The sequence below is a fragment of the Pinus tabuliformis genome, chromosome 6, assembly GCF_031772625.1.
Source record: "Pinus tabuliformis cultivar Carrire ecotype Pingquan chromosome 6, CPIR1, whole genome shotgun sequence".
Classification (NCBI taxonomy): domain Eukaryota; kingdom Viridiplantae; phylum Streptophyta; class Pinopsida; order Pinales; family Pinaceae; genus Pinus; species Pinus tabuliformis.
The window spans coordinates 815,033,887-815,105,975 of record NC_142292.1 but is presented as its reverse complement, the minus strand read 5'-3'; the positions used below and the strand labels follow the sequence as shown (position 1 = coordinate 815,105,975).

General features: G+C 36.1%; 1 protein-coding gene and 1 long non-coding RNA gene across 2 annotated transcripts; one reads left to right on the top strand and one right to left on the bottom strand.

Annotated features, from left to right (window-relative positions):
• Positions 1–12,912: 12,912 nt before the first annotated feature.
• LOC149261298 (aquaporin TIP2-1-like) lies at positions 12,913–13,986 on the bottom strand. Its single transcript, XM_089381523.1, has 3 exons — positions 13,779–13,986; positions 13,425–13,675; positions 12,913–13,344 (listed from the first exon to the last, which is right to left on the bottom strand). The coding sequence occupies exons 1-3, from the start codon at positions 13,909–13,911 to the stop codon at positions 12,970–12,972; spliced, it is 759 nt and encodes a 252-aa protein (XP_089237649.1). The 5' UTR covers positions 13,912–13,986; the 3' UTR covers positions 12,913–12,969.
• Positions 13,987–19,073: 5,087 nt separating this feature from the next.
• On the top strand, positions 19,074–46,775 carry LOC149261297 (uncharacterized). Its single transcript, XR_016248419.1, has 3 exons — positions 19,074–19,455; positions 19,569–19,639; positions 46,294–46,775. It is a non-coding gene; the product is annotated as an uncharacterized LOC149261297 (long non-coding RNA).
• The last annotated feature ends 25,314 nt before the right edge of the window (positions 46,776–72,089 follow it).

Here is a 72,089-nt window from a genome sequence, read left to right as displayed (position 1 = left end):
ATGATCACATCCCTTACCTTTTCATGGTGCATTAAATTTTAATGGAACAATTTTACATCATAATTATAGAAAATTTGGTATTACATTTAATAAGATTATTTCCAACAAGTCCCTCTCCTTATTCATTGTTCATCAATTGAAATTGAAAAATGTTAATTCATTGTTTATCAATTGAAATTGAAAAAGTTAAAATTTATTTAATGTTTTAATATGTAAATGTTTTTTAATAGTTATTGTGTATTTTTCAAGAATGGGCATATATACACATGGTTTGAGGTTTAGCGTGGAGATGTGTAAAATGATATATATCGCATGATCAAATTGTATAAATAAAAAAACTTTTATTAAGAAAAAGGATTGAAGAAACGAAGGAATAATGTTTTCATTACATGAAAAATGGACTATTCATCATGCTTATTTATAGTAGCAAAATAAGATTTTAACAATAACTAGAAGATAAGCATTGCAATGCAACAAATAAGATAGCTACATAATGATACAAGTTTCAATGTTCTTTTATTGGACCTCTAACACCCCCAACACCCCAATACCCCGGCACCCATAAGAAAAACATAGCGTGAAAAAAACAAAAAAAACAAAAAACAAAAAACAAAGAATGGGTCCTGCAAGCAAGGACTACTAAGTCACCCATGTAAAACCTCCCATGAGTTCAGAAAAGGAGAAAAACCCATATGAAAAATATCCTCTCCAAAAAGAAAGGACAAAAAAGAAAAGATGAATGAGGAGATGAAGGAAGGAGGACTCAAGATGATCCTCCAAGGGAAATTTCCTTCATTCAAGCATCAATTGTAATCAAGGAAATCATGGTGATGCCAAAGGTTTGGTGTAGATGTTAGAAATTGAGAGACAAGAGAGATTGCACACACAAAACACACACTTTTTATTGACCAGACAAAGGAGTTACATATATAATAATAAGATTGTCAAATTCTAGATGATAAGATCTAAAGAAGGTGGATGTATGACTCATAGACAACTCACACACATAGGGAAATAACTACTTCTAGAATCACACCTAGAGACTCACAATGACAACTCACAACAACACATGGAAGCATTACTTCCAACACCCTCCCTTAATGCTCACATGGAAAACATTGAAAACACATATTACAACAACAAGGATAATCTATGTCTGATTGGTCTTCATCAACACTCACATCCACTCTGGAATCTCGAAAAAACCACTCTTTCACCATGACATCTTTGAGTTGTCACTTGACCTCCATTTAAAATGTAACCGCCTCTGACCATCATTGATGAATTTTTCAAGATCAACAATATTGACACCTCGCCTCATTGGGGCTTCCGCGATAAGTGTCGTCAAGTAATGAACCATCCTATGGATGAACCACCATTTGTCGAATATTTTGCTTTCGGTTATCCGTCATTTGTTAGGATGGAGGTCTAGATACTTAATGTGTTCAAAAGTTGATTAAACAACTTGACCTTACTAACACACAAGAATTGATGTTTCAGAGGGCTTCGACTTTAAGAACCACCAACCCTTTTTATAACTAATAAAAACACATAATAATTGATGTTTCAGACACCGGGGCTTCTATTTTAAGAACTACCAACCTTTTTTATAACCAATAAAAACACAAACACCAACCACCAAAACGTACAGAGACAATATCAATGACTGCTCTTTATTGAGCTATGCAGATCAAATCAAGTATAATAATAATAATAATAACTTTGCTTATATTGGTATTTTCCATCAGATTTGTAGTGTTTGGATCTTGATCTCTGGATAAATAATACCACAATGTTTTAGTAGTTCAAAACTAGAATGAGAAATTCCAACATTCCACTTGCACGTCGCAATTGTACATCTTGCACCATCTGATAATCTCAAGAACCACCATTTAAATCATGTAGACATTGCACTAAATTATAGATACACATTAGATTAAACCAAATCTATGTTGATCCAACTTCTTCACAAGCAAATATCCTCTTCTTTTACAAATATTTTTCCATAATGGAACTTCACACAATAGCAACAACACTGGATCTTCACAATTCTCCTTTGCATGCAACTATCCACAATCCACACACAGATCAAATATTCACAAAAACAATATGTCAAACACTCTACTGAACTAATCTATGTACAAAGGAGTATCATGGCTAAAATTACATGATCTCATCCCCTCTCGTGAGAGAGTCAGGGTTGAACCAACTCTAATACCATATTAGAAATTGAGATCAAGAGCAAAGAGAGAAATTGCACACAACATAAATCACACTTTGATATCTTTATTGATCACAATAGTTACACATATATAGGGCATGCATATCAGACTTCCACACTTCTAGATCGTGACTATTGCTCATACATAGGAAACAACAATTTCTAGATTGACGTTTGGGAACTCTCAATGACAACTCATGACAACACATGGAAGCATTACTTCCAACATTAGATGTTCACAACTTTATATCTAGTGGGAACATACTCTAAGCTAATAATGACATCTTGAATAATTTGGAAAATGAAATGCATATCATTTTCAATATTGTTGGTCCCTTGATGCTCCACTAGATTTATGGAAATATGTATGGTACTCTGATTATCACACCAAATAATAGATGGATGATCATGTTGAATTCAAAACTCAGTCAATGAATATCAAATCTAAAGAGCTTCCTAACAAGAAATAAATGTGGCTCGACACTCAACTTTTATAAAAGATAATGCAATTATGAATTGTTTCTTGCAGGACAAAGCAATAGGAGTAGAACCAAGATGGAAATAAAAACTAGATGTGGAATTCCAATCATAGCCTAGTTAGAATTTGTCAAACCCACAAGCTCATAAGTACCAATGGTTTATTGAATGCCAAACTGGAAGTCTCCTAAATATACCGCAAAAAATGATTTTCTTCCTTCCAATGACTCTCATCAAGATCTTGAGAGAATTGAGAGACCATCACTACTGCAAAACAATGTCAGGTTAGGTGTGAGTTAAATAGAGTAGACTCCCAACCAATTTTTGATACAGTACATGATCCACCCATAGTGAGGTGAAACTAGTCATAAGAGTAACACCTAATTGAAAAGGAGTAGGTGTAGGCTTACAACTAACCATGTCAAGGCATTGAAGTAAATGAAGAGCATTTTTTCGTGAATGATGGCCATCCCTTCTAACACTGATGAAACTGCATTCCAAGAAAGTAATGCAGAAGGCCAAGTTTGGTCATATCAAATTGTCCCATCAATTCTTCCTTGACACTCAAAATCATAGATGAATAAATCCCTATGAGGATCAAATCATCCACATACATAACTTGAATGAAAATATCAAGCCCTTCCTATGAGTGCAAACTATAGGATCAGAATGAATCGGTTGAAATATGAAGCAACAAGAAAAATACCATCTTATCATAGTGAGCTCTAGGAGCTTGTTTGAGACTATATAGTGAATGTTGAAGCCTAAAAAGTGGTGAATAATCCTACACAAAACCAACAGGTTGTTCTATGTAAATATCATCATGTAGATCACCATGCAGAAAGGAACCTTTTACATCCATTTGGTAAAGTGGAAAACCTTGTGAGGAAACAAGAGAAAGCACAAGATGTATAAAATCCATCTTGGAAACAAAGGCAAAGGTCTCATAATAATAAATTCCTTCAACCTATGAAAATAACTTGACCCATAAGAGGTGTCTTTCATTTGTTAATAGAGAAATTTGTTGCATATTTGCTTGTGTAGAGCCATTTACAATGAACCAACTTATGTCTTTTTGGGAAGAGGAATGAGATCCCAAATGTGATTCTTCATCAAAGAAAAATACTATTCTATCATGGTAGCTTCCCACTCAAGTATTCCAACAATGTCAAAAAATTGTTGTGGATCTTCTGAAATGGCGTGACCTAAGAGAGAGATTCCACATGACTATGGATCATTGGAGGTAAGATAACTAAAATCAAGGGCTTCATAGCCATATCTATCCGACAAATTTTACTAATGAGGACTCCTCCTCAAATATTGGCCATGAAAATTGTTCTTGGTTAGATTACTCAAGTTCACGTGATGTTGATGGTGTATTCTATTTTGGCTAAGGAAAATCAACTGAACTTTATTCATCTTCCAAATCTACAAAAATATCAGTATAAGCAGGACCATTATCAATAGTAAAAGTTGAGGAAGGTGAAGAAGATGATGCCAAATTGTTGTGCTCATCAAAATGGACATCCCTTTGAAAAAATACTTCCTTAGAAGTAGGAAAAAAGAGTCTATATTCCTTCATCTCTTAATAATAGCCAACAAATATAAACCATGTTGAATTTTTTTTTACATTTCTTTGTATTTTTCATCTGGAATTAATACCCAAGTTGGACTACCAGATACTTTGAATGAAGATACATCAAGATTAATAGACGTCCAAACTTCCATTGGAGTCATATAGTGAACTACCCTATGAGGCCTCTAATTTTGAATATAATTGGCACAATCAATTGCTTCAGCCTAGAAAGAAGGTGCCATGTTCTTGGACTTAATCATGTAATTATCCATCGCCTTTAACGTTTAATTGTTCCTTTCAGCAACATCATTTTGTTGAGGGGTGTAGGGAAAAAAGTTCTTTAATGTTGTATGTCGTGTTCTCTATAGAACTCTTTGAATGCAAAACTCACATATTCACCCCATTATCAATGCATAGTGTCTTGATGGAGCAAGAAAATTGCTTCTCAATAAAGGTTTAGAATGTCTTAGATATTGAGAATACTTCACTCTTGTACTTAAATATGTATATCCAAAAGTGTTGTGAGGAATCATCAATAAATGTGAGTAAAGACTTAGCCCCTGAGAAAGAATGAATTGAAAATGACATCAAATAACTATACACTAACTCAGGAGGTGTTGTAGCATGTAAAGCTTACCCTTTAGGAAAGGGATCTTGATGTTTCTATCCAAGAGCACAACCCACACAAACCCCATTCATACAAGAAACCTTTGAAATACCAAGAGACATATTTTGAGGGCATAATTGTTGCAAATATCTGTAGTTTAAATGTTAAAATATTTCATGCCAAATCCTACTAAAAGAATTAGCATGAGCAATGAAACAAGAAGTTAATTTGGGTACAAAACTAGCAAACCTATATAATCTAGAAGTGTGATGAACCTATCCAATAGAAAGAAAAACTCCTCGATCATGTATCTCTGCATACCAAAACATGTGTACCATAATAAATATATATATGCCTTCATTCAACCTCAATAAGTAATTCAAATTGCATTACCTACTATGGATAATTTTAGCAGCTTCTATAGTTAATTGAGAGTAATTTGAGTTACCACAAATTCAACTACTCAAATAAACTCATGTCTATCTCTGTTCTATAACTAGAGATCAATTAATTGATAGACACTAGAGTTAACTCCACTAGATAGTTAATTTTAGCCATCAATTAGTCCACAACTCACTTAAAGGAATCTAACTTGAATTAGCTTACAATAACTCAGTGATAGGCCACATCACACATGTTAACTGAAAGCTAACTCATGCATCTATGAGATTGAATTTGAATTGGAATACTTGACTAAGGCATAAGTCAAAGAAGCGATTCCTTGCTACATTTTCAACACTCCCTCTTAGTGATGAAGGGATTCTTGGACAAACCTTGTCCACCTGGATATGTCTTCAACTCTACCAAGTTCGATGTTGCTCCAGCTGCTCCCTATAACCTAGAAGTATGACTTAGAAGAATTATCTACTTCCTTATGTGGAACCTTCTTTGAAGACCCATTCTTTACCACCATGCTTTGTGAGTTCACCACTTTAGTCATAAGTGCCAAGTACCATGTGTACTTGGGTGTCTACTTCTTGATGTTGGGAGAATAAACTCTCTTCTAAGATCTCTTAACCAAATCCTTTTCCCACTTGGATCGAACTTTCCCTATACTAGAAGTCTCTGACTGAGTGGATGCCTCCACTCGCCCTAGGCTATGGTCCTCATCATCATCTTGCCGGTCATCCCAACTTCCAACTAGCTTAGACTAAAATTAAGATATTATTTGAGGCTCCATATTTATATCTCTATCCTTCTCTCACTCAACCACCACATATACTATGAGAACTCTCTTCCTTGTTGCTCAAGGATGCACATGCATCTACCTCCAATTTGTAGAGGTTCTCAATCCTGAACCCAATCTGCTTGACTTGTCCTAAAGTAGAATTCTTGATGCAAGCCTTCCCTTTGTTGAATACAACATCATACCCTTTGTCTTCAATGGTTGTTAGTTAGACAAGGTTTTTCTTCAATCCTGGAACATACATCACATTCTTGAGGTGGAGCAGGGAATCAAACTCCCTCTTAAAGCTCACTGTACTAAATCCTTAAGTTAGGTATCTACCATAATCTCCAAGCTCGATATGGAATTGCATGTATTTCTCCTCCAAACTACTGAAGAATTCCTTATCCCATGTTATGTGGAATGAAGCCCCTGCGTTAGTCTACCATAAATTACCTCGTACTAAGATTACCATGCAAGTTGTCAAAGAGAAATCCAATTCAGACTGAGAAGAGAGTGCTTCTCCTCTTTCCGTTATTTCAGCATGCTTGTTGGATTTCTTGTTTCAGCATTTTGTAACATAATGTCCAAGCTCATGACAATGAAAACACTTGATCTTGCTAAGATTCGTTTTCCTTACCTCCATTCTGACTAGACTTGATTTTTCCTTGGGCCTTCTGGCCCTTTGATTTCTTCTCTCTACTAGCTAAAGAAAATTTCTCCTCATATTTTGTCCCATATGAAACTCCATACCTAGTGTTCCTCCTTATCTCTTCTTGCACAAGATCTGACCACAATCTCTCCTAATTAGAGAGCTTATCTTTTTCATTCACTACATCCTAGAAACTATGCCAAGGTTTGTGAATCCAAAGAAGAGTAATGCTTACAAGATATTCTAGTGGAACTATTTCTCCAACACCTCCAACTTCATCCCTCACTTAAGAAAACCTAGATAGATATGTAACAATGGGCTCATTCTTTCTCATTCAAATGTTCCTCAATTTGTCCTTCAAAGAAAATTTTCTAGCATCACTACTGCTTTCAAACATATCAATACGCCTTCCACATATATAATGTTGTCATCCTTCCCATGAAAATTTGGAACAATATGGTCTCTAACTCCTTATAGGATCATCCTCCTAGTTTTGGCAGTGTCCTTCCTCCATTGAGTCAGCCATTGTGCATCTAATGCAGGAGGTTTATGAATATTAGTCTTGATATATTCCAAACTCCGTTATCATCTAACACAACCTCCATTATGTCCAGGTTCATTGCACAAAAATTCGAAGTCCCTTCTAGGGTATGCTCTATCCTCGAGCCATAGGATGACATGATTCCTGCACTTGCAGCATTCCTGCACTAACTGATCTTCTCTCCAATTCACTTTGAATATGATCAAGGAACTTATTCTCTATCTTGTTTCTAGCTCTGATGCCATGTAGAAAATCCACGAAATCTTGCAACTACTAATGAGATCATACTGATCACAAAATACACGAGATTTCTCTACCAATAATTTACAAAAATAAAACAATGAATAGAAACACAATCACACATAGAACACATAATATATCTAGGGATCCCAACTGGGAAAAACCCCTGCTTTCTTGTATTGAATCAAGTAAGAATTTTGATCTATTACATACAATCTACTTCAAGTCTGAAGCTCCTTGCAATACTGATCAACTCTCTACAAGACTTTCCCAACACTTAGGCAAATAAGGCTTGCTAGGAGATCCTATTTCCTAACGTAATTCTACCCCTAATAGGAATTTATGTTATTTCCTTTCCTAATTCCCAAGATAAACCAAAATCTCGCAAGCTCTGCACACCAAAACTTGTATACCATAATAAATAGATTTGTGCCTTCATTCACTCTAAATCAGAAATTTGAATCGCATGACCTACTAGGGCTAATTTTAGCAACGACTACAATTAACTAAGAGTAAGTTGAGTTAACACAAATTCAACTACTCAACTAAACCCATTTCTATCTCTATTCTATAACTAGAGATCACTTAACTGAGAGATACTAAAGTTAACTAAACTAGATAGCTAATTTTAACCATCAACTAGACCACAACTCATTGAAAGCCATCTAACTCAAATTAACTAATAATAACACAATGATAGGTCACATCACACATGTTAACTGAAAGTTAGCTAAAGAATCTATGAGATTGAATTCGAATTGACATCTTTGACTGAGGCACAAGTCAAAGAATCCATTCCTTGCTACATTTTCAACATTAATTACTCAAGTAATTACTTCTTTAAATTTAATTTTGCCTTTAGTTAACTCATTGTTACACAAGAAAACCTCAAGGAAAATCTTTATAAGTGAGAGAAAAACATGAGATAGTCATCATGACTCTAGCTTAAGGCTTAAGAGAGTGTGATAGAGCTTAGTTTATTCCTAGTGAGGCATTGTAGCAATGGGTTAATTCCTAGTAGTGTGCCATAACACTCCACTAAGGCTGAGTTAAGTGACATCTAGAGGTATGGAGGCCAAAAATTGAGCTTAAGAGTGATTTTCTAAGATTTTAGCATCGAAATGAGGCTCAGTGGGACATTATAGTGTTTCCTTGATATTTAATGTAGTGCTAACGAGGTCCAAGAGGAAGAAATTTGAACTTTAAGGTCAAGTCTTGGGGCAGTAGCTCTGCCTTGAGACCCGAGAGGGCATTATAGTGTTGGATTTATGTGTAAAAAAAAAACATTGTTAGAATATGGTGAGCAACAAATGAGATGACAATGTGCTAAAAAAAATGAGATCACAATTTGAGAAACAATAAATGTTGTTAGGGTGAATGCATGAAGATGGGTTACACTTTTGGGCCAAATGTGGTGATGGAATTTCAAAATTTTACTCTTTTATTGAATTGAAGCCTTCAAAATTCATATAAACATTGTGAATTTTGATCTGGAGTAAAAAGACAATTTGTGGAGAATTATGTTGTTGTCCTAATTATATTTTTTGCAAAAAAAGGTAGTGTCGTATAATATGCCAATCTTTCATTAAATGAAATGCTTGTCCTTGCAAATTTTCACACTTATTAAGAGGTATGCATGTGTTCATGTAGCATAACTTAGTCTAAAATGTGTAATTTTTAAAAAATATACAAGCATGATCTACACAAAGAGAACTAAGTTCATATTAAAATATATATTTTTATGAAAAAAATATATATTTTTATTATTTTTCAAAGTTGGCCAAGTAATATTTCAATTGCATTTTATAGAGACGTGTTCACTTTAGGTTTTTTCCAACTATTTAAATAAATTGAAAAACCAAGAGTACACTTTTGAGGATGAATCATAAACAAAGATAGTGGTATTTTTTGAAATTTTTTATTTGTGTATATTTTATGAACTATTGATTTTTTATTCAGCCTCTTTAAACTGTCCAAAAACAATTCAAGCATTATGTTTAAAAGAAATTAGATAAAAAATATCATATGAATTTGAAAATCTCAAACTCATATGCCATTGGATAGAGGATTCCTTCATGAATCCAACATAATCAACTCCGGCACCTAAGGTCAAATTTTTCCCTAAGTCCACTAGGGTTCAAAATGGTGTTGTAGAAAATTTTGCAGAAGGGGTGCTGAAATTATGGATTTTAGGACCTCAGAAGCTCGATCGAGCACTTAAAATGCTCGATCGTGTGCTAAAATTTTTAAATTCAAATGGCTCGATCAATCTATTTTAAATTAAAATATCTCAATCAAGCTATTTTTTAACACTTGAGGAGCTTGATCGAGTGCTTAAACTGCTCGATCGAACCCTCTCTTTTTTCACATAATGTGTCGTCTCTTGCCAAAAAGTGTAACCCGGCTCCATGCTATCACCCATTAGAATGTGACAAACAATAAACAACTCATAATGTGAAGAAAAATAAATGTCGTCACAATGTGATGCACAACAAATGACATCACAATGTAATGAACATCAAATATCATAGAAATTGGACAAAAAGTTGATGCCACAATGCAACAAAGAAAATTGTTGACAACCATGGTCGCTTATGTTAAATTATGTCAATCATAATGTTCCCTTAGTTCATTGAGGTCAGACATAGTTAACCATGGCCATATCTGGTTGAGCATAGTCAATCATAGACAATAAGGTTAATCATGGTCAAGACAACCAACCATGTTTAACCAAGGTCAAATGTGACAAAACCATGGTCAACACGATTGATAATGATTAATCGTGGTGAACCATGGTCAAGATGGCCAACCATGGTCCACATTGGCATCATGGTTGGTCGTGGTCAACCACATTCATCTATAGGTAAATGCTAACAACTTGGTCTACAATGTCTAACTATAGTCAATCATATGTTGTCGATAGTCAACCATGGTCAAATAAGCTCAGTCATGGTCAAGCATGTCAACTGTGGTCAAACCATGAAGGATTTACCTTGTTAACCAATATCTTACCATATTCATTCATAAAGGGAATTTTAAGTTGTGGAAAACAATGTCAATATACTGTAAGTATTTGTTGGGGGGGCATAGATGTGGGGTAGAGGGAAATTATAGATATTGTGAGTTATAAAAAGGGTTAATCATAAAAAATAGAAGATATTTATTAAAAACAAGGGTTATTTTTATTAGAAGGTTGTATTGGGAAGAGGTTCAACGAAAGGATTTTGGGAGGATTTTATCAATATATAATGAGATTAGGGTATTCTTTAATATCCCATGAGTAATGGTGCTATGACATAAGTTGACTAAGTGGAGAACTAATTGTATTGGGAAACGGTTCAACGAAAGGATTTTGGGTGGATTTTATCAATATATAATGAGATTAGGGTATTCTTTAATATCCCATGAGTAATGGTGCTATGACATAAGTTAACTAAGTGGAGAACAAGTTGTATTGAGAAGTGGTTCAACAAAAGGATTTTGGGATGATTTCATCAATATATAATGAGATTAGGGTCTTCTTTAATATCCCATGAGTAATGGTGCTATGCCATAAGTTGACTAAATGGAGAACCTATGGGTCAAATATAGCCACCAAATTTAACCATATTCGATCTTGTTCAACCACATTCAAACAATTTTGAGCCATAATTAAACAATATGAATCATAGTTAACCATGATCTTCTAAACTACCCTATACATATTAATTTTGAACTAAAACAACCACATTTTAATATATCTCATCAACTCAACTTTATTTTCGGGTTATAATAACATCATTACCATATAGAAAAATAAAAATAAAAAAACATTAAATTATCAACATCTCATTTTGCACGTAAGAAAAGGTCTCAAACTAGTGGTAGTTATCGTCTATGAAAATATACATTTCCGAGTACCTAGACCTTACGTCTCTTTGACGAATCCATTCGCTCCTTTTTCGAAGACTATTTGTGATCAACATTCATTCTACTATACGACATCTTAATTTTATGTTAATTAAATTAAATTTTTCTTTCCATACATTTTCCCTTACGTCATGAGCTAAAATGGATAAAAAGTTTGTAGAAATTTTCGTAAAGGATATATCTGTTTAAAGAAACTCTGTTTTCCTAATTTAAAATTTATTTATTTTTTTATAGTGAGAAATTTTATTAGTTTTTAAATTAGAAGGGGATAATTATTTTTGGTTATTATTTTAGAATTTATTTATAATTATTATTCGAACAATAAATTAATTTTTCTAGACTATCAAATTTCAAAATATTATAAAAAACTATAATTTTATAGACAATTTATATTTAGCAAATTAATTACTTAACAAGGCCACATAGCTAGAGTTTTGTGCCATTAGTTTAATAAAATATTTTAATGTCATGAAATGTTGTATGTACTCCAAACGATAATAAAATTGTAAAAGGAGTTTATGAATATTTATTTAACGTTTTTTAATTAATTTTAATACAATTATTTTTTTATTGATAAAGGTTTTTTCCTCCAAGGAAAAATCGTAATTTCACTAATTTATTGATAAAGGTTTTATATATATAATTGACATTGAAGAGAATGAGAACAAGTTAATAATTATTTATTTAATATTGAATGATGACAATTTTTTTTATATAATGTTAATATTATAGTACACATATCATGTCGTTAGAGAATAGATTGATATAATGAGAGTTGTACAAATTCTATATTTTTACATATTTTTTTCATATTTGTATTTTTTAAATTATCTTTTTTATAAATTAAAAAATAAAACCCATAAAAATTGTCTTATCAATACTTATATCAATGGGAAAATGGAATTTTTGAATTTAATTACAAATGATTTGTGTTTATGGTACATAGTGATTAATATATAATGTTATTTCTCAAATTATTTATATTTATTGTACATAGTAATTAGTGATATTAGTACATAGTAACTAATAACAGAGTACATAAGAGTCAATTTTTACATCATTTCACAATAAAAAATAAGACATTTCAACCAATCATATTTGAGATAAATAAAAATAATTTTTATTTAAAAATAATAAATTTAATTTCATAATGTTACACTTTGAATAGATTTTAAATTTTCTTAATTAAAAAAAAAACAAAACAAAACAAAAACTAATAACAATGAAAAATGAATAACGTACTAAATTGTGTACCGAAATATAATAATTCTGTTATTTAAAATTTCTTATGTTGGTCACTGTCAATACATTTTTTTCGCAGTGAAAAGAGATTCCAGGATCATCATCAGCACTCCGACGTCGTTGAGAAGCAATGCTCATCAAATACAAAATAACGTAGATTACAGAAGCGGAGTACTATTTGTTGCATAAGCGAATTCTCACCGCAACTCATTCTATTCTACTTTAAACAAACAATGACAGGAACAAAACGATTGATTGCACGAGCTGTCCTAACCCAAGATGCATTTCAAGTCATTCCATTCATTTTAATGTAATTAGGTCCCTCTATCTGCCCTCATCTCAGAAATCGGAAACAGGGAGGAGGACATGAGAGTCGTTGCCGATGAATATGCCGCCGTAGACGAGACCCGCGAGGCCGCCTCCTATCAGAGGTCCAACCCAGTACACCCAGTTGTCCGTGAAGTCTCCGCTTACGACAGCAGGACCGAAGGAGCGAGCGGGGTTCATGGAACCGCCAGAGAAGGGACCGGCGGCCAAGATGTTGGCGCCCACGATGAATCCGATGGCAATGGGAGCGATGGTGCCGAGGTCGCCCTTCTTGGGGTCGGCGGCGGTGGCGTAGACGGTATAGACGAGAGCGAATGTGATAACGATCTCCATCACCACGCCCTCGCCGGTGCTCATGCCCGACGCCACCGAGTGAATGGGTGTCGTCTGCATTGCAACCAATAAATTGTTATCATTATCAATTAGTATCAAAACTACGATGGCATAACATCTTTCGTGTGGCTTACCAAACCGCCAGTGGTGAACTTCAAGAGGAGGCAGGCAACGATAGAGCCGAGGAGCTGAGCGATCCAATAGAAAACGCCGCGGAGGAGCGAGATGTGGCCACCTAGGGCGAGTCCGAAAGTGACAGCCGGGTTGACATGACCACCGGAAATGTTAGCGGCGATGGAGACAGCCACAAAGAGCGCGAGGGCGTGAGCCAATCCCACCCCTACCAGGCCCGCCGGGGTCAGAGATGCATCCGAAGTCAGCTTGTCTGCAAGCATCATATTTACAAAAACCCATGATCACAAACTTTTCGAATTTGGGTGAGAAGGGTGCCAGAAAAGAAGCGCAATAGAGAAGAGAAGAGAACGAACCGTAAGCCATGACAGATCCGACACCGGCAAAGACGAAGAGCAGAGTGGAGATAAACTCTGCAACATATGTCCTGATCGCTTCGAACTTGAACGCGTCATCAAAGCTGCCGAATACTATCTCCACACGCCCCATCCTGCTCAACCCCAAATTTCCACTCCCAAACAAAGCCCCAAAGATTAGAAATAAAACCAAACAATGTCCACTGAATCTCGCAGTTGCTATTGATTATAGTGAAAAGCCTCCGCTAGTTTCCACTTATATACTATCTACTAATCCTATGGCCGTCGTAGAAGTAGGCATCGAGGCAGCCTGCTGCCAACACACCTTGCTGTCGTGGAAATGTGTGGACGCACCGTCCATGGCAGGTGACACACTATGAATTCCATCCACCATGTTTTTTAATCATAAAATGACGATAATGTCCCCACTAGTGGCCCGTTAATTCAGCGCTCACAAATCTGAGGAGCCAAAAAAACTGGTAGAAGAACATGATCGGAGTTCAGTTGAAGTGAAATTATTATAATTGAAAATTAGGATGGCGGGTATGGTGATAGAAGTAATGGGACCCACCATTCACCGACCTGGCCGTCCATTATCATATATACTCCTGATGAGCTGCACAGCATTCATTCGTTTGCTGGATTATTCGTACTGTCCATTAATAAATAAATGTGTTTGAATTTAGGTGACAGGCTGTTTGAAGGGCTCTCTATACGAGAGGACGTAAGAGGAAAAGGGCGAAATTTCTGTACCAGAAAGACTAGAGAGTAAGAGGACTTCATTCCCTTCCTCGCTCGCGGGTGAAAATAACTTTTTGTCACTAACTTGAGTCCTCTTCATCTTCATTCATACCAAGAAACATGTCACTCGGATATCATTAGGAGCTGTTCATAGTCCATTTGGATTTGAGGCATGCACGTTAACATGATCTCATTCTTGAGCTTTTCATGGTACATTAAAATTTAAGTGAACAACTTTACATCATAATTATGGAAAATTTGCTATTATGTTTAATAAGATTAGTTCCAAATGGCAGCAAGTCGCTGCTCTTATTCATTTTCTATCAATTGAGATTGTAAGGGTTAAAATTTAGCCAGTGTTTCTAATATTTTAATGTTTTTTAAGTTGAAATAATATGAAAAAGTATAGTTATAACTGTGCAATCGCACATGATGAATGAATATATATATATACAAGTTTTATGTAAATTATGTTTGTGTATAATGTTGATAAATGAATATACATACACATGTTTTATATAAATTAGGTTGGATTACATTTATTTATAAGTAAATGTTAAATGGCCAACAACAAATGACATATAAGTTATGTTTGGCCACATTTATCTATATGTAAATGTTAAATGGCGAGCAACAAATGACATTACAATGTGTTAAACAACAAATGAGGTCACAATTTGAGAAATAATAAATGTTGTTAGGGTGAATGAATGAAGATGGGTTGCACTTTTGGGCCAAATGTGACAGTGAAATTTCAAAATTTTACTCTTTTAATGAATTGAAGTCCTCAAAATTCATATAAGCATTGTGAATTTTGATTTGGAGTAAAAAGACAATTTGTGGAGAATTATGTTGTTGTCCTAATGATATTTTTTGCAAAAAAAATTAGTGTCATATAATATGTGAATTTTCCATTAAATGAAATGCTTGTCCTTGCAAATTTTCACACATCTTAAGAGGTATGCATGTGTTCATGTAGGATAAATTAGTCTAAAATGTGTAATTTATATATATATATATATATATATATATATATATATATGAGCATGATCTACACGGAGAGAAACAAGTTTTTCATATTAAACAATTATTTTTTTATGAAAAACTATATTTTTTATTATTTTTCGAAGTTGGCAAAGTAATATTTCAATTGTATTTTGCAAACACATGTGTTCGCATAAGTTTTTTCAACTTTTAAATAAATTGAAAACCTAGGAGTACCCTTTAGAAGATGGCTTGAAAACGAAGATAGTGGTATTTTTGAAATGTTTTCATTGTGTATAATTTATGAACTATTGATTTTTTGTTCAGCCTCTTTAAAACTGTCCAAAAAAAATTCAAGCATTATGTTTAAAAGAAATTAGATGAAAAATATCATATGAATTCAAAAATGTCAAACTCATATGTCATTGGATAGAGGATTCCTTCATGAACCCAACATATTCAACTCCGCCACTTAAGGAAAAAATTTTCCCTAAGTCCATCAGGGTACTAAATGGTGTTCCAAAATAATTTGTAGAAGAGCTACTGAAAGTGTGGATTTTAGGACCTCAGAAGCTTGATTGAGAGCTTAAATTTTCAATTCAAATAGCTTAATTGAACTACTTTACATTCAAATAACTTGATCAAGCTACTTTTTTAGCACTCAAGGAGCTTGATCAAGCACTTAAAAATGGATCAATCAAGTTCCTAAATTTCTCGATCGAGCCCTCTTTTTTTTTTCACCTAAATGTGCTCTATCTTGCCAAAAAATGTAACCCAACTCCATGCTATCACCTGTTAGAATGTGACAAATAATAAACAACATCATAATGTGATGAACAATAAATGTCATCACAATGTGATCCACAACAAATGACATCACAATGTGATGAACATCAAATATCATTGCAATTGGACTAAAAATTGATGTCACAATGCAACAAAGAAAATTGTTGACAACCATGGTTAATTATGTTTAATTATGTCAACCATAATCTTCCCTTAATTCAATGAGGCCAGACACAACTAACCATGGTCATATTTGGTTGACCATAGTCAATCATAGAAAATAAGGTTAACCATGGTCAAGACAACTAACCATGTTCAACCAAGGTCAATTGTGACCAAACCATGGTCAACACGGTTGATAATGATTAATAATGGTGAACCATGGTCAAGATGGCCAGCCATGGTCCACATGGCCATCAAGGTTGGTCATGGTCAACCACATTCATCTATAGGTAAATGCTAACAACCCTGGTCTACCATGTTTAGCAATAGCCAATGACATTTTGTCCACAATCAACCATGGTTGAATAAGATCAAGCATGGTCAAGCATGCCAACCATGGTTGAATAAGATCAATCATGGTCAAGCATGGTTAAGCATGCTAACCATGGTCAAACCATGAAGGATTTACCTTGTTGACCAATATCTTACCATATTCATTCATAAAGGGGATTTTAAATTGTGGATAATAAATTCAATATATTGTAGGTATTTGGGGGGGCATACATGTGGGGTAGAGGGAAATTATAGGTATTGGGAGTTATAAAAATGGTTATTCATTAAAATTAGGTGATATTTATTAAAAATAGGGGTTATTTTTATTATAATTTTTTATTGGGAAGGGGTTCAACAAAAGGATTTTGGGAGGAATTTATCAATATATAATGAGATTAAGGTATTCTTTAATATCCCATGAGAAATGGTGCTATGACATAAGTTGACTACGTGGAGAAACTATGAGTCAAATATGGCCACCAAATTCAAGGGTATTCAACCTTGTTCAATCATGTTCAAAAATCTTGGCCAACCTTTTTCAAACAAGCTTGGTCAAGCATCTTCATCCATGCCCAACCACAATAAACCATAACCAACCATGAATAACCTAGTTAACCATGGTCAACATGGACTACCATGTTTGTAATCAATCATAACTTGACCATACCTAACTATAGTCAACCATGTTCAAACATGGTCAAGCAAGCTTAACCATGGTCAAATTATGGTAACCAAGTTTTTCCATGGTCAATCTTATTCATTAATGTAACATAAACACATTGTTACATTAATGGTTGGCCATGATCAATCATGGTCTACCTTGTCACCTATCTTCAACCATTAATGTAACATTAATTTAATATCAACATTAACATTGATGTAACATCAACCATGGCCAACCATGGTTGAAAAAAAAATGTAACAATGCTCAACATGAATGTAACATAAATACATTTTTACATTAATGGTTGACCATGGTCAATCATGGTTAGCATCATCTACCCAATTCAATAATTAATGTAGCATTAACATTAACACTAAGGCAACATTAACCATTGTCAACCCTCCTTAATCATGGTCAACCTTCTCAAGGAAGGTGAACCATGGTCAATTATTGTCAACCATGGTCAACCTTGTCAACCCTCTTGAACCATAGTCAACCATCAATGACCCTCAGCAACCATGGATAACCATTCTCAATTATGATCAACCCTCATCAACATTTTTGGACCATAGTTAGACAATGTGAATGATAGTTAATCACGATCTACTAATCTTTCCCATGCATGTTAGTCATCAACTAACACAACCACATTACTAAAGTGGTCGATATATCTCATCAACATTATTTTCTACTTATAATGGCACCAATTACGATAAAAAAAATAAAAAGTGGATTAATAATGTATACCAATAATTTTATTAACATAGTTATGCTATATTATAGTAATAAATATCAATATGAATTTTATTTTATTTTTAAACATTAAATTATCAACATCTCATTTTGCATGTAGGAAAGTCTCAAACTAGATTAGTTGTCGTCTATGAAACTATACATTTTCGATTCGCTGGACCTTACGTCTCTTTGAAGAATCCATTCGATCCTTTTTCGGAGCCTATTTGCGATCAACATTCATTCTACTATATGACATCTTAATTAGTATGTCACTTCCCTTTGGGCAGTGACATATAGATTTGGTGCAAATGTATTAATCGACCACCTGTTGCATAGTTGAACCTTTAGCATTACAGTTCCCAACGTGGTGAGGTCGGTGTGCCGCCACCACCATGGATGCAGATGCCAAGGATCGACATCACCAGGTGTAAATCCAGGCAGGGAGGATAAGCGGCCAGGAAGGGAATTATATGAGGTTTAAGGAAGTTGTAAATCTAGGCAGAGAGGACAAGCGAGTGTTCAAGACAAGAATTAGTCGAGGTTTAATTGTTCAGGATGGGATTAGATGAGGTCTAATTGTGGGCTTTGGGTATTTTTCCATTATGCCTAGTCTCTCTTCAAGTTTTTCTTTCTGTCTCTCCAGCCGCTCTTCAAGGGTTTATTTCTATCTCTAGTCGCTCTTTAGGGATTTCAATCGGTCTCCCGTCGATGTTCAAGGGTTTCTTTCTGGTGCTTTGGTAATATTTGGTACTTTGGTGTTGTATTGTTTAAGGGTTTAACGAATTTGCTCTCAAGGGTTTCTTATTTTTTCACTGGTGGTTCGCTTTTTGTTTCTTTCTATCTTCAATTGCTCTTCAAGGGTATTTTTTTAGGGATTTGGTACTTTGTGTTGGTGGAGGGTTTTACGCCCTTCACATAAGCCAACAAGATTTCAAGGGCTTCTTGTTTTTTCCCTAGTGGTTTGGTCTTACCAAACGTGCCTACGGGTTTAGGAAGCTCTCAAGGGTTTCTCATTTTTTTGTTGGTGGTTTAGTTTTTGTCTGTAGTCACTCTTGAAGGGTTTCTTTCTGTCTTCATTCACTCTTCATGGGTTTTTTTTTGTCTGCAATCGCTCTTCAAGGTTTTTTTCTGGTGCTTTGGTAGAAATCGCTCTTCATGGATTTTTTGTTGTTGTATTGGTGGAGGGTTTGACGCCTTTCACACAGGCAAAAAATATCTCAAGGGTTTCTTGTTTTTTCCGTGGTGGTTTGATCTTACGAGTTGTGCCTATAGGTTTCCCAAAAACCACAATTCAAGTATCACATTTCTGTTTTTTTTATTGTGGATGTACTCATGGACCTTGTTTTCTGCCTGAGGGTACTAATATGTTTATCTCTGTGTTGCAGGTGTGTTGTGACAAAGGTTAGGGCTACTATGCTAGGAGGTGGAATGCTTCCAGAGTTGATACTTGGACAAGGTGAAAACTAATGCTTGTATTTGGATTAAAATTGTATTTTTTTTTATGGTTCATCAAAATACTAAATGTCTTGCGAGTCTGAAAGTCTCACTAATAGAAACTCTAGCTACTCCTCTGGTAGGAGTCGTGATAAAAAATATGAAGGCCCCATTGAAAGGGGTCTTGAACAATATAGATAGGTGGAATAGATAAGACCTAGTTGCTTACAAGTTTTGACATTGCTAAAACAGTCGCTTCATGGGTGATATTTCCTTATGAGATGCGAAAATCGACCTTGGTGTGAGGGTTTCATTTTATTTTTTTGATTGTTTGTCTTTCAACGTCTCAATCAACGTATTTTGTATGGTTGTTAGGCCACTGCAACAATTTGAAATTCAGACTAATAGCAATACTTTATGTGATCCAGGTGGATATTGATGGCCACCTGCCAAGTCCACATGGACCCCCACCATTGTCTTTCTCAGCATTTTCAGTTTCCTTAATTGTAGCACAACTTACTATTTTTAGCAGTTTTTCGGGTCCTGAACTTCCAGAGCCGTTTTGAGGCCCTAAACGACGTTTTTTGGGGAATCCAGGGGCAACATGGGTCCATGGAATGGATCGATGTTGCCCGTTCCAATAATGGTAGTGCTCGGATAGATCTTTCTAACGAGCTATTGTACGCGTCAAACAGAGATCGTATGCCAAAGTTACGACCCCGGGAAGTTGATGTACCAATTTACCCCAAACGGGGCCCACAGTTTGGCGTTTCATCTCCTAGGGTTAGGTTTTGGAATGTTAAGGGTTTTCCATTGTTTCTCAACAATAAATAGGCCTTCGAGCCTCATTGTAACACATTTCAGAGGCATGTAGCCACCACATCTCTTCTCAGAGATAAGCTACCATCGCCCTAGTTGGTTTATTTCCATTTCTGGTTGTAAGCATATTTCAGTATTTTCCATTAATGAAATGAAGTATTATTTCCACTGCATCTTTGTGTATATGGTTATCTCTGTAATTTGTTGCGTTCCTGTTTAAATCCGGATCAGTGGTATCAGAGCGATCTGCTTTTTCTCTGTTTTTCTTTGCATGTCCCCAACAAGGTTGGGATATAAGGAGTTAGGGCTTGAACTGGTTGAAACTTTGCAAGACCAGCCTCGCAAATCCCGACGGCCTCCCATGGCGGATGAGAAGAAAGACGAGGGGCAGGAGATCCCATCAAAATCTTGCTCGAAGAAGCCCTCGAGCGACAACGGAACGCGATGATGGACAGCTTTGCCCAGATCCTTCAGCGACTACCCAGAAGCGACGCATCGGCTTCCAGCAGCTACTCTGGAAACGCCACACCCTTTAAGGTACAAGTTAATTTTGAAATCCCCATATTCGAGGGTCAGATAGACGCAGATGCCGTAGATAAATGGTTAAATCTGCTAGAGGGTTATTTTTCTGTTCATGAATTTTCGAGTCGGGAAAAGATTGTTTTTGCTCTTCTCAAAGCAGCCCCCCACGTCAAGGACTGGTGGGAAACCTACTGCGAGCAGAAGGATGAAAGTACTGGCTCACTATTTTCAGCCGCACCCACCTGGAATTCATTCCGGGATGCCATCAAGGAGCAGTACTACCCTGTTGGAAGCTATGAGGATGAATACATAAAGTGGACCACGCTGCGGCAGGGAAGGGACCAAGACGTGCCGGAGTTCACCAATCTTTTCCATACACTTCACACAAAGTTGGGTATCAAGGATTCGGAGCAACATTTGATACTCAAATACCGTGGCTGCTTGCACAAGTACATCCAGGAAGAAATACAATTCCTGAACATCTCCTCGCTCGGCGCAGCATACCGATATGTCATCAAGGTCGAGCAGAAGTTTAAACAAAAGAAGCGAGACTTTGGATCTGCGAATCCAAAGCAGGGGAAAGGTGCCCCTAAACCACAGAACAAAGGACAAAGCCAAAGCGGGACAACCCAAGACAACCAGCTGAAGCTGCAAGCAAAAAACAGCGCCGCGAAGCCGAGAAAGGACACTGGAAAATGGTGTGAGTTCCATAAGAGCTCCACTCACAACACAAGTGAGTGTCGGGCCAAGCAGTCACTGGTGGCTGAGCTAAAGGTTTCATAATCAGATGCATGTTTCGACTCTGAGTCAGAACCCAATAAGGGGAATGAAAAAGGGAAGCAGATCATTGATGCGGATCCCAACGCCACTGTTGCTACCGCCAAGATCCAGAAAAATGAACCCGAAGATCCAGAGGAGGAGGAGCATCTCTTCCACTCCTAGATGTGGGTAAAGGGCTCCCCGATACAGTTCATTGTTGATAGCGGGAGTCAAAAGAACCTCATTTCGGCAGAGGTCGTGAAGCGGTTGGGCTTACCGACCACAGCACATCCACAACCATACACCATTGGGTGGCTTCACCAAGGACGATATCTTCGCGTGAGCCAGCAGTGTCGCCTTCCATACAATATCAAGCCCTTCACGGATGAGGTATTGTGTGACATTGCTCCCCTTGAAGTTTGTGATGTATTACTAGGACAACCATACTTGTGGAAGCGACATGCTGTGTATGAATCAAGGCCCCGTGCTGTTATTATTACATTGGGAAATAAGTTGTACAGGATACCAGAGGTAGCACCACCTACCGCCATCTCTTTGATTACTGCAAAACAATGCAGTAAGATCATTTCCAAAACCAGGAAATTTGTTTTCCTGATGATACGCCCTCAAGGAAAGAAGAAGACAGTGGCCGCGGCATCCAGACGGGGTCCCTCTGCACGACAACTACAGATGGACAAGGTTGTGGAGGAGTACGAGGACATCTTCACCTCCCCTGCAGGGGTTCCTCTGCACTGTCAAGTCAAGCACTCCATCGATCTGACCCCAGGTGTGCCGCTACCCAATGGACCAATTTATCGGCGCTCCGTTCTGGAGAACAATGAAATCAAGAGGCAGATTCAGGAGCTCCTGCAGAAAGGTCACATCCGTCCGAGTTCATCGCCTTGTGGGAGCCCGATCGTGTTGGTACAGAAGAAGGATGGGACGTGGAGACTCTGTATTGACTATCGGGCGCTGAACAAGATCACTGTCCGTAATAGGTACCCGATCCCGCGGATTGATGACCTCCTAGACCAACTAAAGGGGGCGAAATATTTCAACAAGATCGATATGAAGTCAGGATATCACCATGTACCAATCGAACCCTCTGATGTGTGGAAGTCTGCCTTCAAATCCAAGGAGGGCCTTTTCGAATGGTTGGTTATGCCTTTCGGATTGACGAATGCTCCTGCAACCTTCATGAGGCTAATGGATGACATCTTGCGGCCATTCACCAACTCCTTTGTAGTAGTATACTTGGATGACATTATGATCTTCAGCCAGAGTTGGGAAGAGCACCTCCACCACATCCGACAGGTTCTCCAAACACTGCGGCAACACAAGCTATGTGCCAATTTGGAGAAGTGCACTTTTGGCATGACCGAGGTTCAGTATCTGGGATACATCATTGATGAACAGGGGGTGCATGTCGATCCAGCCAAGATCCAAGTCATTCGGGATTGGCCCTCTCCAACCACTCTAACAGAGCTCCGCAGCTTTCTAGGTCTTGCCAACTTCTACCGCAGGTTTGTGTTGGGGTTTTCTCATATTTCTTGGCCCTTGAGTCAAGTCACCAAGGGAGGGGCGAAAGCAAAATTCTTTTGGTCTGAATCTCAACAAAAGACATTCATGGAGTTGAAGGATCGCCTCTACACGGCACCAGTGCTCACGTTACCAGATTTACAACAACCATTTGAGGTCGAGACAGATGCCTCTGACTATGCTATTGGGGCAGTCCTTACTCAACATGGACATCCAGTGGCATATCACAGTGAAACACTTTTAGACACAGTCCGGAAGTACCCCACTTATGATAAAGAGATGTATTCCATTGTACAGGCCTGCCGACAATGGAAGCATTACATTTTGGGAAAGGAAACGGTCATCCACACAGACCACCGACCCTTGCAGTTCATACAGACCTAAGGGAAATTGCAGAATGATCGCCATCAGAAGTGGTCTACATACCTGCAACAGTTCCACTTGAATATCAAGTATAAGAAGGGCAGCACCAATAATGTTGCAGATTGCCTCAGTCGACCACCGATCATGGCGTTAACCACTGTGCTCAACTCTTGTGGGCACGAGACTTCTGATTGGCCACTTCTCTACAAAAGCGACCCAGAATTCGGCCACACATACCAGACACTCTTGGAGGGTCGGCATGTTCCAGATTTTCACCTCCAGGATGCCCTATTATGCCACCTCGGTCACCTTTGTGTTCCTTGAAGCGAGCGTGCCAAGATGATTTGGGAAGCACACCACAGTCGGGCTGCTGGGCATTTCGGGGTTGAGAAAATAGTGGAAGTACTGCAAAATTATTTCTATTGGCCGAATCTTCGACAAGATGTTGGGAAGTACATCAGATCATGTACTGCCTGTGCCATTGCCAAACCGACCATTAAGAAGCACGGCCTCTATACCCCGTTGCCTACCCCTAGTCAACCTTGGGAATCCATCTCCATGGATTACATGTCAGGCCTTCCTTCCACTAAGCATGGAAATGACTGTGTTTTTGTGGTCGTCGACAGGTTCTCGAAGATGGCCATTATGGTGGCTTGCAAGAAGAATATCACAGCAGAAGCCACTGCTAAACTCTTCTTTGAACGAGTGTGGGTGCACTTTGGGATCCCACAGTCTATCATCTCAGATCGGGACAGTCGGTTTCTCAGCACATTTTGGTCCAGTCTCTGGTCAATGCTGGACACCAAACTCACGAAGTCCACAGCCTTCCATCCTCAAACTGATGGCCAGACAGAGGTTGTCAATAGGATGATTGTGCACATTCTGCGCATGTATAACTCAAAGCATCCACGCACATGGGACGAGAGCCTCCCCTATGTTCAACACAGCTACAACCGAGCTCTTCACAGCTCCACTGGCCATAGTCCTTTTCAGGTGGGTTTGGGATTCCAGCCACTATGCCCCATTGATGTGGCCATGCCACTTACAGCTACTCACATAAATTCAGCTCATGTCCAGTCCGAAACAGATAAGGCCACCAGCTTCATTGAGCACATCCAACATATTTGCCAGCAGGTCCATGACATACTTGAGAAATCAAATGCCAAGTACAAGCAGCGACATGATCAACATCGGGTGCCACACAAGTTTCAGGTGGGCGACAAAGTCTAGTTGCATTTGCAGAAGGAACGCCTTACTGGAGCCTATCGGAAATTGAGACCACTCCGATATGGTCCTTACACCATTACTAAGGCTATGGGAGACAATGCATTTGAGCTCAGCATTCCTCCATTCATTGGCCTGCACCCAGTGTTCAATGTGGACCGCCTTCGGCCATACTTTCCACCATTGCTAGACACACCCGACATTGCAGAACAACTCAAACCCACAGAATTAAATCCAGATTGCATGGAACAAGCTGCAACTGATCGGATCATGGACACACAGATCAAGAACACTCGCCAACAGAATATCCAACTGTATCGAGTTGTCAAAGCAGGCCAACTCCTTCAGCAGGGCAAGTGGCTCACCAGGGAACAAGTTCAGCAAAAGTTTCCTCATCTCATGGAGGAGCTCAATGCAATGGGGACCATTGCTTCCTAAGGGGGGAGGAATGATCCAGGTGGATATTGGTGGCCACCTGCCAAGTCCACCTGGACCCCCACCATTTTCTTTCTCAGCATTTTCAGTTTCCTTAATTGTAGCACAACTTACTATTTTTAGCAGTTTTTCAGGTCCTGAACTTCCGGAGCCGTTTTGAGGCCCTAAACGACGTTTTTTTGGGGAATCTTTCTAACGATAGATCTTTCTAACGAGCTATTGTACGCGTCAAACGGAGATCGTATGCCAAAGTTACGACCCGGGAAGTTGATGTACCAATTTACCCCAAACGGGGCCCACAGTTTGGCGTTTCATCTCCTAGGGTTAGGTTTTGGAATGTTAAGGGTTTTCCATTGTTTCTCAACAATAAATAGGCCTTCGAGCCTCATTGTAACACAGTTCAGAGGCATGTAGCCACCACATCTCTTCTCAGAGATAAGCTACCATCGCCCTAGCTGGTTTATTTCCATTTCTGGTTGTAAGCATATTTCAGTATTTTCCATTAATGAAATGAAGTATTATTTCCGCTGCATCTTTGTGTATATGGTTATCTCTGTAATTTGTTGCGTTCCTATTTAAATCCGGATCATTATGGCTTATACTTTTTTTTCTTCTTGTCTCTAAATCTATAATACAATTTTTTCTTTATTCTTATTTCCTGCATTTAGTTTTACAATGCTAACTACAATTATGTTTATGGCATGATGGAATTCATGGATAGAAATTTTAAACCAAAGAATTGTATATTTGTCCAACTATCTGTACCTCAGATTCTTATCAATGCATAGACATACTTTTCTATAGTTTTGTTTTTTTGTTTTATATATATATTATCTCAATGCCACAATATGTAACAATGTGATCACTTAACTATGAATATACTGTCACCATAGTCTAGATCCTGGAAATCTACTCAACCTATTCACTGGTATTGTGTACTATAGCTAAAATTTAATATAACATAAAAACTTTTATGAACACAACTTCCCAAATTTCTGGTTCAACACAAACTACTAATGTTCTATTCTAAGTAAATATGCATGTTGCATAAAGTAAAGCAACCATAATCACATGAAGAATGAAATCTTATCTTTCTTAATTCCTTATTATTGATGTATCCCCAGGTCTTAAAACAAGATCATGATGTTATTGAAGTTCAGATTTTGGTAAAGATTTTTTGAGGTAGGTAAACTACCCTTCTTTTCGAAGGCAAATCTTACAAGGTACCTTCCTGTTGCCCAAAATATTTGAATAGAGGGAAGCCAAACTCCCAGCCACAATGTTCTTTGGCAACTCCTGAACAATTTCATTGCATATTGAATTTGAACATGTTACATATGGCATTGCACTCGAAAACATGTCTTTAGTCAATGATTCAGTAAATTGAACTAACCATTAGGACCTCAAAAGCTCAAGTTCCATTTAGGAAAACTGAATATTTTTTTTACAAAATTGTAGCATATAATGGAAAGAAAGAGGAGCAATTATTATTTGTAGCCCGCTTAAGTGACATGTTCTCTTTTGCAAAGTGTCAGATACACATGCTATGAATCACAGATGCTAAGCTACCATAATTATCATTATCTTTAGCTTTTAACTCACTTGTTTTTTATGTCAAAGCCCTTGAAATAATATTGGAACTATTGTTTATTAAACCTCATACAGGAGTTCCTTGCAGTTTTGTTTAATGGCCCTTTTAGCATACCTTTTCAATCAAAATAGCTAGTTATGTTTTGTGCACACTACACTATGAGTTGGACAAAGAACAACTGTGTACCAGGATAATTGCATAGAATCCATTTTCTATCTCGAGAAAATCCAATTACACATTCCAGGCTAAAGCATGCAGTAGGATCTTTGGTAAGTTTGTGATATATTTGTTGCCTTTGATTGATATTTATGGGTCCCCTAAACAATATTGAAGCATATGTTATGTTTGCATGGGATTATCTGATCTCATCTTTTGTTTGTGAGCATTGCCTTCATGGTTAATTGATTTTGAATTGTTGCTATGCTGCAATGAGAATACACAACTCCCACCACTAGTAGCCTGCGAATCCCTGCCCAAGAAAATTTGAATTCAAAGGATCATCATTGTTTGCACAATTGATCTGCTTTCTCATTAAATGAGAACTCGACCTGCGTAATTGTTAGTAAACTCCTGTTAACTTTTTGCATTAAATAAGTGGAAGTATTATCATAGTTTATGGATATAGAAGTCTTGGTTAATCTCTTCCTTGGATTAATGTTAGGCTTTAAATCATCCCTTGCTAGATATTTTTTGCAGCTACAAGGCTACAAACTGAGGTGAAAATGATAGAGAGTGACATATATCCAAAACAACTTTGAAGAGTTGTAGTACAATTTCTTTCTGATAAATTTATAGTTTTCTCATGCTTCCAATGCCCATAATGGATATTGCTCTTTATAGAAAATAATTAATGGGATTCCTTCTACCAAGTAACTTAACGAATTGGCATATATTCAAATCAAGGAAGTTTCTCATTAACCACAGTCACGGTCACTTAATCTTTAAGGTTATCAAGTGTAGTACACATTTGTATTGTAAAATTTGTTGCAAGGTGTTTATATGCTTGGAATGAAACGATAAGAATTTTTTTTTTTCAAATGAAGCAAATAAAGATGAGCATATGTAATGTTTTTTTTCCTCTATTTTTGGATCCATTTTGGAATAATAAATTTCAAATGTTAAATATCTATAAGTTAATGTCCTTATGATTTTCTGGTAATTTTGAATTTGTTTATGTATTCAATAATGAATTTTAGATAATCCATTTTTAAAGCTTATAACTTATATTTCATTGTGTGCCTTGATCATAAAAGAACCATAGACAAATAACTCAATGTTAGTGCTTGTTAAATGCACAAAACTTGAGTTTCTATTTCAGATAACACACCTATCTGAATCAGCTCAACTGATTTTAATTACAAACACCATTAGCCATCAGGGCTATGTTGTGCTGTACAACAACCCCCCATTTCATAAAATTTTTCTTCAAAAATCATAATATGAAATGGGTCCCTTTTAAACATAGATGTGTGAATAAATTGGTATTAACTCATTATTAGAAAAACCTTCATCAAAAGATCCGACTGAAATGTGATATACCTTTTCAAACAATGATAAAATAGGTCTTCTAAACAAATCATAAAGCTTTTTATTATTATGATAAAGCGATCGCAAGATTGCATATCGCAATAATAAGAAAAACATATAGAAAGACCCATTGAATTACTCCGATCCGAAAAGGGAAATCGCTATCGGATATCGAGGAAAGGCAAAGTGCATCGTATATATAAGGTACCCCTCCCATTCCTCTGATGTGAAAAAAGGTATCACTATCGGAAATCTGTTGTGGCAATCAATTCATTAACCGTGACACCTTCAAATCTTCCGATGCGATAAGGCGTATCACCATTGGCGATCGGCGATTTCGCAATAGCGTAAGTAAAGTGACCCGAGCCCTGTCCCGATTGCGATACATTAAATCGAGGCGCGTGTTTCTAAGCATATTAAAGATCGGCATGCATTATATCACCTTTGGTGATTGAACGATATTTTGGACTATTATTAAAACCCTCCCTTTTACGTCACCAATCATCAAATGTGATTAGCCGCCAAAAATCTAAGCCACGCTTGAATCAATTATTCACCATATAGACGTTATGACGGATATTTAAAAGCTACCTTATCATGATTGACAGGTGAAGCAGCCAATTAATGAAGCAGTTATGCCAAGATTTTCCACTTAGATTATATCTGCAACAATTTCACTATGATCATTGATTACTCGCTAATAGATATAACTCTTTCATATTGGCTCATTTTATCTATTTCTCTGTATCACGCTGGTTTCTGTCCTTGTGCAGAATTCCGTCGAAGTATCAAGTTTTAAGCAAATGGGAAAGAAATCCAAGAGATCCGCTGCAGCAGTGGCCCCTGCGGTAACAGTCCAGCCCACCAGTGACCCAGGACCAAGCAAAAAGAGCCTAATCTCAGACACTACATGTCTCGGCCTTGGAAATACAAGCTGGCAAAGCATCTATAATTTAATTGAGGCAGAAGAACCGAAGGAAGTGTCAGAAGAAGCTGCTACAGGCTCAACTAATAAATCAGACGCCTCCCTGAAAGATTTGGCCAACTCATTTCTGCATAGGATAGCAGCGCGGGAGAAAATTCTTCCTTACACTGATGTGGTCAAATGGGTGGTCGAACAAATTCCAGTTTCTAATAGGACATTTTGCACAGTTGATGGAAGAGTTTTTGGTTCATTTCAGCCTGACGACTTAAGGAAAATGTATCATTTGCCCAAACCTGAAAAGAAATACAACAAAGATTTTCTGGAGAAATTCGCAGAGGAAAATGAGACGGAATCAACCCCAATTAAGCAATGGAGACAGAATCCTGCAAAGCACAAACATGAATCATCGGGTAAGTACTCCGTGGATTCCTTGTCATCTCCTTACTGTTACACTGGGGAAATGATGTGTAGGATATGGGGAATGCATGATTCAGCAAAATTTACTATCGAAATGGTTCCTTTAATGGAAGTGGCTGTTAGTAGTTATGTCATGGATTGGGCGAATATATTGTCTGATAAATTAGCCTCTGCAATTCTTTATTTTAGATTCAATTCACGCAAAACACCAAGACTATTCCCCCCTTCTATTACAATGCTTATGTTATGGATATGCTTTGCTTTAATTCCTAATACCAGATACTTGGGTGGAGGTGGACGCCACAGGACCCTAAGCCAATCCACATCTATCATCACATGTTATGGAAGGCACATTATAAAGACCACTTGTATCAAATCTGTAATGGTTTCATGTTGCCTATCTATTATGCCATTTTTGATCAGCCTGCCCCAAGGATTTCCGAGGAGGCAGAAGTTGACTTCACTGCTGTGGGAAATTGGTTCGGGGAAGATAAGTTCACATATACAAGGGTGTTTGGTAGCGCCACAAGACCCCATGTCCTCCCATTGTATGTACCTGATAAACTATTGGCACGAGAATTAGCTTACCAAATAACAACCGCTGGAACATCCAAAACTCTTAGGACTTCCAAAAAGCAGTTATGGCCCATATTCCCTTTGAGATGCGGTGTTTATACTCTACTTGATTACAAACATGCTGAGAAGGAAACAAGAAAAATAAATATGCTCAATCTTGCGACCATCCCTAACAAGCAATTCGATCCCCAAAAGGTTGCCTATAATGTGCTTGAACAGGCCAAACTTACCAAGTTTGACCATGAAAAAGATGAATTTGATGATTATTTTCTTCAGCAGAATCATTGTCTCAGGTTAAAACATTAGCCAAGATGAAATATAATGATGAAGGACTGGTAGAATTCAATAGGCTCAGAGAACAGAGGTTACAAACTCTGCCTCTGGACTTATTGGCTACTACACCAACAACTAAGTCAAGCAAGCCTGAACAAAAGAGTATTGACAAGCCTCCTGCGTCAGAGAAAATTCTCGAAAAGGGAAAAGAGCCAGAAAAAGGAAAAGAACAGGAAACAGAGCAGGAGAAAGAAAAGAAGCAGGACAGTGAAGTTATTGATTTAGAGACTCAAATTGATCCCAATCTCCTCAAAGAGTGGAAACAATTTGACTCTATCATAAGCAATCCCGAGACTTCACAAGGATTAGGCACACCCAAAGTAACAATCAGTCAAGAAACAACCATGACTACGGTTCCAAGTGAAGGGACCAGCGGCCTACCCAGTAGCAAAGATGCGGAAATAATTCCCAAAGATCCATCCGATCATATTGTTTTACAGATAGAAGACATACCACCATTAGATGTCTTTTACAGTCCTAAACACAGGGCTGTGGTGAAAAGACAGAGGAAAAGGAGGAGACTTGATCAATCTTCCCTTTTGCTAGATCAAACAGAGATGGCTAATGTGGTGTGGAAGGAGGAATTGAACCCTTCCGATGACCTTACGAAACTATCCCAGTATGCCGAAGCGTATTCGGCAGCCACCATGGATAAAGCCTCAGAAGTGAGCAATCTCCTTAAGGAAAAAGATCAAATGATTGGTTCATTGCAGTCGCAGGTGTCTGAAGCACAGCGAAAAATAGAACAATTAGAACAACAACTATCAATACAGCGGCAGACAAACAGCCAATTAAATGAGCAATTGCTCAAAGAGAAACAGAGGATAGACTTGAGCACAGTATAGAAACAAAAGGAATTGTCCGAAGCATTGGCTAGATTAAAGGCGATGAATGAACAAATGAGCAAGACTAAGGATGAGCAAATCGCTCAACTGTCACAAGAAGTAGAAAAGTTCAGGAGCCTTCCTCAAGTAGCAGAGTTCAGAACAGAAGCTCTACAAATCAATAAGGCATTGATTACACAGCTAAAACTACTATGTCATAACATTTCTCTGGCTGAACCTCTTTGTGAGATTACTACATCAATAGTTGATAAATCAGTTGAAGCTAGGCAGGATTTAGAACAGGCTGATGAGACCTTAACCAGCTTTCTTGCTTGGCAAGACTCCCGTGAAGGACAGGCTTCGGATCTGCCCAAAATTCTAGAGTCACACAAAGACATCCTTTTCCTAGAATGGCAGTCGCAACTAATGAAGGCAGAAAGAGAAACCTCAAGATGTCGGTTATCTACTAGCAATTTAATTGAATTTGTCAATGACACTCTTTATCTGTCTAACATGATTTCATAGTGTAATCCAGGTAAATTGACATCGGCCAAAGCCTTGGAACAAACATGCAATTAGGAATTGGAAAAGAATGGAAGACTAATCGCTGGCATCCAAAGTTTAACTTGGGATGCCTTTTGGTTTTTCTTAATCAAGCCATATAGTCAGAGGGCCGCACTCAAATGTTTAACTGATGCCATCAGTTGCATGATTCCCGAGATCCAAGATGCCACATATTCAACCCAACTGAATTCTCGTCTAAGTCACCCTCCAGAATTGCAACCGATGCTAGATATCTGCCAGCTCAAGCTGAAGGGAGATCACCCGAAACAATGAATCATGCTGCCGACTGAGAACAAGCCGATTTTGAAGAGATATTCATAATATAGTTGTACCAATTAAATAGCACTTTTATTTTGTAATTAGTTAGCTTAATTAGTATTTATAGGCCCTTTCATGCATTTGGAAAGGGTCCTCAGTTTTTGTATAAACTCAAATCAGTAAGTCACACTATTGTGCTTCTAATCTATTTTTTTATGAAGACTGGGCCAATATTCTGAATTTTGACGAAGAAAGCTTTGATGACATGTGCACTATTGCCTTTTGTGGAAGTGTTTCTAAGTTAAAAGAAGGAATTTGAATGCGGTTGATATCGGGAGTGATTCAAATAACATATGGTACTATTATCTATGCTCTTGTGTCATTTTTTTATGTGAATCGGCATTCGTTTAAATTTTGCTATCATTGAATATATGTATGTGTTTTAACAACAATCCTTGTACTTTTCACTATTGAATGTCTAAGGACTGTTATTCTTTCAATCATATCTATGTCTATGATATATATGAGGAATAGTGTAATAATGTTTGCTTGATTGCTTTGTTCAACTATTTGGGCTTGGTAATTATCATATGAATAAATATCTTTGTTTACCAACAAGAGTCATCTATATGCCTGTTTGTGGATGAAGACCATCAAAAGTTACACTAAAAGCAGCAATTTCCTGGGATAGGATAGTTGTTTATAATTTTACTTTTAGATTAAATCATTCATCCATTATCATTATATATTAGAGAATCAATCATTTATCCATCCTATTTACCAATCATTGGGAAACAAGTCCCATTATATCCAGTCGGAGCCACCACACCAAACGAAAAAGGAGCTGCCTTTAAGGTCCGGACCGGGTGGTTATCCCCGATCTTGATGCAACGATTTTCGAGGCATCAACATTTTTGGTGCTAGAAGGAGGGAATGAACTGTGAATGGCGAGAAAGCCCAAACCTATAACCCATTCTGAGAGTAAATCTCCCTCCACCTCCCCTCATACCTCCCGTTTGCATGTTGGAACTCCAGTATTCAAGCGAGAAGAAGAGGAATCAACTACCACTGCTCAAGCCCACCATACTTCAGAATGATTAAGTCCTAAATCCCCTGAAGTTCAGTCTCTCATCCATAAACTTCAAGACTTTTCGATATCACCACAGAAATCTGAGGTATCTCAAGGTAGTGAGACTTCGCAATTCAATCTACCTCACCCTCTCACCAGACTTCAGAGTGAAAAGCTCGGTATCGAACCTACTGAGTTGTCTTTACCTAAAAGGAAAAGGGCAAAAAAGAATACTGAAGGATCTGACAGTGAAAATTTCTCATCATCATCTTCCATCTCATCTTCCCCAGCGAAGTCAGCCATCCACTCCTCCATTACATATTTTTGTTCAACAGGGATCAGGAACTTCAACATCGCAACCCATTCAATCCTCAATATCAACTCCTTCCCAAACATCCGGAATTTCATCAGCAATATCATCCACTACTGGTTTTTCAATGGCTCAGAATCCATGGAATAGTCCTAGTGCGGTCACCATGCCTGCACCATTACACGCATTACCTGATTTCCCTAAAAAATGGTTACCTAAGTTTAATCTAGATGCTGGAACACAAGCCGAAGAACATATTAATAATTTCATGTTATCAGTTAATTTGAAAGGAGTGACAGAGGAAGATGTTGTCGTTAGGCTTTTCCCTTATAATTTGCAAGGATCAGCTGGGTCTTGGTATTTTTCCCTGCCCTCTGGATCCATTACTAGTTGGAACATTTTCCAATAACAGTTTCTTACTAAGTACGGCGATGATAGATCTTTAGCCACATTAATCAATGATCTCTCCAATCTTAGGATAGAGTCTAAAGAACCTATTAAGGAATTCAACTCACGATTTAATAAACTCTTGAATAAGATTCCAACCGCCTCCAAACCAAGTGAGAAAATCAGAAGCGAATGGTATATAACTGCCCTACCCTCAAATATAGCTATTTTTGTAGATAGGGCTGCAAAACCAACTTTAGCTGAAAACATGAAAGAGGCGCTTACGGTAGAGAAACGTATTATTGCTTTAGAAAAGAAAGCTGCTCTTGAAGATAGAAAATCCAAAAAAGTTTCTTTCAAGGATGATTCAAAGAAGAAAACCCCTAAAGATCCATATGACGTGGAAGGTTAACAAAAAGTCCTCAAGACTATGTCAAATGAAATGGTCGAAATCAAGAAGCAAGTAGCTGAAACCTCAACAAAAAGGCCATTTAGAAATTTTAAGAAACCTGAATCAAAACCACCAAATGTTATATCCAACACAGATTCAGATCCTGAAGAAGAAGAAGAAGATGAAACAGTCTTGCCATCTGAGGAACCCGAAGAAGAGGAGACTGTCGAATGTCATGGGATGTGGGATTTTATTTTACCCACCTCCGATACAGAAAATGAACAAGAAGCTTTCCCTGTGACTACCAGGAGTAAAGGTACTCCTAAACCTGTCCAGACAACTTCGAAGAAAAGGAATGCAGGTTCCACTACTACCAAAGAAAAGATTCCTACAAAGAAAGCTTCAGCGATACCATCCCAAAATCAACCATCATCTTCAAATCTACCTTCAACATCTAAGACATTGGTAGTATCAGATTCTATGGACTACAATATTATCGAAGATATGAAGAAGACTAAGGCGAATATTACTATGTTTGAACTTAGCAAACTCAAACATCAGCAGAAATTACTTCTTAAGGAGTTAAATGTCGTTCCTTCTTCACCTCTTCCTAATGTTGTATTGTCCAAAGCTGCTAATGATTCAGGCCAACCACCTCCTGGTAGAGTGGAAGCTACTGATGCGGTCTTAATTGGGGATAGATCAAATTCTCATACTCCTCCTTTCCTCTTAACCTATGAGATCTATCATAGAAATTTACACAACTGTTTGATTGACTCAGAAGCTTCCTCTAATATAATGCCAGCTTCAGTTTGTTTGAAACTGAACATCGAACCCCAAAAGTCTGCAATTCATATTGTACAGTTGGATAGAACTAAGGTCCAAATTTTAGGGGAGATCAACTCAGTGACTATCAGATTATCAGCTGGTCCTAGAGTGGTTCAAAGAATTAATATTTTGATCGTTGATATACCTGAATTCTATGGGTTGATTTTAAGTAGAGATTGGTCTAAAAAACTCCATGGTTATATTTCTACCGATTGGTCCCATATGTGTTTACCAATAGCATTCAATAACAATATTTTGGGGAATTATTCATCTGAATCATTCTTTGGCAATTTCACTGCCCAACCATCTCCTTTCCCAGTTAATAATCTCACATCTCAGATCGAAAACTTTTCACAAACAGATAGCTCAAGATGTGTTAATGTTGCTGAGGAAAATGTAAATAAAATTGTTGATAATTCTTTATTTTGGTCACTATATTTTGAAGGGTCTAAGTCTAGTGAAGGTTCAGGAGCAGGATGTATTTTAGTTAGTCCTCAGAGAGAAAAAACTATGTTATCATGCAAACTGGAATTTGAATGCACAAACAATACAACTAAATATGAGGCCGTAGTTCAAGGACTCTACAAGGAAATTGACCTCAAGGTTCAATATCTGAAAGTGTTTGGTGATTCAGAAATTGTTATTAAACATGTTAGAAATTCAATTCATTGCCTTTCTAGTCATCTCAAACACTATCAGTCTCTGGTACAGGAACTCATCTCTCAATTTTTAGCATTCAATATTTCTCCCATCCCTAGGTCCCAGAATGCAGCAACAGACCTGCTAGCTAATGTTGCTTCCAGACTCCTACCATCCAAAGATTATAGCTCGGATAGATTTTCAGTAGAGTTAATTTTTAGACCATCAATTCCCGATAATGTCACCAATTGGAGAGTGTTCAATCATGATGAAGACATTTTAAACTTCTTGACTTCTGAAAAGTCCTACGATGACCAAATCATTGATGAAAGTGATCATGACCTTCAGATGAAAGAAAAGCAAGAGGAAAACTCAATACCAAAACCAGTGGTCAAGCTTGAAGATCTTTATGATATTAAAGACAGGCTTAAACGGGTGACCAATTCAAAACTCCAGAGTTCCACTTTAAGATTTGAATTGATAAACCTAGGTACTAAGGAAAACCCTCAAAACATCAATTTGGGACTAGGACTTCCTTTAGAAGAAAGAACAACATTCATTAGGCTATTAACAAAAAACAAATATGTCTTCGCTTGGAAATATGATGATTTTAAAACATACGATGCATCGATCATTCAACATACTATTCCAATGCTTTCTGAATAGCAACCAATGCAACAAAAGTTAAGAAAGATTCATCATAACCTAGAGAGTCAAATAAAGGCTGAATTAAATAAACTCTTGAAGGCTAAGATAATTTTTCCTGTGAGGCATTCAAATTGGGTTTCCAACATGGTGCCTGTTAAAAATAAAAATGGCGATATCAGGATTTGCATTGATTTCAGAAATCTTAATAAGGCAAGCCAAAAGGATAACTTCCCTTTACCTACTATGGAGCAGACATTACATTCGGTAGCTGGTTCAGAACTAATGTCCTTTTTAGACGGTTTTTCAAGATATAACCAAATTCTGGTTCATCCTGATGACAGGCTTAAAACTACCTTCAGAACTAAGTGGGGAACTTATGCCTACCAAAAAATGCCTTTTGGACTCATCAATGCAGGAGCTACATTTCAGAGAGCCATGGTCATAACGTTCAAAGGATTGCTCAATAAATCAATAGTTTTCTATTTAGATGATATTACTGTATTTTCCAAGAAAAGGTCTAATCACTTACATGATTTAAAACAAATCTTTGAACGTTGTAGAAGGTATGGTATCTCTCTTAATCCAAAGAAGTCCTTTTTTGCCCTTAATCAAGGAAAACTTTTCGGCTTCATTGTTTCAAAAGATGGTATCTTTATTCATCCAGACATAATTAAAGAGATTTCTGAAATTCCATTCCCTCATAATAAAAAATCCATGCAGTCATTTTTGGGTCAAATTAACTTTATTAAACGTTTTGTTCCAGATTTTTCCCAGATTATTTTACCATTGCAAATGATGATTAAGAAAAAATCGGCATTTAAATGGGGATCTGCAGAAAAGGAGGCATTTGATTCCATTAAACAATCAATAATTAATGCCCCTGCTTTAAGCACTCCCAATTTTTCTAATCATTTCATATTATATACCCTCGCATCCGCTTCATCATATGCAGCAGTGTTGACTCAAATTAATGATCAAAACTTGGAAGCACCAATTTCATTTTACAGCTCAAATCTTCAAGGTGTTGAACTAAATTATTCGGAAGTTGAAAAACAAGCCTTTGCTGTGTACAAAGCCATAAAACACTACAGGCCCTTCCTCTTAAAAGCTCACACAAAATTTATAGTTTCTTTTTCAGCAGTAAGACAATTACTAGTTCAAAGGGAATTAGGAGAAAAGAGAGCGAATTGGGTCACATCATTACAAGAATATGACTTAGAAATCAAGCCAGCAAACATTGTCAAAGGCCAAGGTTTTTTTAGGTTGTTAGCAGGAGCATCCAACATTCAAGAACCTGAAAGTACAGAGGATACTGAAGAAATCAATCAGATAAGTACCACAGGTCCTGAATCGCAATATACAGATCTGGTTTTCTATTTAAAAAATGGGTACGCTCCTTCTAATCTCTCCTATAAAAAAAACGTGCCATTAGATTGAAAGAAAAAAACTTCACAATTATAGATGATGTATTGTTTAGGCGAAATTATGATTCAATTTTATTAAGATGCTTAGAAAAACCTGAAGCACAAAAAGTTTTGCAGGAACTTCATGATGGACCAGTAGGAGGACATTTTGGAGCTGACACCACAGCTCACAAAATCATTCATGCTGGATATTATTGGCCCACCTTGTTCAGACAAAGAAAGTCAGCTTTCCCTTTGCAACCAGTCAACATTGAGTAACCTTTTGAGCAATGAGGATTGGACATCACTGGAGAAATCACTCCACATTCATCCAAACAGCATAAGTATATCCTTACTGCCACTAATTACTTTACTAAGTGGGTTGAAGCAATTCCTTTAAAGACAACAAACTCTGAGGCAATTATGGAATTCATAGACCAATTCATTATTACCAGGTTTGGTGTCCCGAACGCTCTTGTTTTTGATAATGCATCTTATTTCTCTGGAAATTCTATGTTTGAGTTCGCTATCAAAAGGGGATTTAAATTGAGGTATTCTGCAAATTACTACCCTCAGGGTAATGGTTTGGCAGAATCCACCAATAAAAACCTTATTAGAATTATTAAGCGAACTATTGAACAGAATCATAAAAACTAGCATAAATCTTTGATATTTGCACTATGGGCTGATAGAATAACTCAAAAAGCCTCTATAGGCACTTCTCCATTCAATTTAGTGTATGGAAAGGAAGTTGTCATACCAGCTAATTTAGTGTTTCCATCTTTAGCTTTAGTGCATTTTATTGAAGAAAGTCCCTCATCTTCTATTCAATTAAGACACGATCAAATTTTGAAACTAGAAGAAGAAATGGAAAAAGCCAGAATTATACATGCAAAACATTAGTAGATTATCAAGTCATCTTTTGATACAACTTCAACCAATTCAAAACAATTACAAGCTGGTGATCTAGTTTTGAAATGGGACAAAGCCCATGAGTATAAAGGAAAACACACAAAGTTCCAGAAAATGTGGCTCGGACCATTTCAAATCAATGAGAAGATAGGCCCTTCTACTTTCATACTGCAAGATCTATCAGGAAAGAGAGATTCTCTTCCTGTTAATGGCCTTATCTTGAAAAAATTCTTCAATTGAGGAGGTAACCCCTTCTCCCTTTGTAAATATTCAATTTTCAGCTAAATTTTAGTACATAGCTTAGATTTTTAGGATTTTGGAAAAATAAAGTTAGCCTTCCATTGGTCTTTACTATATTGAAAAAATTTCTCAAAAGAAACAGTTATGATATTTGCTTTTAAAATGGAAGCCTTAAACAAAAGGAAGATTTCTAGGAAATTAGGTTTATTTAGATTCTGAAACCCCATTTTATTTTTGTGAACTCTTCTCAAGGATTAGAAGTACTGTAAACCATTTTAATGTTTTTAAGCAGCCTGAAAACGGTTATCAATACAAAATAGATACTGATTCAATCTTAGCATCTTCAACTCTTATCTTGTTATCCATCTTCTCTTAAGGAGAAAATTGTTCATCCCATTCATCAAGGGTTATAATTACTCAGAGTGTAATTCTAAAATATATTTGAGGTAAAAGATAAGAGGTCTTATTACAAGCCTGCTTACCATGATCATAGGGAAATAATTCAACTGACATTACCAATACTGCATATCAAAACAGGGTAATGGCTTATAATTATAAGACAAGGGGTCTCATCATGAGCCAACTTGTTCAGTTAAATTACAACCAGTGAATGGAATTGTCAAATAGCTGGCTACCAAACCAGGACAATGGCTTTTTATCTTACAAAATAAATAAAAAGAAAAAATGATACAAAAATATGAAAACATATTTCTGGATTCATTCTTTTTTAATTATACTCTGAAATGGATGGGATAATAAACGATCAAAAGGTTAAAAGGTATCCCTATCGAGACTATAGACGTTTGCTGACAGCAGAGGCTCTACCTATGACAAAGGAGTCATTATAAAGCTAAGTTGGAAAAGTTTTTATTTTATCATTAGCAACCAATTAAGGCTAATTTAAAACATAGAATGTATTTAATTCTAACATGAGAAGGGAATAGCAGAAATAGTTATCATTACATTCAGAATTTATGCTTTCCTAGTTATATTAGAATTTTTCGCTCGGATAAGATTTTCAGATTAAAAAGTTTAAGTATTTTAACTTTTCCCAGAGATAATTGTTTCTCCCAGTGAATCGCCAATTGTTGTGTTGTACAACAACCCCCCATTTCATAAAATTTTTCTTTAAAAATCATAATATGAAATGGGTCCCTTTTAAACATAGATGTGTGAATAAACTGGTATTAACTCATTATTAGAAAAAACGTTCATCAAAAGATCCGACTGAAATGTGATATACCTTTTCAAACAATGATAAAATAGGTCTTTTAAACAAATCATAAAGCTTTTTATTATTACGATAAAGCGATCGCAAGATCGCATATCACAATAATAAGAAAAACATATAGAAAGACCCATTGAATTACTCCGATCCGAAAAGGGAAATCGCTATCGGATATCGGGGAAAGGCAAAGTGCATCATATATATAAGGTACCCCTCCCATTCCTCTGATGCGATAAAAGGTATCGCTATCGGAAATCTGTTGTGGAAATCAATTCATTAACCATGACACCTTCAAATCTTCTGATGCGATAAGGTGTACCGCCATCGGCGATCGACGATTTCGCAATAGCATAAGTAAAGTGACCCAAGCCTTGTCCCGATTGCAATACGTTAAATCAAGGTGCGTGTTTCTAAGCATATTAAATATCAGCATGCATTATACAAGCTTTGGTGATTAAACGATATTTTGGAATATTATTAAAACCCTCCCTTTTACGTCACCAATCATCAAATGTGATTAGCCGCCAAAAATCTAAGCCACGCTTGAATCAATTATTCACCATATAGACATTATGATGGATATTTAAAAGCTCCCTTATCATGATTGACAGGTGAAGTGGCCAATTAATGAAGCAGTTATGCCAAGATTTTCCACTTAGATTCTATCTGCGGCAATTTCACTATGATCTTTGTTTACTCGCTAATAGATATAACTCTTTCATATTGGCTCATGTTATCTATTTCTCTGTATCACGCTAGTTTCCTTCCTTGTGCAGAATTCCATCGAAGTATCAAGTTTTAAGCAAATGGGAAAGAAATCCAAGAGATCCGCTGCAGCAGCGGCCCCTGCAGTAATAGTCCAGCCCACCAGTGACCCAGGACCAAGCAAAAAGGGCCTAATTTCAGACACTACATGTCTCGGCCTTGGAAATACAAGCTGGCAAAGAATCTATAATTTAATTGAGGCAGAAGAACCGGAGGAAGTGTCGGAAGAAGCTACTGCAGGCTCAACTAATAAATCAGACGCCTCCCTGAAAGATTTGGCCGACTCATTTTTACACAGGATAGCAGCTCGGGAGAAAATTCTTCCTTACACTGATGTGGTTAGATGGGTGGTCGAACAAATTCCAGTTTCTAATAGGACATTTTTCACAGTCGATGGAAGAGTTTTTGGTTCATTTCAGCCTGACAACTTAAGGAAAATGTATCATTTGCCCGAACCTGAAAAGAAATACAACAAAGCTTTTCTAGAGAAATTCACAGAGGAAAATGAGATGGAATCAGCCCTGATTAGACAATGGGAACAGAATCCCGCAAAGCAAAAACATGAATCATCGGGTAAGTACTCCATGGATTCCTTGTCATCTCCTTACTGTTACGCTAGGACAATGATGTGAAGGATATGGGGAATGCATGATTCAACAAAATTTACTATCGAAATGGTTCCTTTAATGGAAGCGACTGTTAGTAGTTATGTCAAGGATTGGGCGAATATATTGTTTGATAAATTAGCCTCTGCAATTCTTTATTTTAGATTCAATTCACGCAAAACACCAAGACTATTCCCCCCTTCTATTACAATGCTTATGTTATGGATATGCTTTGCTTTAATTCCGAATACCCGATACTTGGGTGGAGGTGGACGCCACAGGACCCTAAGCCAATCCACATCTATCATCAGATGTTATGGAAGGCACATTATAAAGACCACTTGTATCAAATCTGTAATGGTTTCATGTTGCCTATCTATTATGCCATTTTTGATAAGCCTGCCCCAAGGATTTCCGAGGAGGCAGAAGTTGACTTGACTGCTGTGGGAAATTGGTTCGGGGAAGATAAGTTCACATATATAAGGGTGTTTGGTAGCGCCACAAGACCCCATGTCCTCCCATTGTATGTACCTGATAAACTATTGGCACGAGAATTAGCTTACCAAATAACAACCGCTGGAACATCCAAAACTCTTAGGACTTCCAAAAAGCAGTTATGGCCCATATTCCCTTTGAGATGCGGTGTTTATACTCTACTTGATTACAAACATGCTGAGAAGGAGACAGGAAAAATAAATATGCTCAATCTTGCGACCATCCCTAACAAGCAATTCGATCCCCAAAAGGTTGCCTATAATGTGCTTGAACAGGCCAAACTTACTAAGTTTGACCATGAAAAAGATGAATTTGATGATCTATTTTCTTCAGCAGAATCATTGTCTCAGGTTAAAACATTGGCCAAGATGAAATATAATGATGAAGGACTGGTAGAATTCAATAGGCTCAAAGAACAGAGGTTGCAAACTCTGCCTCTGGACTTATTGGCTACTACACCAACAACTAAGTCAAGCGAGCCTGAACAGAAGAGTATTGACGAGCCTCCTGCTACAGAGAAAATTCTCGAAAAGGGAAAAGAGCCAGAAAAAGGAAAAGAGCAGGAAACAGAGCAGGAGAAAGAAAAGAAGCAGGACAGTGAAGTTATTGATTTAGAGACTCAAATTGATCCCAAACTCCTCAAAGAGTGGCAACAATTTGACTCTATTATAAGCAATCCCGAGACTTCACAAGGATTCGGCACACCCCAAGTAACAGTCAGTCAAGAAACAACCACGACTACAGTTCCAAGTGAAGGGACCAGCAGCCTACCCAGTAGCAAAGATGCGGAAATAATTCCCAAAGATCCATCCGATCAAATTGTTTTACAGATAGAAGACATACCACCATTAGATGTCTTTTATAGTCCTAAACACAGGGTTGTGGTGAAAAGACAGAGGAAAAGGAGGAGACTTGATCAATCTTCCCTTTTGCCAGATCAAATAGAGATGGCTAATGTGGTGTGGAAGGAGGAATTGAACCCTTCTGATGACCTTATGAAACTATCCCAGTATGCCGGAGCGTATTCGGCAGCCACCATGGATAAAGCCTCGGAAGTGAGCAATCTCCTTAAGGAAAAAGATCAAATGATTGGTTCATTGCAGTCGCAGGTGTCTGAAGCACAACAAAAAATAGAACAATTAGAACAAAAACTATCAATACAGCGGTAGACAAACAACCAATTAAATGAGCAATTGCTCAAAGAGAAACAGAGGATAGACTTGAGCGCAGTACAGAAACAAAAGGAATTGTCTGAAGCATTGGCCATATTAAAGGTGATGAATGAACAAATGAGCAAGACTAAGGATGAATGAATCGCTCAACTGTCACAAGAAGTAGAAAAGTTTAGGAGCCTTCCTCAAGTAGCAGAATTCAGAACAAAAGCTCTACAAATCAATAAGGCATTGATTACACAGCTAAAACTGCTATGTCATAACATTTCTCTGGCTGAACCTCTTTGTGAGATTACTACATTAATAGTTGATAAATCAGTTGAAGCTAGGCAGGATTTAGAACAAGCCGATGAGACCTTAACCAGCGCTCTTGCTTGGCAAGACTCCCGTGAAGGACAGGCTTCCGATCTGCCCAAAATTCTAGAGTCACACAAAGACATCATTTTCCTAGAATGGAAGTCGCAACTAATGAAGGCAGAAAGAGAAACCTCAAGATGTCAGTTATCTGCTAGCAATTTAATTGAATTTGTCAATGACACTCTTTATCTGTCTAACATGATTTCACAGTGTAATCCAGGTAGATTGACATCGGCCAAAGCCTTGGAACAAACATGCAATTAGGAATTAGAAAAGAATGGAAGACTAATCACTGGCATCCAAAGTTTAACTTGGGATGACTTTTGGTTTTTCTTAATCAAGCCATACAGTCAGAGGGCCGCACTCAAATGTTTAACTGATGCCATCAGTTGCATGATTCCCGAGATCCAAGATGCCACATATTCAGCCCAACTGAATTCTCGTCTAAGTCGCCCTCCAGAATTGCAACCGATGCTAGATATTTGCCAGCTCAAGCTGAAGGGAGATCACCCGAAACAATGAATCATGCTGCCGACTAAGAACAAGCCGATTTTTAAGAGATATTCATAATATAGTTGTACCAATTAAATAGAACTTTTATTTTGTAATTAGTTAGCTTAATTAGTATTTATAGGCCCTTTCATGCATTTGGAAAGGGTCCTCAGTTTTTGTATAAACTCAAATCAGTAAGTCACACTATTATGCTTCTGATCTATTTTTTTATGAAGACTGGGCCAGTATTCTGAATTTTGACGAAGAAAGATTTGATGACATGTGCACTATTGCCTTTTGTGGAAGTGTTTTTAAGTTAAAAGAAGGAATTTGAATGCGATTGATATCGGGAGTGATTCAAATAACATATGGTACTATTATCTATGCTCTTGTGTCATTTTTTTATGTGAATCGACATTCGTTTAAATTTTTTTATCATTGAATATATGTATGTGTTTTAACAGCAATCCTTGTACTTTTCACTATTGAATGTCTAAGGATTGTTATTCTTTCAATCATATCTATGTCTATGATATATATGAGGAATAGTGTAATAATGTTTGCTTGATTGCTTTGTTCAACTATTTGGGCTTAGTAATTATCATATAAATAAATATCTTTTTTTACCAACAAGAGTCATCTATATCCCTGTTTGTGGATGAAGACCATCAAAAGTTACGCTAAAAGCAACAATTTCCCGGGATAGGATAGTTGTTTATAATTTTACTTTTAGATTAAATCATTCATCCATTATCATTATATATTAGAGAATCAATCATTTATCCATCCTATTTACCAATCATTGGGAAACTGGTCCCATTATATCCAGTCGGAGCCACCACACCAAATGGAAAAGGAGCTGCCTTTAAGGTCCGGACCAGGTGGTTATCCCCGATGTTGATGCAGCGATTTTCGAGGCATCAACAAGATATTATTTTTCGTTCATGATGCTCAAATGATTTATGGATGCCCTGTATCACAAATTGAATTTTTTTATCTTATCTCATCATTAGCATGTTTAGACAATAATGTTATTGGATAATGACACAGTTGGAAACAAATTTTGTTATATGCCCAAATGTATATTTGTGCATCCAAACAGATAACTGTGTGCTAAAATATTTGAAAATATTTAACAAGAGAAAAATTATAAGTGCTAATAAATTGTACATTACCTTTTTGCTAAAATGTGCAACAACCTTGAGTAAAATAAGAAATTCTTGGACATGGTTTTTCTCTCTCTTCCAAGAAATAGACATGGAATTTCACTACATGTGCATGGATGTGTGTAGTTCTTATCCCAAGGATATTCTGAGCTTGCCTTTTATCCAGCTGTCAATTTTCCTGATTTTTTGTTCAAAGGTAAAACTCTATGGATACAAAAGGTTCAAATTATGTTTTTCCCTTAGCGTTGCTTAAGTGATCTCTTGAAAGATGTTTCTAGGTTCAAGTATTGATTCATTATGCTTAATATTCATAAGTAGATAGCTTACAAGAGTTGCATAAGCATTAAATGTAAGCAAATAATTCAAGTCTTCATTAAAATATTATTTTCCGCATTGAATTGTTTGTTGAAATGATATGTTTTGGACTCCTTATGCAACTATACTAGGCATGGCATGGCATTGTTCGGTTTTAACGTCATGCATAATGTGCAATGTCAAACTTCAAGTTTTTAACGATGCATATGGTTTCAACAAAAGCAATGTAATACCATGTACCTTGCAATAAATGTCACATCTGTGTTGGATTCTTGCAGTGTTATATAATATCATTGGAGTTAGTGCCCCAATTTACTTCATTTTCTATTTGTGTATTGTCTAATAAAACAAATTTTGTATCACAATATTTGTAGAAAATGTTTTATTGTGGTTGTAGATATGTTCTCAAATAAGTCACATATTGTACTTTCTCTGATAAAATGAAAAATTTAGTTGAAGCAGATATGGTATGTTGTCCATCTTGCACACTTCCATTCAAACAGAGATTGTTATGAATCTGCACTCAATCATCTATTATTTTTCAACTTGACTGAAGTGTTTCTTTGATATTTTTGCAGTTGGATTTTTGCTACCAAATGGCCATCATGTCTTCAAGGCCTATAGTTGACTATTGTCACAACATTTTTATCACTTATAGCTTGGCCTATTGTACTTTAACCAACAATAGTGGAAAATTCTCGGGGCACTAGTTTACTGAGCATTTCCGATCAACATATTATTGGTTCGCGGGCTATCATGGTTAGCACAACTCTGCTTTTGGAATTTTATGCTATCATGCTTCCACGCACAACTTAGTGGCATATTTCACTTATGTATATGCACTATTGTGATCAAATTCATTAGAGCATTTTTTTATAATATTTGATTTTGAAATGCAATAGCACACGTGAGCTGAACATTTTGTTTGGAAACTTGGGCCACTAGGGTCATGATTGTATTATATTGATATATCAGTATGATGGTAGTTATAATCGCTGACACGCCTCTGCTCTTGGAATTTTGCGTTGTTGTGATTTTCTCCAGAACTCAGTGGTCGAGCTCACATACGTATATACATTATTTTTATTAAATTCTTTACAACCATCTTTAGGCCATGTTGATTCAAAGATATATGTTTTCTTATTTTGCGAAGAGTTGTTAAAATACTTTTTCTTTTGGTCATTCCATTAGCTTTTGGATACGAAATTTCCATAGTTTACATAACAACAAGCAGAAATGTATACTTAACATCTATGTTTTCTTTGTGGTTTAGCAATAACTCTAGCAAGCAACGTGCTTTTTATATGAAAAATCTTATTCATGGTAAACATTATTGGAGATTCTGATATGTTATTATGTCTTCAACACAACATTCATTTACATTTTTTTTATTATCAAATTAGGAACAAGTCGATGAAGTCTTAGTTTTTTCATATTTTCAATTGCTTGAGCAGCCCTAGATCTATATGGGTATAATTTTGCTCATGAAAACAATATTGAACTTGGACTGATGATCTCTTTACCAGAGCCTCGAGATCTTAATGATTATTTAGTGCAAAAGCAAAACAGGGAAAAGAAACCTTACATGATTTAAAGAATCCATACATCAAAATTTTGATTTGACTTGATTTACAAAGAGTTTTTGACATAATTATGATTTACTATTATACATTATGTTTGTAATCGTACATGCATAGAAAGAACTAGAAAATCCTAATTTTCATTGTTCATCATTGATGGATTTGAAATATGTCGCTTCTCGATTCATTGTACTTCTTGTGCATTCCATTCTATATGGTTCAACTACCTAGAAGGCATGATGGTTGGAAATAATAACACCAATTGCTATTGTTGTTTTCACTAAATTAATTCCTCTGCATCCCTGGTTCTAATATTGTATATTCCATTCTATATGGTTTCATTGCCCATAAAATACCCAAATTTAAACAAATAACATCAATTACTCTTGTTTTACTAGATAATTGCACCAACATATAAAATGTCCTGTTGAGGATATGATCACCTTAGAATCCAACAAATGTTGGTCTCTTGGACTTCAGTAAAAGGTTATTGAGACTGAGCACACTCAACACCATAGAGATTCTCCTTTGTGGAAAATTTTCATACTTGTCTTTTCACAGTTCATATTTTTGTTTTAAATGAGAGCGTGGAAATTTGAAGTAAGCCTTGTATCTATCTATTCAGACATTAAAAAACCATAGCCACAAAAATGTTTTTGGATATCTGTTACTTTATTTTATTTATGTTATGTTAGACAAGCGCCCTATGGATTAAGTTGATTCCTTATTTTCATGAGCTCTCAGAGTGCTTTTCTTCTCTTAGTCCAATTAACAAATGATTACTTCATGAAATTTCAATTTCCACTTCTTTATTCTATTCGATTTTGTTTGAGTGCATGATTCTATTGTTTTTCTTTTGGAATTGTAGGCCTGTTCCTTCTGCTGAAAATTCATCATGAAGATTATATTTGTGTCTGATTCATTTACACTGCATTTCTTTGTAATGACATTCATTAAATATTTTATTCAAGCTTTAAAGCTAAATGCATTATGAAAAAAATTGGACACCAGTTGTTTTGAATAAACAAAAAGGGTGCACAGTTCTATTCTCCCAACAAACAAACAAACCCATTGGAACTAACACTTTTGATTTGATATTTATGGCAATGTACTAATCAGGTGCTCAAGTTTATGCTCAAAAATAAAAGTGCCAAAATCTTTTTAAAATCAGCTTCAGATCAAAGAGCTCTTCATTCTAAATCCAACGGTGCAAACGACACTCAAATCTGAGCTCGTATGCAGAAGTTAGAGCAAGTCAAAGTTCAAGTTTGACTTGTTGAAATATGGCAACAAGAATATTCCAATTTAATTTGTCCTTGAATTAAGTTGTGAATTAAAATCGAATTTAGTCTTAACAGCTATTTGGAAATAATTTATTTATTTATTTTAAATTAATTAGTTGGATAAATTCAAGTTAGAAGTCTTTTTGAAGTCATGCAAGAGTTATCCCTTAAATTAAGGAGATAAGATTGAGTTATATTTGAGTTGTAATTAGTTAACTCAGAAGATTGAGTTATATTTGAGTTGTAATTAGTTAACTCAGTTTACTGAGTTAATTCTAGTTAAATTAGTTCCAAATTGTTTGAGGAACTAATAGTGAGTTAACAGTCAGTTGATGCATTAATGCATTCAACTAGTGCTACTCCAGTTAACTAAAGATTCCCTCATCAGGAACTCATGCATGTCTATTATGATAAAGACCCAGTTAAGATTAATGTTCAAGGATAGCGTACTATCAGTTGCATGTGTTTTCTCATGGAGAAAACTCATGAATGCAGTCTAGGATTCATCCTTGAGGATTGCGCAAGTTTGGAGGAAGGGTTTTCCACTTGGTAACTGCGAATCATCCACAAGGAATAGTGCAAGGAAATAGGAGCTTGGAGGGCAGAGAGGAAGGCTGGAGAGAAGCCAAGATTGCTTGTGAGCATCTATGAGGATTGTACTGAGAGCTGGCTAGCTGTGAGAGCTAAGGCTTTATATAATTCCTATATATTTCCACCATGTATGATAATACAATAGTGTGGGGTTTTTATTTGAGACTTTCCCCAAAGTATTTTCATGTGTATTGTGCCATTGATTCTTCTTCTTCTGGTTATATTGTTTAGCTCGATCTTTAAGCTTCCACAAATTTATAGTAGAAGTAGGTTATATTATTCTGCTTCGATTTATATTTCACTATCTTGTTAACCTACCATCAGATTTTCTACATGGTATCGGAGCTATGAACAATATACTGAGAAGAGAATTCAAAGTTAGAAGTTTGGGGTTGCAGGTGCAAATCGAATTCATATCATACTTCAAGGTTGGTCAATGGCATTCTATGGATTGAGACTCAAGTATGCCTTGGAAGGTAGCTCGAATTACATAGCATGGAAATATAGAATGGAGGTTGTATTAGAAGACAATGGCTTAAAGGAATTCATTGATCAAGAAATCCAAAATCCAACTTCAACTAATGCACAAGAGTTGGCTGAGTGGAAGAAGTGTGTGTTGAAGGCGAAACAGATCATCCTTGAGGGAGTTCGAGACCATATTATCTCGAGTCTCCATGGGAAGGATACTCCACTTTCAATATGGAAGACATTGAAGGACCTCTACTAGAACAATAGCGACGAAAGGAAATTGGTGCTCAAGGATAAGCTTCGAAGAATCAAGATGGAGAAGGGCGATACTATTTCCACATATCTGAAAAATCTCACCACCTGCAGAGATGAGCTTGGCAATGTGGGAATAACTACTGCTGATGATGATATGGTGAGCCTCGCTCTCCTTGGCCTTCCAAAGAGTTGGAATAGCTACCAGGACTCTATGAATGGAAGGGAGAAACTTCTAGATTAGGAACAACTGTGGTCGGATCTTATGCAGGAGAAGATCAGGAAGAGCACACGAGATGGTTCTTCATCCAAGAATGATGATGAAGAAAATATGGCCTTAGCAAGTAAGGAAAGGAAAGGGAAGGGGAAGGCTTCCCATTTCAAATCAAATTCTTCTCATGGAGGGAAGAAGGGTGACATGTCTAAAGTAAGATGCTTTAATTGTGACAAGATGGGACGTTATGCGACTAATTTCCCATCGAAGAAGTCCAAGAAGGGATCCTCGGAAGGATCGAAAGGTGAGGCATTAGCCTCTCAGTTTGAAATGGAATTTACCCTCATCGCATGCATGGTGTCATTGACGATGGGTTGTGTCTAGTGTCTTGACAGTGGAGCCTCATTCCACATGACCGGTGATAAAAATTTATTCAATGCCTTGGAGGAGAAAGACCACAAGATGCACATAGAGATGGGTGATGACGGAAGGTATAGTGTTTCAGGAGTGGGCACGGTTGCTTTTCAGAGGGAGCGTGGAGCTCCTCTCACCTTGACATATGTGATGTATGTGCATATACTAAAGAAGATCTTGGTATCAGTCATGATGTTGGAGGACAAAGGCTACGATGTTGTCTTCAATAAAGGAAAGGCATTCCTAAGACACATAGACATGGGTCAGACCAAGAGGATAGGGATTCGGGTGAAGAATCTCTATAAACTAGAGGTAGATGATTGTGCAACATTGAGTACGAAAGTAGAATTGGTTCAAAGCCAAGACATTGGCGAGTTGTGGCATAGGTGGTTGGGCCATTTGCATCATGGGGCTTTGAAGATAATGCAGCACATATCTGTAGGACTTCCCAAAGGTAAACTTGAGCAAGTTGAAACATGCAAAGGTTGTACCTTGGTAAATTACACCAAGTCTTCCTTTCATAATAGAGACAGTTGAGTAGAGGCTATCTTAGAGCGAGTTCATACTGATTTGTGTGGACCATTCTCGATGGCATCCACAATGAAGAAAAGGTATTATGTGATTTTGATTGATGACCATTCACATAAATGCTAGGTTTATTTGATGCACAAGAAGGACCAAACCTTCACAAAGTTTTGTGAGTTCAAAGCTTTGGTTGAGAAAGAGTCAAGGCCTTGAGAAGCGACAATGGTGGAGAATATGTCTTTCAAGAGTTTAAGGACTTCTGTGCAGTGGAAGGAATTAAACGAGAGTTGACAGCACCTCATAACCCACAGCAGAATGGGGTGGCTGAGAGGAAGAACAAAACTATTGTAGGGGCAGCACGGGCAATGCTGCATGACCAAGGCCTACCACTTCACTTGTGGGTTGAGGCATGCAACACAATAATCTATTTGCAATAGAAGCATGCATCGCATACTTGGGATGAAGACACCAAAGGAAGATTTCTTTGGTAAGATACCAAATGTGGATCACTTTAGGATCTTTGGCTCATCGGTATATTGCCATGTGACAAAGGATGCATGGAAGAAGCTTGTGCTGATAGCAAAGTTGGGGATATTTGTGGGGTACACTAATACACCTCACAACTATCATGTGTACTTGCCTACCAGTCAGAGGACAGTTGCTCGCAGAGATATCAAGTTTGATGAGAAGAAGGCCATGCGATTTTTCCTTAAGAGGGAGCTCCAACTACAGGTTATAGAGGAACTATTGGTTCTTAAGGAGGAGGAGCCTCAGACTGATGAAGAGTAGCCGCATGCAGAGGTTCCAGGAGTGGATACATCCACTCAAGAAGAGTCTTCCAGAGATGGACAAAAGCGCACAAGAGAAGTTGACATATTGTTGGAGGATGCGAGAGAGAATGTGGGAGCACCATCTTCTCAGCGCAGACAGAGGAGGTCACCTGAGAAGTACACTAGATACATGGCCCTTGCTGGGGAATGTGTTTAGACTGAGCCATCTTCCTTTGAGGAAGCAATGCAGCAGCCGATTTGGGTTGATGCTGTGGTGGAGGAGTATGACTCCATATTTCATAACAATGTTTGGGACATGGTTCAGAGACCGAAGAACAAGTCAGTTGTGAGTTCCCGTTGGCTTTACAAGGTAAAGCAAGCTGTTGATGGTAGTGTGGAGAAGCATAAGGCAATATTTGTTGCCTGTGGCTTTTCACAGGTCGAGGGGATTGACTATGATGAGAATTTTGCTCCTGTCGCAAGGTACTCATCTATCAAATCTATGTTGGCACTATCAGCGCAGATGGGTTGGAAGATCCATCAGATGGATGTGAAGACTGCGTTCCTCAATGGCCAGATTGAGGAAGAGGTGTACATAGAGCAACCAGAAGGTTTTGAGACCTTCGATCGTGAGTCACATCTGTACCGACTCAATAGAGTGTTGTACGGGCTGAAGCAAGCACCTTGTGCTTGGTACACAAGGATAGACAACTACTTCACTCGATTGGGCTTCACAAAGAGTGAAGCAGATGCGAACTTATACCACATCATGGTGAAAGGTAAGTTGTTGATCATCGTACTTTATTTTGATGATCTCATATTGACTAGTGATGATCAGTTGATTGTGTCTTGCAATGAGGACCTTGCAAGAGAATTCGAAATGAAAGACATGGATCTCATGCATTACTTCCTTGGCATGGAAGTGTGGCAGAAGGATGGGGAGTTGTTTGTGTCTCAGGGCAAGTAGGCCAACGAGATACTCAGGAGATTCCACATGGAGAAGTGCAAGCCCATGCAAACTCCTCTAGTAGGTAACTGGAGGAATGAGGTTGCTACTTCAAGATAAGTGGTAGAGGCTACTGTGTAGAGGTAGCTTGTGGATTCACTGATGTACTTAGTGAACACATGACCAGATTTGTGCTATGTAGTGAACCAGCTGAGTCAAGCAATGGTTCAGCCTACCAAGATATTTTGGAAGGCAGAAAAGCATGTATTGAGATACCTCAGAGGCACATCTCAGTATGGATTATGGTATAGACGGACATAGGGAGTGAAGCTACAGGGCTTCACTGATGCAAATTGGGTAGGGAGTCCATCAGATCGGAAGGGCACATCAGGAGGGATTTTCAACCTTGGGTCAACAATAGTTTCTTGGTATAGTAGGAAACAGAGGTCGGTTGCACTCAGCTCAGCAGAGGCAGAATACATGGCTGCAAGTTAGGCATCATGCGAGGCCATCTGGATGCGAAAATCCTAGTTATTTTGTTTGATCAGAGGATGGATCCAACTGTGATCTATTGTGATAATCAGAGTTGTATCAAACTCTCCCAGAATCCAATATTTCATGATAGGTCCAAGCACATAGACATTCAGTATCATCATCTCAGAGACTGTGTAGCGAGGAGGACCATCTTATTGCAGTATATTTCGACAGAGAAGAAAGATACTGACATTTTGACGAAGGCATTGTCAAAGTGTAAATTCGAGTTCCATAGAGACAGGATCGAGGTGGCATATAATCCCTTTCTTGTTGAGAGGGAGTGTTGAAATATGGAAACAAGAATATACCAATTTAATTTTTCCTTGAATTAAATTGTGAATTAAAATCAAATTTAGTCTTAACAGCTACTTGGAAATAATTAATTAATTTATTTTAAATTAATTAGTTGGAGAAATTCAAGTTAGAAGTCTTTTTGAAGTCATGCAAGAGTTATCCCTTAAATTAAGGAGATAAGATTGAGTTATATTTGAGTTGTAATTAGTTAACTCAATTTACTGAGTTAAGTCCAGTTAAATTATTTCCAAACTGTTTGAGGAACTAATAGTGAGTTAACAGTCAGTTGATGCATTAATGCACTCAACTAGTGCTACTCCAGTTAACTGAAGATTCTCTCATTAGAAACTCATGCATGTCTATTCTGAGAAAGAACCAATTGAGATTAATGTTCAAGGATAACGTGCTATCAGTTGCATGTCTTTTCTCATGGACAAAACTCATGCATGCAGTCAAGGATTCATCCTTGAGGATTGCACAATTTTGGAGGCAAGGTTTTCCACTTGGTAATTGGGAATCATCCACAAGGAACAACGCAAGGAAATAGGAGATTCGAGGGTATAGAGCAAGGCTGGAGAGAAGCCAAGATTGCCTGTGAGCATCTGTGAGGATTGTACTGAGAGCTAGCTAGTTGTGAGAGCTAAGGCTTTGTATAATTCCTATGTATTTCCACCATGTATGATAATACAATGGTGTGGGGTTTTTATCTGAGACTTTCCCGAAAGTATTTTCATGTGTATTGTGCCATTGATTCTTCTTCTTTTGGTTATATTGTTCAGCTCGATCTTTGAGCTTCTGCAAATTGATAGTATAAGTAGGTTATAGTATTATGCTTTGATTTATATTGCATTATCGGGTTAACCTACCATCCGTTTTGCTACATGACTTGTCTACATGGCAGGATTGGATGACATGGAAAGGACCTTCAGCGAATGAGGGGGTGCCAAGTGGCAGGCCGCCATTAGCCCCTGCATATCACAATCACAAGTCACAAGCTGATCGTGTTAAACAATCGGCACCCGAGAAAGGAAGGGTTTTGATGCGATAAATCACAATCACAGATCGCAAAGGAAAGGCCTTATGGAAATCAACCCTTGGCAAGACCAGAGTTGTGATGCGATAAATCGCATATCACATATCGCAATAGGGAAACCCTGTACACCTACGACTGCCAGTGTTCCACCGATTGCAATATCCTAGATGCGATTTGTTTATGGATTCCAGTTAATACTCTCGCCAGGTTTGCGCACATCACAATCGCACATTTCCGTTGCGTTCACAGACCTTAAGCCGTCGATCCTTGCCGATTGCGATTTGTGATATGGCCGATAGGTTATGGCTAATAGCGCGGTGAAATATTCACCTAGTTAGCGGATTTGGAGTGGAAATGTGGGTTTCTATCGATTTTGGAGCATTTTGTGGAACCAATAGTGGGAGAACTAGGAGAATTCTTAAATTCTTCAGTGCTTATCAAAATTGGATGCAAAAAGAGGCTAGATGTCATTTCTTAGTATTTTGAACTCATTGAGACAGGTTTCAGAGGCATTTGAGCATTGTAAGCACACATTTTTTGTAATTTTGAGCATAATAGAGAGGCCCAAGCATTACAAGCTGGACCAAGGAGATGTAGCCCAGGAGGGGTGAACTCCTCATCAAATCTCTATGTTGTGTGTTGTATTTTGATGTTCTTTGTTGTTATTTTGTTGTTGTTCAGCATATGTTTTATGTTAAATTGTTTATAACATTTACATAAGAAACTCTCATGGAATCAGTTAATTAAGCAAACATGGTGAATCCTTAAGCACTTGATAAGAAAATGATAATCATCTTGGGTTTTATTTTGAATGGGGAATTAGCACATCATTACTAATCTACTCCATTTCAGATCAAGTTGGTATCAAATCATGTGTTTTTTCTTACTAGATTTGCTTTGTAAAAGAAGGATTTAATTGTTTGCAAGTTTATGTCATGCCTACAAGGTTAAAGCTCAAAATAGGTGAAGGAAAGATGGTTCGAAGCCCTAAAGTTGGGTGAAGGGGAAGAAGAGTAAGGTTTCCAAAGTCCTCTACAATAGTACATCCTCAAGTTGCAGAAGTTGCAGTTGAGTCTTCAGAGACCATGTCTTATGAAGGAGAACCTACAAACATGACAAAAGATGAGAAGACCTTCATGAAGGATTTATTTGATATGATCAAGATGGTGAAGGTCTTGTATGAAGAGAGGAATAGCAAATTACAAGGAGAATGTTCTAAACCTCCCAAGGGAGAAGGCTCTTTAGGAGGAGGAAATAGAAAATGAGGTAATGGGAATGGAGACAACTCACAAGCCTCCACTCTCTCCACCATCTTCTTCATCTTCTACTTCACAAGCATCTTCACACTCTTCCAATACAAACCTTACTCATACTCATCATCATACCTCAAAAAGGAGCTGGTATATCACCTTTTATAAAACTTGATGTTAAGTTCAAGTTGCCTATGTACAATGGAGAAGTTAATGCAGAAAAGTTGGATAATTGGATTCTCAATTAGAGGTGTATTGTAGAATTCAGAACCTTCAAGAGGATGATATCAAAATTCAGTTGGCTTCATTGAGAACGGAGGGTGCAACATTCATTTGGTGGGAAGCAAGGACTCGAGACAAGATCAAGAAAGATGGTAAGATCTCTATTACTTGGTCTGATTTCATTGCTGCTATAAAAAGACAACTCTACCCTTTAGCCCATATGCAAAACGCTATCATGAATTGGCAAAATTTCAGACAGTTAAAAGGTCAAAATGTGCAAGAGTATTCTCAAGAGTTTAGGAGAAGAGAACTTATGCTAGGAGTATACTTGCAGTCACAAGATACTTTGTTGAAATATATAGGAGGTTTGCATAGCTATCTTCGACACACCATTCTTATGTTTAATCCCACAAATATTGATGAGGTCTGTGTTCAAGCTACACACCTCGAAGCAAAAGGGAAAATTGTACAAGAAGAAGGTACGAAGAAGCCATTCCAAAGTGGTGAAAAAGGGAATAAATTTAAAGGAACGCAGAAGAAAAATGCTTATGTTAAGAAAGAAGGAGAGAAACCCGTGTGCAAGAATTGTTCTAAAGAGGGCCATGATGAAGCACATTGATGGAAGCTTCATCCTAAATTACAACTGAAGAAATTTCACAATAAAGGGAAACAGAAGACAAACATTGTTGTACAACAAGACTTGGGTTCTGACTTAGGTGATGAAACAAAAATTGCAGACACAGTCACTAAGGGAAAAGTCATGGAAAAAGCAAGCAAAGAGGAAGCCATGGCAAGCACCAGTGCAACAAATAACTCCAAAAATGCTTCAAATGAAGAAAATAGAATTGAGTTGTTCCATATCAGAGTTATTTCCAAACACACCAAGATTAATACGTTGTTTGACAGTGGATCCCAAGAAAATTTAATTTCTCCATATTTGGTCAAGAAATTGAATATGGAAACCGTGCCTCATCATAAACAGTATCTGTTGGGTTGGATAACCAAGGATGCCAATATTCAGGTCACACAAAAATGTGTTTTTAGGTTTGCAATTACTTCCAATTTCGTTGATGAAGTCGAATTAGATGTGGTGCCGCTGGATATTTCTGGAATTGTGTTGGGAAGCTCGTATCTATATGACAAGAAAATTGGTTTCCATAGATTTGAGAACAAATACCATTTGTTCAAGGAGGAGTGGAGTATATTGTGAGAGCCCATCATAGGAAGCTTAATATGTCTTTAGCAAGTGCAGGACAAATGAAGTGACTAGTAAATTCCAACAAGAGTCTCATGCTCCCTATGATCAAGTAGAAGAATGATATGGAGCAGGAATCATTTGCAAGTTGTGATGTGAAGTTGAAAGCTGAATTGGTTGATGTGGTCAATCAATATTAAGACATGTTTCAAGAACCAAAGGGATTGCCACCAAAAAGGGGAATTCATCTACAGCAAGACTGTCCGCTCCCAAAAATCGATATGTATCGAACGTCGTTTCTAGAAAGCTTAGAAATTAAGAAACAAGTCCATGAATTGTTAGATAAAGGTGTAATTCATCCCTCTACTTCGCCATGTGGTTCGCCAATTGTTTTGGTACCTAAGAAAGATGGAACCTGGTGCATGTGTGTAGATTATCGAGCTTTGAACAAAATTACCATAAAGAATTGATACCCACTGCCCAAAATATAAGATTTGCTAGATCAATTGAAGAATTCAAAATATTTCACTAAATTAGACTTGAGAAGTGGATATCATCAAATTAGAATAGCCGAGGAGGATATTTGGAAGACTTATTTTAAAACCAAACAGGGATTGTTTGAGTGGTTGGTTATGCCTTTCGGTATTTGCAATGCTCCAGCTACATTCATGAGAGTTATGAATGATGTTTTAAGATCATTTCTTGATGAATTTGTAATTGTCTATTTAGATGACATTTGATATTCAACAAATCACAAGAAGAGCATGTCAAGCATGTGAGGAAAGTGTTGGATGTCTTGAGAAAAGAATAGTTATTTTTGAAGATCTCTAAATGTGAATTCGAGAAAAATTCCTTAGTGTATTTGAGACACATAGTTGGAGGAGGTGAGTTGAATATTGACCCCTCTAAATTTTTGGTCATTGCAAATCAGTCATAGAAGTAAGGAGTTTTCTCAGAGCAGTGCAATATTGGAGGAAGTTCATTACCAATTTCTCTTCCATAGCAGCTCCACTACATGCTTTGACCAGCGTGAAGGTTGTCTTCTAGTGGAGAGGCAAACAACAAAAAGCATTCAATACTTTAAAAGAAAGGATCAGTTCAGCCCCAATTTTAGCATTGTCGAATTTGAAACAACCATTTTAAATACAAACAGATGCAAGTGACTATGCCATGGGTGCATTTCGTTTACAGCATGGTAAGCCCATTTCATTTCATTCTGAGATTTTTTATGGTGTTGTTATTAATTATCCTACGTATGATAAAGAGCTTTACACATTGGTGCAAAGTGTAAAGAAATGGAAGCATTATTTAATGGGAAAATAAACCATTATTCACACTGATCATCAAGCTTTGCAATATCTCCAATCTCAGACAAAATTGTAGTAATCAAGGCACTTTCGTTGGATGGGATTTTTACAGCAATTCCACTTGGTAATCAGGTACAAGAAAGGTATTTATAACAGAGTTGTTGATATTCTTTCTAGACCGGTTGTTAGTGTAGCCATTTTACTCAAGAATAATTATGTTTTACCTGCAAGTTATGTTGAACAATACGCACATGATGTGGACTTTCAAGAGGTATATTCAAACTTGAGACAAGGCCACCAATTTGAGGAATTAGACTACCATGTACATGGTAATTTGTTGTATCATTTGAGAAAAAATTGTCTTCCACAGGGAGAGAGAGTAAATGTCACAAGGGAAGCGCATACTTCTCTTATTGCTGGACATTTCAGTGTAAGTAAAGCAGTGGCAAATCTTCAGAGGTATTTTTACTGGATTCGTATGCTTGAAAGTGTGTCATATTTTATCAGAGGTTGTTCGTTGTGTGCATTCAGTAAGCGTAGTAATAAGAAACTAGGATTGTAAACACCACTTCCTGTGCCTTCACATCCATGGGAAAGTGTTTCTATGGATTTTGTAGGAGGTCTTCCTTTATCAAGAAAAGGTCATGATTATTTTTACATAGTTTTGGATAGGTTCAACATGATGTGCATGTTAATGCCTTGTAAAAAACAAATTACAGCTGAACAAACAACTTAAATTTTCTTTCAAAATGTATGGGTTCATTTTAGATTACCTACTTCTATTGTAAGTGATCGTCATTCCCAATTTGTTGGGAATTTTTGGTCAAGTTTATGGAACTTGATGGACACCAAGTTGAAGAAAAGTACAGCCTTCCATCCTCAAACAGATGGTCAAAGTGAAGTGGTTAATAGGACATTTATTCATTTGCTAAGAGGATATTGCGGCAAACATCCTAAGTTGTAGGATGAATGGTTGCATTATATTCAGCATGCTTACAAACGAGAAAAACACTCTTCTATTCTAACTTCTCCTTTTGAGGCATGTATTGGTTATTTTCCTAAATCGCCTTTGGATTTCATCTTTGAGAAATATGTAGTTGTAGATGGACATAGTGACATAGATAAAGCAAAGAAATTCATTGAGAAAAATTAGTTGATTCACCAAACAGTTCAAGAACAACTAGAAAAGAGTCAAGGCAAGTATAAGGCTTGGCATGATAAGTATCATGTGGATCATCAGCTTCAAGTAGGTGATGAATTTTTGCTATACATTAGCAAGGAAAGGCTTCAAGGTGAAGGTAAAAATCTGAAACCAATCCATTATGGTCCATTTAAAATTCTGGAAAATATTTGTAATAATGTTTTCAAGCTTGATTCGCCTTCATATATGCAAATTTATTCCATTGTTAATGTTGAAAATTTGAGATTGTATGAGCCCCCTTTGATTGAAGATCAAGGAGAAAGTGTACAGATTCCATCAATTGAATATTTTTTTCCAAAATTTCTTGATGAGCTTCTACAAGACACCATCGTTGACAAAAGAACGAGGTCCTCAAAGAGGGGAAATTTTTTTATCCTCGAAGTGGGTCTCAAAGTTACAAAATCCATCAAAGGCCAAATGGATTGAAGAGGGGAAGGTGAGGGAATAGTACCCTCATCTGTTCAATAACTGAATGCGATATTTTGGGGTCCAAAAGGCTTCCAGTGGGGAGGATTGATTAGGTGCTCAAGTTTATGCTCAAAAATAAAAGTGTTAGAATCTTGTTAAACTCAGCTTCAGATTGAAGATCTTGGCATTCAGAATCCAACAGTGTGAACAACACTCAAATCCGAGCTCGTATGTAGAAGTTAGAGCAAGTCAAATTTCAAGTTTGAGAAGTCTAAATGGCAGGATTGAATGTTGTAAAAAATCCCTTCAGTGAATGAGGGGGTGCCAAGTGGAAGGCCTCCATTGGCCCCCGCATATCGCAATCATAAGTTGCAGGAAGATCGTGTTAAAGAATCGGCTCTCGAGCAACGAAGGGTTGCGATGCGATAAATCACAATCACATATCGCAAAGGAAAGGCTTAATGAAAATCGGCCCTGGGCAAGACCAGAGTTGTGATGTGATAAATCGCATATCGCATATCACAATAGGGAAGCCCCACACATTTACGACCATCGGTATTCTCTTGATTGTGATATCCCGGATGTGATTTGTTTATGGGCTCCAGTTAATACTCCTGTCGGGTTTGCACACATTGCAATCGCACATTTCCGTCACATTCATAGACCTTAACCCATTGGTCCTTATCGATTGCAATTTGCAATATGGCCAACATGTTATGATGCACAGCGAGGAGAAATATTCGCCCGGTTAACAGATTTTGGAGCGGAAATGTTGGTTTTTGCCAGTTTTGGAGCATTTTGTGGAACAAATAGTGGGAGAACTAGGAGAAGTCATAACTTCTTTAGTTCTTATCCAAATTAGATGCAAAAAGAGACTAGTTGGCCATTTTTTAGTATTCTGAAATGATTGAGACAGGTCTTAAAGGCATTTCAGCATTGTAAACACACTTTTGTTGTAATTTTGAGCATAATAGAGAGGCCTAAGCATTGGAAGCTAGAACAAGGAGACGTAGCCTAGGAGGGGTGAACTCCTCATCAAATCTTTGTGTTGTGTGTTGTATTTTGATGTTATTTGCAGTTATTTTGTTGTTGTTCAACATATGTTTTATGTTAAATCGTTTATAACATTTACATAAGAAACTCTCATAGGAATCAATTAATTAAGCAAACATGGTGAATCCTTAAGCACTTGATAAGCAAATGATAAGCATCTTGGGTTTTATCCTGAATGGAGAATTAGCACAACATTATTAATCTACTCCATTTCAGATCATGTACCAACAAGCATACCCTGCAATTATGCATTAGAAAAATGAGGGAGATTGCTACTGAACCCATGTGGCCTTTCCGAAAATCATAATTCTCAATTGGAAAATCCAAACCAACCTTAGAGATCGATAGCATCTCAGTTGTGTAGTGTACGATGAAGGCCTTAAAACTATATTGCGAAGCTTTCTCAAAGCAGAAACTTGATGTCATACTTGCACACTAGGTTGCGCATCCTAGTTGGCTTTAGCACCTCACAACACTTTCTCTGATGTTTCCTACCACTCTAGAGGTTACAATGATTACAACGTTGAATTTACATTTGTATCTAGCACTCAGTCTTCCAAATAGTTTGAGACTTCCCCACATGCTTACTCTTCAGATTTACTGGAAATGCCTTTTGGCAACTTTAGTAAAGCCAAAAAAATATTGCAGGGGCTAAAAAGGAATGATGACCTTAGTGGATTGTCTCCATGAACCTCTAATCCTCATTTCAAATCGTTCCTTGAAACCAGGGAAACTATTTTATAAAGCATAGTTAGATTAAAAAGGCATGTTTGTCATTGACTATACACAAGCCAAGTTAAATAATTGGATATATTGGGTTTTGAATTCTAAAAGGGGGTTGCATTCAAATCAAGAGAGTGAATCCCCTTCCATGGGCTCATCAAGGAGTTCCTCAGCAAAGGAAATTCATACCAATGTCGGGGCCTTCAGTGCACAAGAAGCAAGGCAAGAGATTGGATTGGAACCACTTGTTAACAGTGGGGAAGAATCAGATGATCTTGGATCATATGTTATTGAAATTAATGCCTAGAAATGAAACCTTTTCTTTTCTTCCAAAGAAGGGCATTCAAGTAGATGCTATCAATGCATTTGATCCTACATTGGCAAGCTCTGCCAATGGAGTTGAAACAATGTCTCAATACTTTGCAAGGACACTTGTTTCTCTGATTTTGACTCTCAAATCATATGATTGTGAGAAAACAATTGTGCCAAAACTATGTTGACAAACTAACATTGTAAGTTTATTTGCAACAAAAATGATCAAGAAAATCTATTAAAAGTGATGCAGACTATGTATTATGTCACATTGTTTATAAAACAAATAAATTACTCTTTCTCTATATCAATCCTATTATCTGCTTTTATGATCCTATTTTAACATGTCGTAAATAAGGAATTTCCAAAACTTTGATATTGTTTCACTGATTTGAACATACACTAAGTATTTTGTTTTGTTGGGTCCAATAAAGACAAAAATAGCTCACAAATACAAACTGCAAAACCAAAAAGAAGGGCCACGTGGGCAAAGGCAGTGACATTGCCACCACGTGGCTCTTGTTATGTAACTTTTATGTCAATTGAATTAAATTTGTCTTTCCATAAATTTTCCCTCACATCATGAGCTAAAAGGGATAAATAGTTTGTATATGTTTTAATAAAAGATATATCTAGTTAAATTAACTTTGTTTTCTTATTTATTTATTTTATTTTTTTTAATGTGAGAAAATATTTTAGTTGTGAAATTAGTAATGGGGATAGTTATTTTTGCCTACTATTCACTAATGCACTCATCATTATTATTAAAGGAAAATTATGCCACCTGGAATCACATGGTGGGGCAAGCTTTCACTCTTAAGAGATGCTTTTGGGTCTTGGATCATTAACCTATTTCCTTACATCCAAAAAATATAAACACTTAACCAAGACAAAAACGGTTTTAGAGCATATTTCAAAACAACTATTTCTTAATTTAAAATTTTAATATATTGAAATTTTTTATTTAAAAATTATTTTGTAAAATAAATATTTACAAACCATTGCTTATTAACAACTATAAATATATAAATATTAACAACTATTTTTTATTAAAATTTAAATATTATTACGAAGAAAAATTTCAAATTAATATTTTAATTATTAATATAAAAGAAAGATTAAAATTTAAAAACATGGAAATTTTAAAAAGCTTAAAATTATTATTTTCGAACAAAATATTTAATAATTAATGTTATCAAATAAATGAGTCGACCAAGGAGAAAAAAAAAAAAAACAAAAACAAACTATGGTGGACCTTCTATGTTGTAATCTAGAGCATCAAACACCTTAACATGTAATACAAAATAGGCACTTAAAAGTACGTGATAATTTAGAAGCTTATTCCCATTTTTAGAAGACATTTTTGTGTACACGGCTCCACCATGTAATAACGATGCCAACATAAAAGTTGAATATTTACTAGCATGATGCCCACATAAAAGGTGAATATTTACTAGTATAATAAATATATATATATTATTCTATTAAATTTTCATAACTATATTTTATATTCTGTTAAAATATAGTATAAATGTCTTATGTTTTTGGTTTTTTAATAAATATATTTAATAAATTTTATTTGAAATGTAATAGAAAATTATTAAAATTATAAAGTTGAGAGCTTAACAAATGAATTTTCAAATTATTTTTATATCCAAAAATACATTATTAAATCTAAAAGGTAAAAATATATCATCAGCTATAATTATAATTAAAATAAAAAATATGCAAAAATATATTATCAATTATAATTATAATTAAAATAAAAAAATATATTATCAATTATAATTATAATTAAAATAAAAAAAATAAAAGACAAAAATGTATCATCATCAATTTAAATTTAAATTTTAACTTAAAATTTAAAACAGAGGTCATATATAAATTTAGCTGAATAATTTTTTATTTTATTTTTTTCATTCAATAAGATTTTTTTTGTTCTTTTATAGAATTAAAAAAATAAAAGTTATTTTTTTGTTTTTAAGATTTTTTATTTTTTTTGAATTGAGGATTTTGTGATCCATATTCTAAATGTTGAGAGAATTTTATATGATTTTCAAACCATCTTGTGGGGTTCATCTAGATGAACCCCATTAGATAGTTCGTTGACTTAAAGTTGCACCCCATTATATGGTTCCTCAACTTAAAGTTCCACTCGACTAGATGGTTCGAAACCCAACTAGATAGACCCTATTAGATGGTTCCTCGACGTTCCATTGGACTAGATGGTTCAAAACGCGGCTTAAAGTTTATTTATGTGAGATGAACCCCACTAAATAGTTCGAACTACATAGATTTAAAATTTCTTTATGTAATTTTTATCCAAAAATCTCTAGAAATTCAAAATATTTTTTTAATTATTCTATAGAATTAAAAAATAAAAATAAATAAATAAAGTTATTATTATAAAATAGTTTAAGAGAGATTCTTTCGGCTTAAATCACATGATGTTTCATTTGTCAATGCGTTTCGAACCAACCAGTGTGGTTCATCGTCAGGACAAGTTGAATGAACACATGATGTTTCATTTGTCAATGCATTTCAAACCAACTAGTGTGGTTCAGACAAGTTGAATGAACAGATCAGGCTTTGCATGTTAAATAGAGCAGAACCTCCAATGGCTATATTCAGGTAACGGCTATAATGATAACGGCTAGATTTGACCGGTTAGTTGGGTCATGATAATAACTATTATTTAATTAGATAAGTTACCCCAGTTAGTTATAAAAAGGACCCTTTTTATACCCTCACCATTATACAAATGTATTAAAAAATAAAATAATAACCTAAATTAATTTAATTCGATAGTTAGTTAACAAAGTTATTATATCTAAAAATTAGAGTAACTAAAAGTTGGTTAAAAAAGTTATTAAATATATAAATAATAGATCAATATATAAATAGCTAGATATATTCTTATTAAAATATAAGTTAAAGGGTTGTTTCATACCCTTATTTATAAATGAATTATTAAAAACAATCAATTATGAACTAGATTAAATTTAAAATAATACTTATTTATCAAAGTTAAATAAATATAGAGTAATATAAGGGCACGATAAAAAGTAATTTAAATTATAATAATGATATTATAAATCTATATTAAAATAAAATAATTTAAATTAATGGTAAGTGAATTAAATCTAACCATTAGAGTCCTTAGTTATAGGAATATATAGTTATATTTATTGAAAAATAATTTTAAAAATTAAGGTTGATTTAAGGGTTAAAATTATCATAGATTATTTTCTAGATTATTTTCTTTGACAACTAAATAAAGAAGAAAGGCCACAAGAAATAGAAAAACAAGAGAAATTTTAAAAAGCAAAAAGAAAAAACCAAACAAAGTGAGGGGAAGACAGGAAGACAACGACTAGGAGGAGAGGGTTGGGACCCAACAACTACTAATCTTCCAGCCATCTCAATCGGGAGGATGACTGGAAGATCAGTAGTGGTTGGGACCCAACAACTACTGATCTTCCAGCCATCTCAATAGGGAGGATGGCTGGAAGATCAGTAGTTGCTGGGTCCCAGCCCTCTCCTCCTAGTCGTTGTCTTCATGTCTTCCCCTCCCTTTGTTTGGTTTTTTCTTTTTCTTTTTTAAAATTTCCCCTGTTTTTCTGTTTCTTGTGGCCTTTGTTCTTTATTTAGTTGGCAAAGAAAATAATATGGAAATTAATCTATGATAATTTTAACCCTTAAATCAACCTTAATTTTTAAAATTATTTTAAATATTAGAGTTTTCTTTCTTCCCTTAAATTACTTTAATATCTATATATTAAATATTAAATTAGAATTAATTTATTTTTAATTATTTTATTTATAAGTGTTTAAAACAATCCCTTTTCAATAAATATAACTATATATTCCTATAACTAAAGACTCTAGTTTTTAGATTTAATTCACTTACTATTAATTTAAATTATTTTATTTTAATATAGATTTATAATATCATTATTATAATTTAAATTACTTTTTATCGTACCCTTATATTACTCTATATTTATTTAACTTTGATAAATAAGTATTATTTTAAATTTAATCTAATTCATAATTGATTGTTTATAAGAAGCTTCTCAAAAACCCGTTAAAAGAGGATCTCCAGGATTGTGGCCCTTGCCATTAAATCCAGTGACTCAGTGAGTCCCCTGCACCATAAACTCATTGAGAGCAATCCTATCACACCTAGAATCTATGGGCTCCCTAAAATCCATAAGGAAGGAGCTCCCCTTAGGCCTATCGTCAACACCATTGGAGGTCCTACCTATTTTCTTGCTAAGTTTCTTGCCTTAAAGCTTAATTCTTAGTTGGTCATACTTCGTCCTTCGTTAAAGACTCGACTTCCTTTATTGAGGAGCTCAAGGACATCAAGCTAGACTCTGGTGACATTCTGGTCAGTTTTGATGTTGTTTCCCTCTACACTTGCATCCCTATTAATGAGGCCATGGATGTGATCTACCGTCTAACTGATCCTGATACCGCTCGGTTAGTTGAGATCTGCCTCACCTCTACCTTTTTCAGTTTTGAAGGTGAGTTCTTTGAGAAAACTTGTGGGGTTGCCATGGGCTCACCCCTATCCCCTATTGTTGCTAATCTTTTTATGGAGGATTTTGAATATAAGGCTCTGAACTCAGCCCATCTCCTACCCAAGCTTTGGAAAAGGTATGTAGACGACACGAATGTCATTTGGTCTCACGGCCAAGAGGAGTTAGATCTCTTCTTCGATCATCTCAATAGTCAATCCTCGGCTATTAAGTTCACTAAGGAACAAGAAGTCGATGGTTGCCTCCCTTTCCTTGATATTCTTATATCTAAGAATGAGGATGGTTCCCTCTCCCACAAAGTGTTTTGCAAGAAAACTCATACGGAGCAATATCTTCATGCTAGTTCCCACCATTTCCTGGCCCAGAAGTTGGGGGTTCTCAACACCCTTGCAACTCGTGCCTTAAGGATCTTTGATAAAAAGAGCTTCGATGAGGAGAAATCCCATCTCCTTAATGTCTTTGTTGAGAATGGTTATAGCAGACACTTGGGACAAAAGGCTTTCCTCAAAGCAGCTAAGAATTCGTTAATCAGAAGGGGGCCTAAAGAGCAGATTCCTGGTGTCCATCTTCCGTATGTTTAGGGGACCACGGATAAGATTGCGAGGGTTCTTAAGAAGCATAATATCCCGGCAACATTTAGACCTCTTAACACCATTCGTAAATCCCTAAGATCTGTGAAGGATCCCATCGACCCCAAAGACATGAAAGGAGTTTATATTATTCCTTGTTCATGTGGGACCCCCTATATTGGTGAGACTGGTCGCTCCATTAATCAAAGGATTAGTGAGCACGCAGCTGACCTCAAGCATATGAGAACTAAATCTTCTGCGTTAGCAGAACATGTAGAGAAAACCAATCATCATGTCTGCATCGAGGAGGCTAGTGTAATTGCTAGAGTGTCACAATTCCATCACCGGAAATTTAGGGAAGCCCTTGAGATTGAAAAATGCCGATCAATCTTAATAGAGAGGATGGCTGGAAGATTAGTAGTTGCTAGGTCCCAGCCCTCTCCTCCTAGTCGTTTTCCTTCTTTCCCTCCCTTAATAATTGTTTTATTAAGTTTGTGATTTCTATTCTATTTTATTTTATCGATTTATTTATTATTATTATTATTATTTATTTATTTTTATTTTTATTTATTTATTTTTATTATTTTTTATTTATTTATTTATTATTATTATTATTATTATTTATTTTTAAACTTTATCTATTTATTTATTTATTCTTTTATTATTATTATTATTATTATTTATTTTTAAACTTTGTGTCTTTTAACCTTGATTTAATTATAATATATTTACTAATATTAATTTTAAATTAGTTAATTAATTTAAACTATTAATGGTTTTTAATATGGTTAGTTTTATTTGTAATTATGTATGTATTTTATTTATTTATTTATTTTTGTGTAAACTCTTTGTCTGTTAATTTTATTTTAATTTACAAAAATTAATTTTAAATTTAATCTAATTTATAATTTAAAACTAATATACTATTTTTGGTTCCTTAAATTAATTTTTAATATTGTAATATTTTTCTTTTTAAGTGTTTGGCGAATATTTATTAAAGTATATATTTAATAAATATAAATAATTATTACTCTATTTTTGGCGTTTATAACTAACTAATAATTTTGAAATTAATTTATTTTATATAATTTTTAATTTAATTCATTTTAATTTATATTTATCAATATATTTGCAATTATTTATTTTTTGATTTACTTATTATTGTCCACTTACATTTTAATTTTAATAACAAAAAATTTCCAAAAAAAAATAAAAAATATTTATATATATTAATAATAATTTCCTTTTATCATAGTCAAACTAGCTTTATCCAGTCAATTCTAGCTATTGTCTTTTAGTCGTTGAGTCATGGGATTCTCTGCCCTATCTATTTAATGTGCTAAATGAGATTTGTTCATTCAACTTGTCGTGACGATGAACCACACTAAACGCGTCAACAAAAGTTTTTTTATGTGATTTTCGCAGAAGATTCTTCAAAAAATTGATATGGATCACAGAAGTCTCAATTCAATAATAATTCATTTATAAATAAAAGTATGAAACAACCCTTTAACTTATATTTTAATAAGAATATATCTAGCTATTTATATATTGATCTATTATTTATATATTTAATAACTTTTTTAACCAACTTTTAGTTACTCTAATTTTTAGATATAATAACTTTGTTAACTAACTATCGAATTAAATTAATTTAGGTTTTTATTTTATTTTTTAATACATTTGTATAATGGTGAGGGTATAAAAAGGAAATACTCTATAACGCGACTTTTTGAAAGCTTTTCTGGCGGGTTTTTCCGGTCGAAATCCAGTAGGAATTTATTGGAATCGCAAGTTTGATAGCTAGTTTCTGCACAATGAAAGCGTCCCAGGGGTTTTCCAGGGTGCTGAATCCAAATATGCAGTTAAAAAACCATTTTAGTTGCAACAAATCAAGATTTAACATCAATTTCTTCCGCCGGATTCCGTCACCGGAATCTCCAAAAAGTCGCATTATAGACAACTCCTATAAAAAGGGTCCTTTTTATAACTAACTGGAGTAGCTTATCTAATTAAATAATAGTTATTATCATGACCTAACTAACTGGTCCGTTATCATTATAGCCGTTATCTGAATATAGCTATCTGAATATAGCTGTTGGAGGTTCCGCTCTATTTAACATGCAAAGCTTGATCTATTCATTCAATTTGTCATGAGGATGAACCACACTAGTTGGTTTGATATGCGTCGACAAATGAAACATCATGTGATTTAGGCTGAAAGAATCTCTCTTAAACTTGATATAGATCACAGAAGCCTCAATACTATAAAATAGTTTTTACAAGCTTTTATTGAAAGACACTCTCCCACATAGGGAAAAAAAAACTATCAGATTGCCTTGCTGTTATGATTTTGACAAATTTCCAGTCAAATAGTGCAGATTTCTGTAATTGCTAATTTTCCATCTCTGAATTTCAGTCTCTGAATTTGCCCTTATGTACTATATAATAATCTTAGCAAACCCAATGGCCGGTGTAGAACTAGGCATCGAGGCAGCTTACTGCCAACACACCTTGCTGTCGTGGAAATGTGTGGATGCATCGTCCATGGCAGGTAGAAGAACATGATCGGAGTTCAGTTGAAGTGAAGAATTATAATTGAAAATAGGATCGCGGGTATGCTGATAGATTAATGGGACCCACGATTCACCGACCTGGCCGTCCATTATCATATACGTATCCTCCTGATGAGTTGTAGAGCATTCATTCGGTCTCTGGATTAGTCTTAACGTGCATAATAAATAAATTAATGTTTGAATTTAGGTGACAGGCTGTTTGAAGGGCCCATTGAAAATTTTCCCTCAAATCATATAACAGATATCGATATGGCTTTGGGTGTGTACCCTGATAACAACGAAATCTGAACTTCCCCACTTCCCTTTCTGTCGGGATGTAATTTTAAAAGAGGTTTATCGAAATAGTCTATAATGCGATTTTTTGAAAGTTTTTTTGGCAGGTTTTTCCGATCTGAATCCTGCAGGAATTTATTGGAATCGCAAGTTTGATAGCTAGTTTCTGCACAATGAAAGCGTCCCAGGGGTTTTTGAGGGTGCTGAATCCAAATATGCAGTTAAAAAACCATTTTAACTGTAACAAATCAAGATTTAACCTCAATTTCTTCCGCCAGATTCCGTCACCAAAATCTCCAAAAGTCCACATTATAAACAACTCCAGATTTATCCAACAAACAAGCGTTCACTTACAACAAGTTGTCAAATCATCCAACCTACTCCTGCGCAATAATTGTATTTATAGTTACTAGTTTATTTTGGTGTTCTTTAATTATTCTGTATCTTACTGTGTTCGGATGGTATTAGCAAAACCATTTAATTATTCTATATTTGAGAGTGCTCGCGTGCTATGAGCAAAATCATTTTTTGGGTTAGATTATGTTTTTTTGTTATTTAAAATTTGTTTTTGAATTTTTATATAAATTTAGCATGTTGAAATTTCTGGAGTATTTGAATTCTGTAAATTTCACAAGTTTAAACTTATGATTCTAATTAATTCCTTCGAGAGGAATTTAATAAACTATAAAACCTCCCAACATAAAATAAAGTATCATTCGTACTTTTGACAAAATTATTTAATTCATGATAACTCTCATGATTTTTCATCAATAATCACGTGCTTCATCATCACCGCATTGTAGGTTTACATGTAAGTCATGCTAGTGTCCAATGCTCAAGGGAACATCTGTAAGAAAATGTGGTCCTTGCAAAATGAATTTACGATATTTATGATTTCCTTTCCTTTTTAATTTATTTTTAAAACCTTTCTTTACTTCATGTGTTATATTAGAATTATATATTATAACTTGATATCTTAATTATTTAATAAACTTATTCTCATACTTTTATTACTTTATTATTAATAAACAACATTTATTTTTAATTATTTTTATTAATTTTTTTAATAATATCAGTATTTCTATTATCTATTTTATAATTAATTTAGAATATTAATTAGTTTATAACTAAAACATTAAATAATTTATTATTTAAAATATTTTTAAATAAAATTATTTAATTTTTTACTAGTTTTTAATGGTTAGTTTTTCAACAATTAGTTTTTAACAGCTAGTTTTTAGCAGTCAACATTGGGCTATGATGCCATTAGTTGGTTCAAAAAGTCAAATAAATGTTAATGATGTGATTAATCCGAAAGATTTTTATCTATAATATAAATCACAAAAATTTTAAATCTAACAAAATGAACTCTCTTTAATTTTTTGTTTAATATATTTTAATGTTTATTTTGAAAATATTTCAAAGTCTATAGTTTATTGTAAACTATTTTGTAAAATTGACACCAGGACCAAGCTTGGGTGCGGAACTCAGAAACATAGGAATTTGGAGAAGATAAAGGCGAAAAACCTAAGGATAGAGGGATAATCCAAACCGCAGGATCTGAGAGAAAGAAATGGAAATGGAGTAGGGGAGGGGAGAGATCCCCTCCTTCAAAGCAGTAATAACGGGGGAAGCGAGAAAGGAACGGCAGAAGGAAGGAGACAGAACAAATGAAGGAGAAACTTCAGCAGCGGGAGCGCAAAGGAGAACGGGAGTAACAAGTAAATGTCTACCGAGGACGATGAACAAACCCAGGTTTGTAATTCTGCCCAATAGATTAGAGAGATATAGAAGTTACATGAGGGATTATGCTTTGATCTGTAAGTTTGTAGGATAT

Excerpts from the sequence above, each read along its gene's own strand:
- LOC149261298 (XM_089381523.1), bottom strand. The coding sequence starts at position 13,911 with ATGGGGCGTGTGGAGATAGTATTCGGCAGCTTTGATGACGCGTTCAAG. Across the intron at positions 13,676-13,778 it reads CGGATCTGTCATGGCTTACG|ACAAGCTGACTTCGGATGCA; the intron begins GTTCGTTCTCTT and ends TGATGCTTGCAG. Across the intron at positions 13,345-13,424 it reads AGTTCACCACTGGCGGTTTG|ACGACACCCATTCACTCGGT; the intron begins GTAAGCCACACG and ends GTTGCAATGCAG.